Source organism: Ictidomys tridecemlineatus, unplaced genomic scaffold (assembly GCF_052094955.1).
Source record: "Ictidomys tridecemlineatus isolate mIctTri1 unplaced genomic scaffold, mIctTri1.hap1 Scaffold_138, whole genome shotgun sequence".
Taxonomy (NCBI): Eukaryota; Metazoa; Chordata; class Mammalia; order Rodentia; family Sciuridae; genus Ictidomys; species Ictidomys tridecemlineatus.
The window spans coordinates 1-71,873 of record NW_027521230.1 but is presented as its reverse complement, the minus strand read 5'-3'; the positions used below and the strand labels follow the sequence as shown (position 1 = coordinate 71,873).

General features: G+C 45.5%; 1 protein-coding gene and 2 long non-coding RNA genes across 6 annotated transcripts; 2 read left to right on the top strand and 1 right to left on the bottom strand.

The window, feature by feature from the left end:
- The first annotated feature begins 37,235 nt into the window (after positions 1–37,235).
- Positions 37,236–43,338, top strand: LOC101974354 (cilia- and flagella-associated protein 144). The gene is given in 4 exon segments (XM_078035954.1): positions 37,236–37,368; positions 39,350–39,409; positions 40,366–40,469; positions 43,228–43,338. Coding segments are annotated over 4 exon segments (408 nt in total).
- Positions 43,339–51,119: 7,781 nt separating this feature from the next.
- On the bottom strand, positions 51,120–55,083 carry LOC144372629 (uncharacterized). The gene is made up of 3 exons (XR_013432588.1): positions 54,876–55,083; positions 53,582–53,868; positions 51,120–52,193 (listed from the first exon to the last, which is right to left on the bottom strand). It is a non-coding gene; the product is annotated as an uncharacterized LOC144372629 (long non-coding RNA).
- LOC144372628 (uncharacterized) lies at positions 54,494–71,865 on the top strand. 4 transcript variants are annotated; one of them, XR_013432587.1, is made up of 4 exons: positions 54,494–54,999; positions 60,415–60,819; positions 61,156–65,416; positions 71,364–71,865. It is a non-coding gene; the product is annotated as an uncharacterized LOC144372628 (long non-coding RNA). The 4 variants fall into 4 exon arrangements; XR_013432586.1 differs by lacking the exon at positions 71,364–71,865 and adding an exon at positions 65,776–67,594; XR_013432584.1 differs by lacking the exon at positions 71,364–71,865 and having other exon boundaries at positions 54,508–54,999; positions 61,156–67,594.
- Positions 71,866–71,873: the final 8 nt, after the last annotated feature.

The window sequence follows — 71,873 nt, the reverse complement described above, 5'->3', positions numbered from 1 at the left end:
TCCATTATGATCAGATAAAATGCATGGTATTATCTCCACCCCTTTATATTTACTGAGGGTTGCTCTGTGGCATAATATATGGTCTATTTTTGAGAAGGATCCATGTGCTGCTGAGAAAAAAGTATATCCATTTGATGATGGTTGATATATTCTATATATGTCAGTTAAGTCTAGGTTATTGATTGTGGTATTGAGTTCTATAGTTTCCTTATTCAACATTTGTTTGGAGGATCTGTCCAATGGTGAGAGAGGTGTGTTGAACTCACCCATAGTTATTGTGTTGTGGTCTATTTGATTCTTGAACTTGAGGAGAATTTGTTTTATGAATGTCGCAGAGCCATTATTTGGTGCATAAATATTGATAATTGTTATGTCTTGTTGGTGAATGGTTCCTTTTAACAGTATATAATGTCCTTCTTTATCCCTTTTGATTAACTTAGTCTTGAAGTCGATTTTATTCGATATGAGGATGGCCACCCCTGCTTGCTTACGAGGACCATGTGTGTGGTATATTTTTTCCCATTTTTTCACCTTCAGCCTGTGTATGTCTTTTCCAATCAGATGTGTCTCCTGGAGGCAGCATATTGTTGGATTTGTTTTTTTAATCCATGATATCAGTCTATGTCGCTTTATTGGAGAGTTTAAGCCATTAACATTCAGAGTTACTATTGATATATGGTTTGTACTTCCATCCATGTTTGATTATTTATCCTTTTTTTAAAAAAAAATTTAGTTTGTTTCTCCATGATTATTTTTCCCCTCACCCTCTGTCTTTACCGAGGCACTTCCCTCTGATGGTTTTGGTTATTGTTTTTCATTTCTTCCTCGTGTAGTGTTTTGCTCAAAATGCTTTGCAATGCTGGTTTTCTGGCTGCAAATTCTTTTAACTTTTGTTTATCATGAAAGATTTTTATTTCGTTGTCACACCTGAAGCTTAATTTTGCTGGATACATAATTCTTGGTTGGCATCCATTGTCTTTCAGTGTTTGAAATACATTGTTCCATGACCTTCTTGCTTTCAGTGTCTGTGATGAAAAGTCCGTTGTTAACCTTATTGGTTTACTCCTGAATGTAATCTGCCTCTTTTCTCTTGTAGCTTTTAATATTTTCTCTTTGTTCTGTATATTGGATATCTTCATAACAATGTGTCTTGGCATTGGTCTACTGTGATTTTGTGTGCTCGGTGTCCTGTATGCATCTTCAATTTGTATATCTGTTTCCTTTTTTATTTCTGGAAAGTTTTCTGTAATTATTTCATTCAGCACGTTACTCATTCCCTTGGTTTGAATCTCTGTACCTTCTTCTATCCTGATGACTCGTAAGTTTGGTTTTTTTCTGTTATTCCATAACTCTTGGATGTTTTTTCTCGTGTTTTTTTTACCAGCCTTTCTGAGTTGGCTAGACTCTTTTCAAGATGATATATTTTGTCTTCATTATCTGATGTTCTGGTTTCTACTTGCTCCACTCTGTTAGTGATACTCTCAATTGAGTTTTTAATTTGGTTTATCGTTTCCTTCATTTCTAGAATTATTGTTTGAGTATTTTTTATAATCTCTATCTCCTGATAAAGATGCTTAACTTCTTCTTTTATCTGTTTATGTAATTCATTCTCAATGTGTTCTTTTGCTGCTTGAATTTGCTGTCTCATATCCTCTTTAAGGTTCCATTCCATCTGTCTAAGGTGTTCCTTGAGTTCTTTATATGACCATTTTTCTGATGACTCTAGGTCCTCCTGAATATTTAGGCTGTCCTGCACTGTTTGTAATCCTTTTCTTCCTTGCTTTTTTATGCTGCTCATGTTACTTCTTGTTCTGTTTGACTGTTGAGTTACTGTTTACTCCTATAAATTTATTTAATGCTTGGGAGGAAAGGTATTAGAAGGGAAGGGAAGAAGTCACTAAAGAGAATGAGAGTAAGCAGGTAGAATTCAAGGAAGGGGGAATAAGAAAATTGAAAAGAAATGAAAAGACAAAAGAAGAAAAAAATAGGAAATGAAAAACGAAAAAAAATTAAAAAAATAATTAAAAAAATAAAATTAGAAGGAAAAAAAATTGAAAAAATTGAAAAAAAATTTAAAAAACAAAAAAGAAAAATTAAAATGAAAGAACAAACCCAAATCAAAAAAAAAGAGAGAGAAAAAAAAACTAATAAATGCAGTCTTAGAGTTTGATTAACTTTTCTTCCAGTAGGTGGCACTGTACCCACCAGGTCAAGTTTCTCCTGTCAATAGCAGGAACCAATCACTGTGCAGCAGCTCCTCCTCCCAGACTGGGCAAGTCTCCAATTCTGAGTGCCTAGGGCCTCCTCTTGTTTCTAGTCACTTCCCCACTTTTCCTCTAGCCAGGCCCCTCTCAAGGTTGCCGCTCACCACAATACTGGATACATACCAGGTCTGCTGCTCCCAGGAGCGCTGTTTTCATGGACGACTGGGCACACTCTTTCTGTCTGCCATTCCCTCAGACCCTAAGTTTGTAGAACTTGGGGCTGAGATTCCTCAGGGAATTTACTGGCCCTCCGGTAGCCACGCCCCTGTTAGCTGGTGCAAGAGACCTCAGGTGTCAGCACTGGTGGGAGCGGTAGCCGGGAGTTCTGCGCCAGAGGTCCTGCGCCACGTCTGATTCCTTCGGTCTGGCTATCGTGCTCACGGGAGAGCTAGGAGGGGCCCTTAAGGTTTCCCCGATGTGTGGAGAGGGAAGGCTAGGGGGTTACACACCTGTAGCCGCAGGTTTCAATGAAGTTATCTCCTCTGCTGCAGTCTGGTGACGTCAGTTCTCTGCCATGATGGTATCTCTTGCAAATGGCAACAGTTTGTTTCCCTTTGCCCAGTGACCAATGCAACGGGTGGGTACTTACTGTCTCTCCCAAGCCCCGTTTCAAACCTGTGGCCACTACCTATGAAGGCTCGGTAGGCGTTTACCTCCATAGGATCAGAAGGGCTGACCAGTTTTTTCAGCCGGATGGATTAGTGCTGAGTCACAGCTGTATGTCTGCGGGAATCAGGCGAACGGGAGCTTGAATTCAGCTGATCCGGGCTCAGTGTGTGTTCTGACAGGTCCAGAATGATCACCCCAGATCCACGTCAGCTCAGCATTGCCTAGTGATCCTGAGCAAACAGAATTTAGATTGTTTACGACTCCCTATGCCCGCACAGCTGAAGAGGTCAGAGACTTGATCTCTCCGCGCCAGCCACCATGTTGCATCCTCTGATTCTAGGATTTTCTTCACATTATTTATTACAATGGTTTGTAGAGGATTTTAACTTAGTTTCAATTCTTCCATCAGCACTTATCTGACTATGAGGGATCTTGGAGGAAATTTAAGTGAAATTATTTTTTAAAAATCACATATTGTTTTAAAACATAGCCACAAATGCTGTATTGTAGGAACAATGAATAATGTTTTAAGTATTCACTTCAAGGATCATGAAATCAAGAGCTTTCCTAGGTCTGGTTAATTGGCATGCATCTGTTTCAAAGCCAGAATGTTAACTTCTGCATGCTAGTTGGCAATAGGATGAAGGAATGTTGATAAAAGATCAATGTCCTTTTCCACCACTGTAACTAGGGATGGAATGAGGCAAGTTGTACCTTTTATAGGCTACAGGCTTTTTTAACCATCCTTTCCCTCAATTATCACATTAAGGAGTCTTTTAGGTCAGTAATGCAAAACTTCTGGAGGCAGAAGCACCAGACATTCTGTTCAATGCCAACTCACTGAGGGTTAAGTCTTCTGTGATTTTCCTTGTCAATTCTAGGAGACCAGTCTGTAAATGCCTGGCCTATATAGGAAGATTCTATTTCAATAGTCATTCTATTTTGACAATTTTCTAGATATATAGTCTTAATTTCTAGGGACCAGCATGATTGGCTGGTTTACTTTTCTCATATGCTGTCTTTTTCTCAAAAGATACTCCCAGGCAGCCTGTTTACATAGGATCAACATATAGGTATAACTGACCATTACAGTCAGGAAAATTAATCTGATTATATAGGTGGACTTTCCAGTCCACAGCACAAAGCACATTAAAGGTGGACCTGAGAAATGGGCCTATAGAAGTTTGATCTTAATTTTTACTTACCTGACAAGCTCATGAAGCTGCATGGATGTAAACTCCACAGTAGGGAGATTTACCTTTCTGTGGCAGGGTTTTAACCTTTCCATGATAACCAGGTTAAACTCTCTTTTTTGAAATTTCATTTAATTTACTGAATCATGTTCAGCATCAGTAAGACTCAATACTACAATTAAGAAAAAAATTTTAAAATACTTTGTAAGATTTATCATGACCCTGTGGGGTCCTGTTTCCCCCTGTTTTAATTTATTAACATTGAATGAAATGCTGACATATATCATAATATCATTAGTATAAATTATTGACAATAGTACAAGTATTTAAATGATAAGATTTATTATCTCCAGCTGGTCGTGAGGCTTGACAAAGTCAATTTATGGGGCATGGTAATAGAAATTTAGCCTTTACTAAATGTATGACTTGATTTTGACTTTAACAGAATTACCAAAAATGAAGAATACAATAAGTTGTATACAAAAAATTATATTTTGAAATTAGCTCTAGATTAACTTAATCCATTATCATAATTTGGAATAAAGATAGAGACAGAGTTTTAAAATTAGGAGTGGTGGTGGTCTTTATTAAGGGCATGAGAAATTATGTAAACATCTATCCAAAATAGAAAGTCAAATTCTAAATAAGCCTAGAGTAGATATTTTGTTTTTACCATTACTAAAAAATGAAATAGAGAAATAAAATGAATAGTCTTTTATCTATGAATCTAAAAAAAGCTGTCATTATCCTTATCAAACTTAGTGTAGACTTAAGTATGGAGAGTTAGTATCTCAAATATTAATAGGTAAAAATAAGTCAATAGTGTGATTTAAGACAATGACCTAATTTAGAATTTGTATGAAACTGAACTAGTAATGACATCTTGAGGGATTATTGTCAAAACAATTGTGTATAAAGAAACATATGCATGAACATCTTTAATAACTCCACTTAATGTAGCAAAATTAGCTCCAGTAACCATGCATAATCCATGACTTTACTAATTTAAAAAATATTAATGTATGTAGGTTATCATCTCAGAGCACTAAAATTGAAAAAAGCTCTATTATGTTAAATTTATTATTAAAATTGGTTATTGGATATGGAGATGATTTATTTATGGCCATCTAATATTTTAGGAGTAACTATTTTTAGGGCTATTTTCCACAGTGACAAACTGTTTACAGGGCTTGAATTAAGACTCCATTTTAATGTTTAGAGGCTCTCAAAACCTGTTTTTAAATAGAAGAGGAGTAAAATTTTTAACTAAGAATCTTATTTTTCTTGTGGTAAGATAACAACTTTAATATCTTTTTGTCCGTATGTTTGCCTTTCTTTTTCTTCTTCACTTGGGCTCCATTTAACTATGGTGCAACACCTAAACTTGGCTAGAATTATGTAAATCCTTTGTAATATTGATGGCTAACTGGATAATAGACTCATCTTTTGAAAATAGGTGGCCCCTTATAAGTTTAGGTGCTGTATTGTCCCTTTTAGTATCTCTATGAAAATAGTAGAATTTTTCTAAAGGCTTACTGTGGTGAGCCATTCCTGCAGACTGTGGTCGCCATTACATGATGGCGCTGGCTCCACTGTGGTCTGTGAAGGACAACTCCATAAAAGAGAGAGTTGGCGTATTGTCAACTCCTTATCAGAGAAAGTTGGCGTGTCGTTCTCTAGCACCCTGTGAGAAGGGTCACATGGCAGCTTCGCATTGGGGTTCGCGGTGCCTTATTAAGGCTGGGAGGGGCATCCGATTATTATTCCGGGGATTAGAAGAATTATTAGAAGAATGTCAAGGGCCTGAATAAACTGCTGAAAGAAGATTCCTGAGTCGCGTCTTCCTTGCGGGCAAGGGGGTCGTGACAGCTTACTAAAATTCTTTTTTAGGCATTTTGTTTATATGTTGGATAGCTGTTTTGGAGGGTTGTCTGTACTTCAGTTAGACTATCAGATTTGTCCCTATTCTGTGTTACTGGGACATGGTTAAGATAAATCTCCCTTAAATCTAGTTTTTAAATTGCCTTCTATTTCAAAGTTTAGCTAAGTAATAGCGTAATATTTCTCTAGGGAAGATTAGACATTTAGCATAAATTTTGAAATAATACATGAATTTGGATTTCTTGAAAATCTCCCTGAATTTGTTTTGGTCTGTATTAAGTTTGAGAAGTTCCCATCAATCTTTCCTTCTAGTAGGCAATTTTTAAGGCCTTCTTTGATGATAGAGTTGAGGCTAGATAAGAAAATGAGATACCATTTGATTATTGTAATCTCCCAGTATATAGACTAGTTGATTCATTCTAACAATTCAAAAAGATCCCTCAATCTCTTTTTGAGAGAAGGTCTCAAAATATCTCCATATATCTCAGAATATTATCCTTTAAATAGATGTATCTTAATTGTCTTTTTAAAAATTTGATTAAGGGGGGCTGGGGATGTGGCTCAAGGGGTAGCGCGCTAGTCTAGCACTCAAGCAGCCTGGGTTCCGTCCTCAGCTCCACATACGAACAAAGATGTTGTGTCCTCCGAGAACTAAAAAATAAATAAAAATTCTCTCTCTCTCTCTCTCTCTCTCTCTCTCTCTCTCTCTCTCTCTCTCTCTTCTCTCTCTCTCTCTCTTTCTCTCTCTCTCTCTCAAAAAATATAATTAAGATTACTTCCCAGTGTAGGGAGTAGTATATGAGTCTTACCATATTATTTATGGATAATATATAAGTCAGAGAACTTATATAATACCAATGAATTTCCAATAAAGTTTGCAACTTTTATTCTTCAAAATTAATGTACAACATTAATTTGGAGAACACCCATTCTAATTCAATGTTCTTCAAAATCCCATAAACATCCAACAAATACAAGTAATATGCAAGAATCAAATTTAGTCTCCAAGGAGAAATGTCAAAGTTAGAATTTAGTCAGCATTTTAAAACATTGATTGTTTTAATTAAGGATGTGAATTTATTCACTAAAATTAATTTTTAAACATTAAGAATCACTAGGTAAATAAAAACTTTAGTTAAAGGAAATAAACTTAACATTTTAATAAGTCTTTATTATGTCAAAATATGGATAAAATCTTAGCTCACATCAACATAATAAGGTCAGTGAAATAGCCTAAAATATACTAGAATTGATTAGTTTATATTTACAGTCAGTCCAGTTATACATAAATCAGTTTCTCAATTATTTTAAATTTTTCTATTATCTGTCTAGATAATAGATAATGATGTAAGGATTTCCTTATGTAGAAAAATCTAAAATATAACAATCTTATATTTCCCAAAGAGGATTTCTTTCCTCTTTGTAGGACCTCCAATTTATGTTTCCTCTCTGTGGAAGTATCTTTTTCTCTGTTTGGAATTCTTTCTTTTGGTTATAATTTGGAAGAATTTCTATAAGTCTTAGAATCTGAACAAATTATTGTACCTTGATATGAAAAAAATATCTCAATGAAAATATATTGAAATATGGATATTTCTGTAGACAAAATTATATTTGTTTATTATATTATAAAATTTTGTACAATAATTTGAGAATTAGAGATTACTTGATGATTGTATTATCTCTTGAAAGAAAAAAATTTTATAGTGAAATACATTTCTCAAATATCTGTAACTATAAAAAGCAGAGCATCCGATAAATGCATGTATAAGGAATATAAATTATGTGTTTTCTGTTGAAAAAAAATTATAAGAAGCAAATACATACATATTAATTAAATAAATAGACATATATGTTAAATATTATAAGAATTAAGGACTACAGATTATTCAAATAACTGAGAAAATATTCATTAAGAATAAAGGCATAGCTTATAATTATGTAAACCTTATGAAGCCATGTGTTTTGCTTTTTTAATATTTGGATCCATTTTAGCTTGCTTTTAACTAGAGGTACACCATTAACTCTATGTGACATCACAAAATTTCTGTGCACATATTTGTTCATATTCTGTATTTACATAGTTAGAGAACAAGAAGAATAAGGTCAAATCATCATGAGAGGTTTTGAGAAAACTATCTCAGATTGCCCATCTTTTATTATCTCCTGAAGAACAAAGGTATTCTTATAATTCTTAAATAAAACACAAGCAAACATATGCATCACTCATAAATGTAACATTATCTTTGCAATTTCTCTTAATAATACAGCTATAAAGAATTTCTAAAGGAATCCGTCAAAGGACAAAATCAGATTATTTAACTTTGAGTACACATTAGGATTAGGGCAGCAATGTAGAAGTCTGTGAACCATATTTTGTCTGAAAAGGAAATCTTTTTTTAGTGCAAAGGTATTAAATAGGATTGCAGAATAGCATATTCAGTGAAATAATTCAGCCTCAGAGAGTCAAAGTGTGTGTTCTCTCTCCTATGGAAGCTAGAGAGGAAAATGTAAAACAAAACAAAACAATAAGAATCTCATAGAAATAGAAGGGATACCAGTAGACTAGAGGAAGGCAATTAGGGAGAGGGAATAAGGGAGGGTAAAGGGTAGTACTGGGGAAAGAAATGAAGCAAATCATAATATGTGTATGTACAAACATGTCACAGTGAATCTCAACATTGTATATTATTATAATGCACCAATAAAAATGTCTCCACAGCAAATCAATCAAAAATTAAAAAATAAAAGTCTGAAAACAAAAATCAAAGTCTGGATAAAGATATTAGAGTCCATTTCCTTAGTGCTGGGAGGGGTTTTACCATATCATAATGACTTCTGTGTATCTCTTCTCTTTCCTTATTTGGTCCTTTAACATGTAAAAGAATGACTAAACTTGATCAACGTCCACTTGCATGACACTTTACTTTCATTTCCAGGTATTCAGTGATGTTGTAAGTTTGTTTTCTGTTTAGCAATTGTTTATGGAGAGGGATGTAGGTATTGCATCTCAGGACTGTGCTCTGTGACAGTCCCACAGGCACTGGGACCTTCTAGCTAGGATGCAGTTCTTATGTGTGGGCAGCTGGACATGCTTGCTCTCCCTCCTTTTTCCCTGGCCAGGTGCAGGTGAGTGAGAAGGAGGAAGATTGCTTTCCTTTACACTGGAGACTTGTTGAGAGAACATCTTATTCCATACTACAATTCCAGGCCTCAGTTATTTCTTGTTTTCTACAACTAAAGATCTTAGGGCTATTCTCAAGTTTCTGTCTTTAATTCTATTTGGGGGAGGTACTTTTTCTTTTCTATTTTATCTTTCACTTATGTTCACACAACATGCAAAATATCTGGTTGACAGTCATCAATTTCTGCAAAATACTTGACCTCCAATTTCCAGAAGGATAAAATAATATAATTTATAAAAAGATGATTATAACTTATAAATAATAAAAAATTTATATTTTAGATTTTTTTCCATCCTTTCACTTTCTGTGCATATTCATTTTTAAAGTGAGTTTCTTATAGGCAGCAAATGTCGGTCTTCTTTTTATAGCCATTCAGCCAGTCATTATCTTTTAGTTGGAGCATTTAGTCTACTTAAATTCAAGGTTAATTTTTAAAAATAATGTCTTATGCCTGCACTTTTAAAATTTTCTTCTTCTTCCTCCTCCTCCTCCTCCTCCTCCTCCTCCTCCTCCTCCTCCTCCTCCTCCTCCTCCTCCTCCTCTTCTTCTTCTTCTTCTTCTTTTTGCAAATATTCTTTGTTTTCTCGTTCTCATTCTCTGGGATTTGAGGTTTTACTGTATTGGTAACTTTACTGTTTCAATGGGGTTTTATTTTGTTGAGATTGGATCTTTGTTCTAGTTCTCTTCTGTGTACTTAACTGTCTAGGGATTTTTATATTTCACATGCTTTCACTATGTTTATCATCTGTCTTTCATTTTCATTTGTAGGAGATTTTTAGGCATGGTTTGTTAGCTATGTGGTTTTCACATGGGCAAGAGAAAGAAGGGATCAGACCAAAGCAAGATCAAAATCCAGAATCCTTTAGTTCCATGTTTGGCATCCAGGGCACATGGGGGCAGTGTGTGGAGTCCAAAGGGCTTGGCAAGCTGTGTGACCTTGCCAGTTGTATCCCACATGATCACTGTATTGGGCTGGCTCTTTTTATTGCCTGCTGCTTTTCTTGACTAACATCCCAAATTCCCAGCATCTCCAACTTCCTGTGGTCAACATAACAGCTTTGGCGTCCCTCCTTATTCTCACCAGTTAACACATTAACCCTTCAGGGATGCTGAGACTGTCCCACCCAGCCTGGCTTATTGGTCTCCCTTTTAGATCTCAGTGAAAACCCCCATGATCCCATAGCTCTTGCATTCTCCATTCCTCCAGAACCAGCACCCCATAAATGATGCCAAGAACTGCTGCCAGCTCAAGCATTAGCTGGACCCACTGGGACTATGGCTGCAGTGACTTCTGAATCCCTAGTTAGTTGAGCATGCTGACATGAATCCTGGGGAAAGCAGTTTCCTAGATGGTCCTTTTGGAACAGGGTATTCCTGCCTCTTTTCTCAAAGCAGTCTTTCAAGTGAGTTTGTTCTTTGACATCATTGAGTTTGTGTTGTGTGTTGTCTGTACAATTCTTGATACCCTGGAGACATCTTTCCAAGTGTCTCAATGAGAAGCACTTGTATTTTTTTATAGACACTGATCTCTTCAGCAATCACTTCCTCCTTGACCACAAACTTAAACATGTTCCCTTTCTGCCCAAATTGAAAGTTTTTCAAATCTTTCTGCTCTGCTTTTAGCTCCCAGAATTGAACCTGGCTAAAAGCTGCCAACAATACACTGTCATTGCCTTAGTGCTGTGAGTTGTAAATTCTCTCTCCTGGATCAATGAATCCATAATATTTAAACTAAACCTCACACGTAGTCTCTGAGCATGGGTAAAATTTAGACAGGTTATTTTCTAGAATGTAACAGATGTGACTGCTAATCCAGTTCCCCACAGTGTGCTCATTCCCAGACATGAATTGGTATGAACATACTTTATATACAAACAGAGATATTAAATAATTGTTCTCTATGTGTGTAATACAAATTTAAATGCATTCTGAAGTCATGTATTTAAAAAATAAAGTCAATTAAAGAATAAATATAGATATGTACATAAAAAAAAGCCTAATGAATGAAGTCTTTATTGTCCATATGCCTTTTGGCATTTCAATCTTCAGAGCCCTTATCAGAAGAGTCCTTCATTAAGTTCCACTTTCAACATTATAGGACTTCTATAGAAACTTTCAACCTTTTCCAAACTTCTTCCAACAACCAATTTCAAAGGATTTTGAACTATGTGTTCACATATAGTCACAGCAATAACCCGCTTCTTAGTACCTATATTATGAGTTAGTTCATTTTTTCTTTTTTTTTTTTTAATTTGCTGTTATAAGATGCCTGAGAAAGTCAGCTTGTGAGAAGGAAGATTTCTTTTTTTGACTCATGGTTTCAGAGGTTTCAGTTCATGGTCAGCCAGTTCCATTGAATGGGCTGATGGTGAGGCAGAGTCCCACAGCAGAGAGGGCATTAATCGCTACTCTATTAATGGCAGCAAGAAAGAAGAGTGAGAGCAAGAGGCTGAAGACAAGATAGAACCACTCCCTTCAACTATGTGCCAACTCCTATAGTCTGTTACCTCTCTATAGCACCACCATCTTGGGACCAAGTCTTTAATATGTGAGCTTTTGGGTACCAAAATTGGAGATTCAAATTTTAAGAAGCACCACAACAGATGCTTGTTTACACAACAGGTGTAAATTTACACAACAGGTGTAAATTTCTTCAGCTCATGTGATTATCCAAGTGTGAAATTCCCTGCCTGAACTCATTGGATGAATTATCATCAAAATACAGGTGCACTAAAAATGTTCTATTAAATTAGCTTCAGGCTATGTGCCACACTGTATGCAAAGGCTCTATCATTTTTCTTGATCACTTTCAGGGCAGTTCCTCGTGATTGGACCAAGCTCACCCATCACTGTCATGGTGGGAGAAGAGGCCATGTTTTCCTGTCACCTCAGCCCTTCTATGGATGCTCAGAACATGGAGGTGACATGGCGCCATACAAAAAAATCAGGCCTGGTACATAACTATAGGAATTCCCAGGACAAGGACCAGCAGCACCCAGAGAACCAAGGGAGGGCAGAGATCCTGAGGGAGAACATCACCAGGGGGCAGGTGGCCCTGAGGATCCACAACATCCACCCTGCAGATGAAGGTGACTATAGATGTTTCTTTTTAAGCTCCACTTACTACAATGAAGCACATTTCAAAGTGTGGGTCACAGGTGAACTTCTCTGGAATGAAAACTCTTTATATTCTGTAGAACGTTAACTCTGTTTTTTGTTCTGCCTATACTTTGTTAGGATAAATACTGGGTATAGTGGACAGTGGAGGTATAGTCTAGGCAAATCATATGACGGAATTTCAAGAGTGTTAAAGAGGAAGAAAACATCTGACCCGTCTATTCCAATGGTCTCAGGCTGTAAAAAAAAATATAGTCGCAACCCTTTTATTTGTCAACATAATTAAGAAGAGGAGAAAGGAGAGAATCTAGTATATCTCATTCTTTCATTCCCCTTCCTTCCTTCCTTCCTCCTCCTCCTCCTCCTCCTTCATCTGGGTCTCCAGGGGTGTCCCTCTAGGTAGCCCTTCCTCCCATCTCCTTTCTTGCAGACAATTCCAGGCTTCAGTGGGTGGCTAGAGAAACAGGGTAGAACCAAATACCACTTTCCTAGAGCTCCCAGCCCCAGGCTGTGTCCCTGAAAGTCATGGGGAACCAGAGATGGGAACAGGGAAGGCTGTTTCGGGCCCTTCAGGGAGAGCAGCACATTTCCAGAGTGGGATCTCTGCTGGGGTCTGAGACCCCGAGCCCAGGTAGGAGCACTGCATCCCCCAGGCAGTGTTCTGGGGCCACTTGCCTTCTCATCATCTTCCAAGCTACTCTGCACAGAAAGTTCAGACAAGTTGCACAGGAGGAAGGAAGCCTGCAAGGCCTGGAGCAGCAGGGGAGAGCAGACCTTTCATGGAGGAGCTGCACTGTGCTGAGAGGTAACTGAGCCCCTGAGAGCTCCCAGGCCTGGAGACTAAGGCGATGGGACCAGGAGGCCTGCTCAGCACACACTGGCAGAGGCATTGCCCGGGAGCCTTGGGGGCTCCTCACTAAGTATGCAGAGGCCCTTCTAGGGCCTGAGATGCCTGAGATGCCAGTATTTGTAATTTCTCCTATGAAGTGCCCACCACACTGCACCAAAATAGGGGGCTCGTGTTTCAGAATTCAGAGGCCATCTTAAATCTTCGCCAAACTGTATTCTGAATTTGATGACATAATAGAAGAATTCCTGGAGTTGGAGCTTCAAAACGCACTACTTCTGCATGCCTGTTAAGGGACCATAGCAAGATGTGACTCAGCCAAAAAAAGAGGAAAAACCAAGAGGAAGACAGCAGATGGGATTCCACACAGGAAACCCCGAAGAAATCTCAGAGTGATGGATGGTGAGAGGGCGGGGGAGAGTTCCATGAATTCCCAGAACCAGTCATGGGAGAAACTGGAAAGCATATCTTGGAAGAATAAGTCGTTGATAGACATTGAAAGAACTGCTGGGAATATGCAAATGAGAACACCAGGGCAGGTGCCAGCTCAGGGAACCGGAGAGTCCCCCAGACTGCCTGTGGGGTCAGCACCTTCCAGCAGCAGTGAAGGGCACAAGGTGGCCAGGATGACCCCCGAACTTAGGGCTGGTCTGACCCGACACTGGGATGAACTTCCACTGAAGGTGGATGACGGAGGGAAGCAGAAGGAGAGGACGTGTGGTCCACAATGTGACAGGGAAGGGTCAGAAGCCAAAGCCCACAGTCAACAGAGAGGATTGAGGAGGATCAGGGGGAGGAATTCTGACCTTGGTCTAAAGCTTCCAGTACTGCATGCTTTTAAAATATTGATCACCGAAAAGCAAACTTTAGAATGAAAGCCTGCTGTGCAGTTAGGGTGAGCTGACACCTGCAGGCCTTTGGAGCCAGGAAATGAACTGGATTCCTTATCCCCATGGGAAGATCATGAGCAAATTCATGGGAACAGCAGGTTTCTCCAGGTGTCCTCCAGTGGATGCAGGTGGATCTTAATTATAGACAAGGTGCATTTGGTGAATTATCAATTTCTAAAGATCTCATTTATAAAGTGAGACAAATGTCACAGGGCACTGATAATTCATAAACAGTTATTCAAAAATTTTAGGGCACCAAAAAGTAATTCTCCTGTTATTAGATCTTATTATTAGGTGGTACAAAAAGAAATATAAAATATATATGTATAATGTTTATCTCCTCCATAGATTTTTCTAACATTCTGAACATATATTCTGGTAATTTGTTTCTATTTATTTTGTCTGTGTCTCTGTGAGTATACACTCAAGTTTTAGGACAAGTCCTAAAGAGATTTCACTAAGAAAAGTATTTATACATATTACAAGGTCTTTGTGTGTAATTTTTTATTTCTTTTTTGTACTGGGGGCTGAACCCAGGGGCACTGAGCTACATCCCAGTCCTTTTTATTTAGTTGAAGTTGCTGAGGCTGGCTCCAACCTCCAACCTCCAACCTCCTGCCTCTGTCTCCCAGTCCCTGGGATTGCAGGCAGGGCCACCACACCTGGCATGCATCTTTCTCTTTACTGCTAGAATATTTCACAATTTCAAATAATAATAAAAAAAATGATCTCCAGCCAAGGCTGGAATATTTTCTTTTACTTAGTGAAAGTCTACTAATGTTGGAAATACTATCATGTGATAATACTTAAACTGAGCAGTTTTAAGATGAAAGAGAAATTCATAGATTTAGTAGTTTTTTAAAAAATATATATAAATAAACATATTCCTATTGCAATTTCCCATTTGCTATCTAGTGTTTTAGTAGAAAATATTTTCTGAGGTAGAGGGCTGAGCTACTATTTTAGAGTCTAAAATTATCTGTTTTATTTTTTGAGAAGGTATGTCTGTGTATTGTTCAACAAGACATATCTCAATAAAATCATTGAGATATACAGACATTTCACACCCACACTGATATCTTTCATTTATGGGAATGCATGCTGGTGTCAAACAATATGCTGTTTGGCTAGTGTGTGTGTGTGTCTTCTCTTGGATCAGTTTCCATATTGGAAACATTTAATCATAACAGCTCAAACCCAAGCACTTATCAAACAGGAGACCAGCTCTGTGGGCAACAGGGGAACAATGCAGGGCCCCAGCTGTGCTCCCTCCTTTCCAGCCAGGACCAAACACAACAGGGATAGTATGAGAAATTAATTCCTGAGAAAGGAGGAAACTAAAGACTCTGACAAGGGCCTGCATTAGGTGGGGGCAGCGGGGCCCTGGGGTCCCAGAGCTTGTCCCCAGGTTTGTTGGCCTTGTGCCTTTGCATATACCTTGATTCTCATCACCTTTCCCCACAACACTTGTAAAACACTAGAACGTCAAGAGAGTCGCCAGCTCAGTGTGTTAGAGGATGCACTATGTGTTGCACACACTGGGGCTCCCTCCTTCCCAAACACACAGGGCCAAACACAACAGGGAATAACAGGAGAGATCAAAGCACAACAGAGGGTGAGCACAGAGACTCTGACAAGGGCCTACAGTACGGGAACTGAGCCCTCAACCCAGGTTTGTCAGCAGGTGGTCACAGTCCCCGGGAACACCTGCACTCAGGGCTCAGCTTTAGAGAAGGTGCAAACAAACTTGAGCACATCACAGAAACCATCTAAGACACAGCTTCTACAGCACCTCCATTAAAAACCAGCTTTAGGTGACTGGGTCATTTGATCCTCACAAAGGAAATAGAAAAGCCCAGTTGTCAACAGACTGAATTCAGAAGTACCTGAGCTTCAGCTCCAGCAAAGGGGCATGTGTTGGGCTCAGGGGTGCCTGCGGAGGAGGGACCCTGACCCAGGCACCAGGGAAAGGAAAGGGCAGCTGTGTCCTTTGTCACTCACCTGCGCCTGGCCAGGGAAGCAGGAGGCAGAGCAGGAGGGTCCTGAGGCTTCTGCTCCAGGGCTGCATCCTGGGGGGTCTCAGTCTTCTGTCCTCCCAGGGGCTGTCCTGGGTCATGTCCTTCCTCTGAATCACTGCCATTCATGCTCTTTCTGAAACACTGTGAACAGGTTCCCTGGTCAGAAAGCTGGTTGTGAGAAACCCACAGCAGGGCATGTGGAAGCAGGGGAGGGGCCACTTGCTGCACCTTTACAGCCTCAAGTTCAAATAGCCAAAGAAGGAGTTCAAGGCAGGGTCAGCCACCACAGGGTGACCCAGCCTCTAGCACACAAGGAGAGCTCCAACCCACACTCTCCTTATTTTAGATTCCAGACTTGGTTTTCTGAGCAGAGTCAACCCTGTTCATTCACTCTTAAGTGACCATCACATTATCACACTAGTTGTCACTAGAAAAAGACAACATGAAACCACACCAGGCTTATTAGAGTGGAAAAAGGAAAACCAACAGGTTCCATGAGTGATCTGAGAAGATGGCCTTCCTGTGCACTGCAGGAGTTGGGGGGACACAGAAATCTAGCCCTACTGGAGAAAATGGTGGCTTCCTGTCATCAGTCACCTGCTCTGTGACCCAGGCAGAGAAATGACTCCTGTCCACATGAAAATGTGTGTGCACACAATCCACTTTTATTCATAGGAGACAAAATTTAGAAACAAGTCCAATATTCTCCAAGTAGTGGGGAAAAGGCATGAGGTATCACTCTGGGGCAAACATTCATAGAGGAAGGTGCATCAGCAGGGTCTGTACTGGGAGGAGCCAGTCTGCAGAGGCTGCATGCTGGAGGCACTCCTATGGTGCTCTAAGAAGGCAACAGCAGAGCCAGCCCTGGGGCCCAGGTTCCCAGAGTTCACTTCCTGGAGGAGGGGGCAGGGAAGGGCTGAGTCACCAGGGACAGCACTGGAGCTCCCTGGGGGAGAGGAGCAGTTTTACATCCTGATGCGGGTGGGTCTGCAAATCCATGTGCATGTCAAGGTTCAGACTTGGGCCTTGCTGATGCCTCTATGTTTATAAAAAGATTGTTAATACAAAGGACAGAATAAAAAGCTTGAAGCAAAACAAGCAAACAACAACAACAAAAGGATATTTAGCAATCAGGAGAATCTGCCTTTCTTCTCTGATCACTTCAGTACCCATGAAGGTTCTGGCCCCAGCATATTTAGGGTTCTTGCAAGAACAAGATTCTTTATGATGAGACACAACATTGAGCCTGGGTAGATGAAAAGCAGAAGTCTTACTTACAGTTTGAAGAAGAGCAGGCTGCCAGGCAGGGCCACTGACATAGGCTAGGCTCTGGGAAGCATCTGAAGCAGGGTTGCTGAGCTGGTACTGGCCAGGGTTCTCTGCACCCTGTGGATTGGCTGATTTAAATAATTCTCCAGGCCCTGGCCACAGGGCTGCCCCTCCTTGTGTTTTTTGATTCAGGGTGATAGGCAGGTACATGGAGGCCCTGAATGGGAGTCTGATAAGGAAAGGAGTTGGGGTGTGGACTTAATCGACTGCTCAAGGAGGGGAGCCATGGGCCTCTAGCCAGAGCCTCCAACTGGTACTGCAAAACACAAAAGTACTTTGCTACAGACAGCAGATTCTTTTATTTTTATTTTGTTTTTTTAGTTGAATATGTTTATTATAAAGCAGGTGAAAGCCCCTTTTTCAACAGGAGAAGATAATAGGAGGGTTTTTCATTTGTATCAGGGGTTAAACCCAGGGCACTTTACCACTGATCCACATCCCAACCACATTTTAAATTTTATGTAGAGACAGGGTCTCTATGAGTTGCTTCTGGCAATTCACAATCCTCTTCTTCCGCCTACTGAGCACTGAGATTTCAAGGTGTGCATCACCAAGTCTTTCAGTTTTAGTTTTTAAAATAATTTTTTAGAGAACAATTTAGTAGTATTGTAGAATTTAAGTGGCATGCACATTTTGACCCAAATCGTGACCCTTCAGAAATCTATCTTGTGATGATCCACAATATGAACACTTTTTTACTAAAGCAATTTCTCTCTAGGCTTTTAGCCCAAAGAAGAAGCTAGTCAAGTACCCAGTAATGTACAGAAGATTCCCATTATAATATTATTTGTCAATGAAAATAACTGGAAATTGGAAATTAGTCAAATATCCTTTAAATATTTATTTTAATAAATTCTTATTTAGTCATCAATGGGACACTTTTAGACATTAAAATTATGTTATATAACTGTATTTTGATATAGTTAAGTATAACAGTGTAAAACAATCCACAATATGTCATTAAAGAAAGATATATATATATGATACTCTTTTCTTTATTTAAGTAAATAAGAAGCTGTTGAGAGCCACAGCCAAAGGGGCCCCAGCAAACTTCCAGCTGCCAGCAAGCTTTAGACTGCCAGCTGATGATTGGCTCACAGTGGCCCCAGCAACATCTAGCTGATTGGCTCCTCTGCGGTGATGTTCATTGGGCTGTTTCCCTGCCCTTCAGACTGCCAGCTGATGATTGGCTCACAGCGGCCCCAGCAACATCTAGCTGATTGGCTCCTCTACGGAGCTGCTCATTGGGGGACTTCTTTGGCTCCGCCCATGCGACCAGCCAATTGGCCTCAAGAGCAGGAGGATTGTGGGAGGTTGGGAGGTTGGTGTGAGGAGAGGCTTGTGGAAGCCGGTGGTGGCAGTTGGGCTCTGAGGGTTTTTTCCCTGAGGAGCTGTTTTGTTTGGCGTTTGTAGTTCTAAAAATAAAGTTAGTTTCTTTTTGACAAGTGGCTCCTGATTTGTGCCAAGCCAGACTTCGGCAAGAAGCAAGTGGTATGGGTATGATTTCATGGGTATGCACAATAGAAAAATAACTATAAATTTAAAAGACAATTGTTCATAGTAATTTTCTCAGGATAGTGGAATTTCAAAATTATTTTCGTATTAATTTATTGCTGCATGAAAGAAACATTAATTTTACAATCATTGTTAAACTATTGAAAAATTTCCTTTTGGTAAAAATGCTTCTTACGTAGATTATCCCAATTCTCTTACATATATATTTCAACTTCAACTATACCTTTCAATGAGAACTTTCTGCTAATTACAGGGTGTTTCACTTTGGTGAAAGAGGAAAAAAGTGTTGTTGTTATTGTTTTACTTGTTGATTTTTATCATTCTTTTAACATGTTCTTGAACTCATTTATACTTTTAAACATTTTTGTTTATTTCTCTACTCAGAATTTTTGTGAATTTTTGACTTATCAGGCTTAATTTGCAAGCTAGATTTTGTTTAAATTTACTACTTAGGCAATTTATAGGTGGATTTCTATCACTAATTTTAATGGCCCTTCATTTAATACCATGGATATCATCTATGAGTAAGAGGTAAGCCACCAACTCAACATCAGATGACCAGACTAGCACTCTGACAGATCATCTGTGCTAGGTGGGATCTTGATTTCTTAAAACCATTTCCAGTAGTAGCATTGTCATTGACTTAGGTCATCGTCTGGCTGGTTTATGGGTTCTGTCTTGGCACATCAGTCCAGTCTGATGGGATCATCATGAATGTTTCCCTCAAATGCCTGGCTTTCTGGTGAAAAACTCTCCACCAAGTTGATCTTAGAAATGTTGACGTCCCCTGCATATAATTTCTCTTTCTCTGCCTCCAACAAGTGGGCATTCTATTTCCTGGGCTTCCTGGCTTCCCCTTTAGGCTGTGACTAAGGGAGGTGCAGCAGGCACACATGCAGATGGAGCAGCTTCCTGCATGCCATTTATAGACCTCAGACTGTGCACCATAAGTGTGCATTTTTATGCTTTGTCAATTAAGATGAATTCTGGTGCTTTTTCAATTGTGAGAGACCTTGGAATAGGAATCTAGCAAACCCAGGATATCATTAGGAACACACACAGGAATGCCCAAACCTATACTAAGGTGTAGCCCTCGTGTCCCTTCCTAACATAGGACCCCACCTGTCTAGAGTCTATCCTGGAGTTCAGACCTGAGCAGGGCAGGTTTGAAGACGCAGGCCTGGGTAAGGAGAATGCTGAGAGCCATTGGCAAACTCAAGAAGCAGCTCAGCAACAGGCCCCAGGCTGTCCCAAGGGCACCAGCAGGGACTGGAACTGACCAGGGTACCAGAGAAGACCCCCGAGAGAGGCTACCCAGGAACAGAGGTCATGGCCATGCCACCCTGTCCACACCACCAACTGCTTCATTGGATTCAATACAGTTTAATGGTGGCTCACAACCAGGTGACATATGGACAAAAGGGAAACTCTTGTCATTTATAGCTGCAAAGCAGAGAAGGCTGCCAGCAAGGTTTGCTGGGAAGGGGGTTGCTGCCAGGAAGGGAGCAGGGACAGGAGGAAAGGGCTACTTACTGCAGATGAGCTTAGTCAGATTTCCTGGGCTCCCAGGCAGAGGGCTATCGCTGGTTGTCTGCTGCCTGGCCCTGGAAAAACCAGGGCCCATACAGTGACCAGGAATCCATCTTAGAAAAGGAGATCCTATCCAGACTGTCTTTTCTTCATTTTGTTTATAATCCTTAGAGTTTTAATTAAAACACATTAATTGAATTAATTGTAAAAACATATTAATTGTATCCTTTAAAAACTTACAGTGAACATTTTGTTTTAATGAGTAAAGCAGCATGGAATGGAAAAATTCCTTTATGCTTTTCAGGTTTTTCATTTTAAATTCTAATTCATGATATCATTTTGAGACCTTTGAAACAGGACATTCATGTGGATATCCTGAGAACAATTATTTTTTATGTAATTTTTTGCATTTTTTTATACTCAAAATGTAATGAGTATATAAAATAAATGTGTTTGTGTTGATTGTGTAACTTCAGAAATATCTACCTATGTGTGTGTTTAGTCATGGACTGCCTTGAACATCTGTCATTTTAGACCACTACATTTTCTGCCATCTGGATCTGGGATTATTCTGGACACCACAATTGCTGAGCTCACTCTGCAGACTGGATCTCATTCTGGGATGGGAAGCTGCTCATTGTAGGGAATGTCGGCTGCGATTCCATATTACCAGGTCGGCACAGGCAGAGGCCTCTCTCCCCATAATCGTGAGGAGCAGAGCAATAAGCCAATTCCCACACCAGTTTCCCACACATTTCCCTGTGGCCTATTCCAGAACTCAAGCCTTCAAGACAGGGCAGCTGCAGAGATCATCTCAGGGCCATGCTGGCTCCCTCTTCTCTTAGCAGCATGCCTGCTTGCAGGGTGGACAGCAGGCAGCAGGCTGGGAGCAGCCAGTCTACACAGGGGACCAGACAGCTTCCCCAGCCAGCACATCAGAAGCCTTCCATTCTCCGCAAGGAAGATGGTTTAGTACGATTCAATTTTCTTTTATTCTGGCTGTTGACCAGACTCTCAGTCAGGAAAGAGCTGACCTGAGAGAATATTCTGATTGAATTGGCCTAATTAGAAAAGGTGGTTAATGTTAATCTAAACATCTTGGCAATGTTTCTCCTCAGTGCAGGCTAGAGGGAAATAAAATGGTCATTTTGAGCACATTTTCTGGAACATAGGCACAGAGAGGATTTATATCAAAGGCTTGATTTTTATTTCAGAATTTGGGCTCAAGGATATACCATATTTTGAAACAATTAATTATACAACTTCAATGTAATAGATAAAATGGGGTCAACTACACTGAAATCAAGGAACAACTACTTTGAAAATATTAAAGTTTTTTTTTCAGTTTTTTTATGAGCCAAAAGTTTAAAAGAAAGGAAGAAAAGTAACAGAGAGATAATATTTCTAATTTGCCACTTCATTGCAATATTTAATATGGAGATTATGAGCTATAGTATCATTGATCAATACAAATTAGAGTTGAGTCTATGACTATGAGCTTATAATTACACACACACACACACACACACACACACACACACACACATATGTATTTTGGGTACCTTAGAAAAATGTTTTTGGCATTCTTAATATTGAGAGCAGAAGCAATTATAAAATGAGAAATACATCACTTTAAAAAATGAGAAATACATCTCTTCACCCTCTGTTAGGTCCTGAAGATACTCTCTTCGGGTGGTTGGTTTTAAGAGTGCCCAGGGCCTGTGGAGTTCTTGGGGAGACAGGACACTTGTGCTTGGAAGAAAAGTGTGTTTATGCAATTATCAGGTAATCCAACTGCATTGCACTGGGCTTAACTGGCTTTGTTTCCTAACCAGGAAGAAGAGGAAGGATGCTTTGGTGTGAATGGCTAGAGTAAATGATAAAAGTCAACATTTCATTAATCCTTCATAATTCAAACATGCTTCTGCAAGAGAAAGTAGGCTGTATACACTTAGCTGCCTGACAGATTGTTGTGTTTTCATAAAATAGGCTGACTCAGAAGCAAAATACCATGTACACTTGTATACTTGTATATTTAAGTATAATTATCAGAGGTCTACATTATCAAGCCATGCAATCAGATCATATTTTACTTTGAACTCAGTCACAATTAACTCAATTAGTATTTATCACAAGATCTATTTCAGATGAACCTAAATATTAAGTAGGTGGGTGAGAATATGAACAGGTGTGTGTGAGGGGTCAGCATGGAACAATACACCTCCCTCTGTGCAGAACTAGCACATAGAGGTATGTCTGGACATATCTATGTTATACATGTGTGCAAACACTCACATGCATATAGTATATATATAAAGGTATTGAACTCTTAATTTTTATAACATATAACAAGTAAGCAAAAACTTCATTCGAACATGTATTTTCTAAAAATAGATGTTAGAATTTAGTCTCTTAAGCAAGCATGAACTTTTTAAACAAGTGTGAGATATTTTATTGGATCCTAAGTTATTGAACTCTTCCACCACTGATAGTCACAAGAGTTACTTTCAGCTGTTCCTTATTGTAGACTAATTTGCCTTAAATTCACCATGTGCACCTGTTGGTATTCATGTGAAAATTTTTATACCAGGATTGTGAATTTATTCTTTTTATGCCTACATACTAGAGGTTTAATCAGCCTCTAAAATTTGTAGCCAATATGACATGAGTTTTGTATTGTGATATAATCATTAACCCTCAACAGTCTTGATATTGGTTCAACTAAAAAGGATCTAATATTGTGCAGTAAGAAGTTAAAATTTATAGAGAAGTGATGATAATAATGAGGACTTACACATTATCAGTCCTAGTTGTTACACATTTCTTACATTAATAAACACAAACTTTTCTTCACTAACAGCAAATACATAAGAACATTTTGAAGCCATTCTGTAATAATGTAATAAAATCTGTAAGATTTCCATGTGGACTAGTGTCCCTGCATTCTCACAGACTGATGGCCTCACATGAATGGTGTCCATCCAAGGAAATGAGAGCCCAGAAGCCTCTTTCTAGGCCTGAGGGTCACCTTTTATACATGCTATATTAACTTGTTTAATCAGTCCAGAATCTTGTATTTTAACATACATCTTAAAAATATGGTAATCAAGGTACTGGGAATCCAGGTAACACCCTGGAGGTCAGAAGCCAGCCATTACAGTGCCTCTTTGCAAGGGCAGAGGAAAGCGATAAGGATACAGTGCAGACTCTGTGGCTAGTGGCCAGGTTGGACATTCACAGCTGAATTCAAACAAAATTAAAGAGACATAAGAGCTCCCACCTTGACAGAGCCAGCTTTGCTCTCGTGCTCACTGCCCCGCGTGGATGCTGGCTGCCATGGTGAATGTGACAGGAGAAGCTAAAGAGACAGAGCACCTCACCTGGGCACAGCCTCCTGCAGCAAGAGGAAAGCACTAGACCCAGGAGCTTCACACACCAGACAGTCTCAAATGTCCCCCAGCACTCAGCAATGTTGTGAGCCACATTTACAAGCACCAGGACAGGAAATCACAGGTGGAAGTGACCTGGCTGGTGCAGCCTGGAGTCTGTGACTGGGCAGTATTTGGCAGCCTTCTGCACGGGGATTGGCTGAGGCTCAGTTAATTAGCTATAAGGATAGACTCTCATTAGTAAGATACACTTGGCTAGCTCCTGAAGCCTGGTTTAGTTCACCACACAGAAGGTCCTTTGGACCATCTCATCATTCACATACGGGGCTGTCACAGGTCCATTCACTCCAATTCGACATGTCCCTGCTTGTGGTCAAACCCTCCAGTCTTGATGGATTGATCAAAACCCTGGACCTAGGCAGTGATACCATCTTCTGCCACCATCACAATATGTGCTCTGTGCCATTGTATACTGAACAGATGTAACTTGCTTTTGACTTTAACAGAGGCTCTCAGGTAGGGGTGTGCCTGGAGTCTCAGAGGAGATCTTGGAGTTGGTCTTTGTGCAATGCTGGAGCTGTTAAAACTACAGGACTCATGGATATGGACTAAATGCATTTTTCCATTGTGAGATATAAGTGAGCTTTTGCAGCCAGGCGCAGTGGCGCATGCCTGTAATCTCAGTAGCTCAGGAGGTGGAGGCAGGAAGATTCTGAGTTCAGCAATTCAGTGCTAAGCAATTCAGTGAGACCCTGTCTATAATAAAATACAAAATAGGGCTAAGGATATGGCTCAGTCATCAAGTGCCCCTGAGTTCAATCCCTGGTACTCCCCTCCTCAAAAAAAAAAAGAGCTTTTGGGGGCCAGGGCAGAATGTTCTAGTTTAAATATGAAGTGTCCTCTAAGAGCTGCTGTGTGAATAAAGGAATATTTTACAAATGGAATGATTAGATTGAGAGTGTAACCTAATCAGTTCATGTTGGTTGGAATAAACTCACTGGGTGGTCATTGTAGATTTTGCATGATGAGAGGAGGCAGGGCACTGGGTCATGCCTGATAGGGTTCATTTCCCTACCTTTTGCACCTCTCTGCTTCCTGGCAGCCACTAGTGAAAATAGCAGTAATATCAGAGCAGGTCACAAAGAGAGCTTCTGCCCTAACTGCATGCAGCAAGAAAAACCTCGGCAGGCAGAAGGTACTGACAGATCCAGTCAGTGCCTGGTTCACCGTACAACTCACACTCAACAGACCACATGAGAAATGTGACTAAGATATTGATACATAAAAGAATCAAGTCTCCTGGTGCACTCCCAGAGTGGGTGTGGGTGGAGCGGACTTACCTGTCAGCATACTGTGCTCCTGACTTGCTGTCAGGGTGCAGTAAGTATCCTGCTACACTTCTGTGAATGTCCCCATCGCCACTCTCCTGGTGTCTGGGCTGTTCAGCTGCATCACTTGTGCTGGTCTCTGCAGAACATGTGGAAGAAGAAACCAATTTAGATGTGAGACAGAACAAAAAGTAAAATAAAACAGGAAGAAGCTGGATGTTGAAGAAGTGTACTTGTGGTTCACACTGGGGCACCATGTAGGAATTTTGTGTGCCTGGCTTAACTCACCATGTCTAAAGCCCCAAATCAGCTTTGGAGAAAGGGTTGGACATATGGTAACTATAAACATTAAAATCTTCCCTTCCCAACCATCCAGGCAGGTGGTTGCACATCAAATCCATATCAAAACCACCCATTTAGTGGATTTGTTTCATGTATTCCACTGACCATCTGTCTGTCCATCCGTCATCAGCTACTCATCATCTGAGTGACCCCTACTGAGCCGTCCATCAATTCCAAGGCACTTTTTCCATCAGTGCTAAGTGAACCACAATTCTCATCTAATATTGATTGGTTGTGATTCCTCCTGTTCAAGACAAAAAAATGGCAGGAAGTGGAAAGATGGGAAAGAGGGAGGGACAGAGGAAGGTTGGTCAGCATTTTGCTTTGCTTTGGTGCTGAGGATTGAATTTTGCCCAGGTTGGAAAAGTGCTCTGCCATGGGGCTGGATTCCCAGCAAGGCAGTGTTTTCAACTCCAGATCTCTCTCACCTCTTCCATAGAGGTGTCCCACAGCTACTTCCATAGATTTATAGTCTCTATTTTTCAAAACCACCCACATGGTTCAGAGGTCTGGGATGTATTTTTGTTGTAATTTTAATTTAAACATACAATTATTTGTTTTGGCTTTTATTCTTTAATTATGAGAAGTGTCAACAAGTTCTATTCTTCTAGGTCATTTATATCAGCTCTTCTGAGTAAAAGTGGAAATCATTTTCCTTCCAAGGACTGAACCTTTGTTTGATTGGATATTAACATCATAGCGTTTTCACAGAATTAACATGAATGTGGCCTCTATAATCAACACATAAAAATTTTTGAACAAGACTGGAGTGGCATCTAAATTAAATTATGATATTTCCCAATAATACCTTAAATTGGTGGGGCACAGAGACAGAGTTATTTCTTAGCTGCTGATTACAATAAACTATTTAAGTAGTGTATTGCTAATATAAGGCTTAAGGCTTCCATTCCCTCACAAAGTTACTTTTTTCTGGGATTTTTGTGCATTTCATATGCATTAAGAGAAATATGTTCATAATATGTGCTTCTTGTCCTTTATTCTGTTATTGTTAGTTATGACTTCCTGTTAACTCTTCTTGATAAATTCCACTGAAGACTTGCCCTCTTTTTCTCAAAGAACCACCTTTTGACTTTATTATGGTTTTCTATTAATGTAATAATTTTCAGGTTTCACTAATTTGTCTTGCCATTCGTGTGTTCTTCCATTTATTGTTTTGTTTATGCAATACTATTTAAAACCTAATTTAACTTTGTTTTTATTTTTTGACTTTTTATTTTTTTAAGCAATGCAAATAAATAATTCTATATATTTCTGTGAAAGGATTGAGTTTTGTTGTGCTCAATCCTATAGTTTGATCAATTTTGTCTTCATTGATTCCTAGCATTACTGATATTTTTTGAGGACACTAACTGTAGACGAGTGTTCTGAATTTGCTAATGTGCCCACAAATGGCCCCATCTTAGTCTCTTTGTATTCTCCTTCAGGCTCTTTGGGTCCGCTTTGGTGATGCCGCCCAGTGAGGTCAGGTGGTTAAAGCCATGCGACATGGCAAAGCCCTCTACCTGGGACCCACTTTCCTGGCCACTTTCCTGGCACAGCCACACCAACAGACACATGTGGGACTGGAAACGCTGCCGCTGGTGGGGACAACACTGGTGATTTTAAATTTCCCTGCTGGGTGAGGTTAAGAGCCTGGTCCTTGAGTCCTTCTGGGGGCCTGTCTGCCCACGACGGGGCTCACATTGTGGTGGGTTGTCTTCCTCCTGCTTTCATGGACTTGTGGAGAGCTGCGTGGGTTAAGACCTGTGGGATAAGACAGCCACACGTTTTCCAGTTTGTCCTCCTCTTACTTGGTTTTCTGAACATCTCACAGATGTTCTGTCTTCATAGGCTCCTATTCCTCTCCGTGTTCGGAGACTCTCCTGTCGCAGGAGCAGTGAGCGCCCTCTGCAGGAATCTGGGCTTCACGGACTGGAAACGCGCCCTTCAGGGCGTCAGAGTTCAGTCTGCTCTGCTGGGCTCCCCTGGCTCACCTTGCTGTGTTCTAGAGTCCCGGGGACTCACCTTGCTGTGTTCCATAGAGTCCCCGGGACTCCCATGGGTGTCTCAGGGAGGCTGTTCTACTCATTACAAAGTCGAGCTCCCAAGCTAATCGGAGGAGAGGACACAGCCCTAAGCAAGAAGCTGTGGGTTGCGGACTCCTGGAGGACCCCAGGGAGAACCACTGAACCCCCTAGGGCTGGAGGTGGTGCTCATCCAGGTTGTTTGCAAGAACTCTTATGTGAGTGGCCAAATGCATTTATTAAGCAACATATATTAGAAATTCAGATTTGCTTTTAAAGTTTTTGATAATGTGTTCCATTGAGAGAAATATAAACAAGTTTTGCTTTGTTTTTTTCATTGATAACCTGAGACACTGGCCACCTGATACGGTATGCGCATGTACCTAGCTAGGTCTACAGTCTTTCTGGGATGCTCTTCAGGAAGAAGCCCCCTGACACTCGCTCCCTGCAGAGGCAGAGCTTGCATCTAGAAGCACTGCGTTTTCAGCTCTACCCACCTGGGACCTCTCATCCATGAAACAGAACTTCCTTCCTCCCCACTTCTGCTCACTGATTTCAATGCTTTGAAAACCAGAGAAAACATATTAATGAGAAAGGATGGGTGAGATCTGAAAACCCCTATTATAATATTTTTAAGTAGTATGATGAACATTGGTAGTGCATGTTTTAAATGAATACAACACTTTATTTAACCCTTAAAGGCATACATTCTGAATGGTACTGTTAAGATACAATTCATATGCCATAAAAACTCCCATCCACTGGACAGAATCCCAGGTCTTTTAATATGTTAGAGCTGTACAAGAATGGCACCAATTTTAAAATGCCATCATCTCTTGGCATTTTACTTGAATATTCTAAAAATCAAATATCATATTAGTTAACATAGCAATCTGTTGTATATTTACATGCATATATTTTTTAAAATTTACAAATGAATGATGATCTCTATGTGTATTTATATAGGTATCACATATAAATTTACTTAATAAATAAAAAAATAAATTTCAAATAAAATTATTTAAAAAACCAGAGAGATGGGGGAGGATCTCAGAGGATAAAGGGAAGATGAGTGTAGTAGGAATTGAGGTGACTGAAAGAGGGAGGGGAAAAGGGAGGAAATGAGAAGCTAATTGACAAAATTATACCATATGCATGTACAAATATACCCCAGCAAATTCCACCTTTATGCATATATATCAAGCACCAATTCAAAATTAATAAATAAATAGAGGGAAGATCAGTAGAGAAGAGGAAGGGGAGTGGGGGAGGGGGAGGGGAGGGAGAGAGGAAACAAAAGCCCAGGAGGCACTGCTGACCCTTCTCAACTGTACACAAGGTGTTCTCCCTCCTCTCCACAGTGACTTTTTTCTCCAATATTCTTTATAGTTGTGTTCATGATTCAAACACTTACAAAAGCTTCTTTTATTTATTTTACATTTTCCCATAGAGGAAGCCCAAGATAAACCACGTGGGCAGCAGGCTTGGTTTGCAGAGGAAGAGCCTTGTCTCCAGAGCACCTCTCCCTGCAGACTTGTCCCAGCTGCCCAGTGCCCGCCTGGCCCAGGCCTACAAGTCAGAGCCCTCACTCCCTGCACAGGCTGCGGAGTCTGTGGGGCCTCCTGCAGTGGGCAGATGGGCAGATGGGCCAGCTATCCTGCTCCAGTGACTTGGATTTCCTCCAGCTCACCAGGAGGGTCAGTTCTGGTACATCAGAGTGAGAAGAGGGGAAGGAACCCGTTCCCGGGTAGTATAAATAGGCCTGGAGCGACGCAGAGATTTACACTCAGCACTTACATTTCAGGAGTCAAGTGTGTTTTTTTAAGATTATTTTGTTTTACTTTGCTTTAAATTTCTCTAAAATGTAAATAAAAAAAGTAATTTCTCCCATTTCTGTTAAGCTTTTATGTTTCACGTTAAACATTTTGCTGCTGCTTTTATCTTTACATACAAAATAACAGATGTACTGGGTCATGATCATATGATGATCCCATGCTTTGACCTCCTTGCATAAGCAATTTATATGTATGTAATTTAATATTTTACTTTATATAATGATTTAAATACAGTTCAGTGTATCTTTATTTGTCTGTTTCATTTTGTCTTTCTCAAAATGAAGATCTCTTGTTAAGTATATATGCATTTAAAACACACCTTTCAGCAAGTCTAGAAATTAAACTGTTTTAAATAAGTTACACATCAACCAAGTATCTCTTATTGCACCATCAGCTGAAGCAGAGCCCTCTGGTCTACCACCAAGTACACACACACACACACACACACACACACACACACACACACAACTGCACATATTTTATACTTATAAGGCCACAAACTGTATTTTAGAATACATCCTCTATGCAGTGTGTAAAGCGATCACCAAATAAGAGCAATGCAGACGATGTTCCATTACGTGATAATGCACAGTGTCTGTGGATGCCTGGGTCCTCGTGGGTTCTGTCACTTATTTTGAAAGGAAAAGCTACAGATGGTCTGCAGACACTCCCAGGGATAAGCCAGAGGGACTCTCACTGATTCATTTGACCAGGAGGATCACGATTCTCACAGAAAGCCCTACAGAAAACGGGCCTTAAAAGACAAATTTTTCTAAAAGCTCTTGACGGATGCAGGGCACATATTATTCACCTTGACTCAGAGATTTTTCAAAAGAAGATGGAGCCTCGTGGTGGAAAATCCATGGAATTGATGAGGACAGGAGGCCTGTGAAAATGATAATAATAATAAGTAGACAGAGACACAGACAGGGTGCACAGGCAGGGAAGGTGGCAGAGTGGCCTTTGTCCAAGCGGCCACACTTATTTATATCAAGAGGTTACATTAAGTCGTTAGTACCATAACCACATTATTGTTTAGAGTATCAGTAAGGTTGCTTATTCTGCAGTTATACTTCACAGTTACAATATGCAACGTTAGGAGCTTTGTGCAGTTCTCAAGAAAGTCCATTGTCTGAAGTCACTGTTAGGCAGGCAGCTCCAGGAGCACCAGAGCTTGGTGAGACATTGTAGTTATCTAGCAAGTAAGTTCCTTTATTCCCAGGAGCTATGTGCCTAAGATTAAGGTGGAAGCTGATAAGACTCTAGCATAGAGGGCATTACCATAGCAACCAGGCATCCTATGCCTTTGCACAGAGACTTTCCCAGGCACCAAGCAAGTCATCAGGAACCCCAATCCCAAACACAGAACCCCTACAGCCCTGCCCTGTGGGTGCTGCCTAGATAGTGAGGAGGGACAGCAGTGCCATTGGGTAGGTGGAGTAGACATTTGGTGACAGAGGGAAGGCCTGTGACATCTGGGAGGGTCCCAAGGTGGGTCCCAGGTGGCAGCTGTTGAGGGTCCATGAGAGGACAATGGGACTTTACCCCCTGTAGTAGTTGCACCCCTCCTCCACAGAAAATATTAACTAAGCTTCTCCACAAATCTTCACCATAATTGATTTTAGGACCATCAGCAAAAGAGTCTCTACAAAGAGTTCAATGTAGGTAAATTTTCTATTTTCCTGTTGCTCCATTTTAATTGGCCATTGGCCTGGAAGAAATCAGCACTCCAGGTACTGAATGCCCCTTTACTAGTTTTTTCACACATATTTTTCCAGCATAGTAGTTTGGAGAAGTATGTTTACTAAATGCAAAATGTGATAAATAAAAGACAGGTCCTTTAACAAGGCCTCTGGCCTTGAGCTGGGGCTTCACAGAGATAGATGTCTACATTTCTAAGACAAGAGAAGTTACCAACTGGGCTCCATGGTAACAGCTGGCAGGGGGAGGAAAGAAAGGGGAGAAGCAGCTCTCTCTTTCTCAGGTGTTGTTCTTGAAGGGTTAACTTGCCCAGAACAGAGAAAGAAAAGCTGCTTTTATATGAACTTCTGCAGACTGTGAACTTCTGAGCCCCTCCCCTTACAGGCTGGGTATACGTTCTGAAACTCCCTGAACTTGGAGTTCAGGGGGACTGATTGATTACAGCAAAAGCTGTTCTCTCTGAACCTGGCTATAGCCAAATAAAACTGTTTTGTGCTATCTTTTGTGCCTTGCCTCATCTGACCCCTACAACACTGCCACAGCAGGTCTCAGGAGAGATGGGCAGTGTGGAGACAGGCCTCTGATGAAGGAGCAGAGGGCAGAGTAGGTGGTCAGTGCTGGGTACCAGGGTCGTCTCAGCAGTGCTCAGGCAGATGGCACAGGTACTCCAAGGACACTGCCAGAGGATTGGCAGACTGAATTCATCAGCCACCAAAACAGCAACTGGGTCCCCTCCAGCAACTGCTGGCAAAGGCTGGACCAGAGAAGCCAGACTGTTCTTGGCAGAACTGTCCTGGGGCAGCCAGCTTGGGATGCCCTGCATTCTGATAGCTGGACAGCCAGGCAGACGGTGATCACTGTGGTGCTGGTCAGGGGACACCTGACAGTGTGAACTTGCTGTGGAAGGATGATCCCAAGTTTGAAGCTACCCTCATCCTTCAGAAGGGCTGGAGGCCAACTGCTTTGCATTTGGGGTCAGGGAAGCAGACAGCTGGTCATGGGCCTGAACCCTCTCTTGGCTCAGCCCCAGGGCAGCTGCTCTGCCCTGCAGCGGCTTTGCTCAGGATGTTTGAGGGAGTAAGGGGGTTCCTGCTGCAGTGCCCCAGGTATGACCAGGATTCAGATCTTCAGGGATATCTGGTGCCAGGGGAGCAACTACATTCCTGATCCCAAGAAAAAAACTCAGGCACGTCACTCATTTCCTCTGGGAATGTCTGTGTCCTCCACTGAGGTGGTTGAGCATGTCCTCCACAGGTTCATGGGATGGAGGCTTGGTCCCCAGCATGGCAGTTCCGAGGTGCAGAGCCTTGTGAGACTGGGGTCAGTTCCTCATGGCACAGAGCACCTCCCTGAAAGTGGGCAGATGATGGGCTTCCAGAGCCAGTGGGCTGCCACAGGAGAGGCTTGGCATACAACGAGGCACCCCACAGCATGCACCCCGGTGCAGGAGGCAGCTCCCTTTCTGATTCCCTGCCATGTGGTGAAGCTGTCAGGTGATGCTACAAAGCAAACAGAGGAGGCCACCTGATCTTGGACTTTGAGAGTTAAAAAAAAGCACAAAAAGAGACCTAAATTAACATTTTTTTTTACACAGTGGCCAGACTCTGGTATTTTATTATAGCCGTTCTTCCTTGAACCCACTGCTCTTTCCCATCATGGCTGCCTGGAGATTTTAGGAGTACCAAAGGCCTGCACAAATAGCTCCCAGGGTGCTCTGGACCTCAGAGATATTCCTCTCCCTGACTGCAGTGTCCTCAGGACAATCAGGAAATTGTATCCCGGAAGCAAAGGCTCTGAAGACTCACTCCATGTACCTGGGGAGCTGCTGCCTGCTGTTTGGAGCACCACCATGGGGCCAACCAGCTGTGGGAACAGGGGTTGGGGACTACTAAAGAAACACACCTTCCAAGTAACAAGCCTGGCCAGGCACCCCTGCCCCAGATCTGCTGCTGGAGGAGTGCCTAAGGATGTGTGTGGGGGTCCCCTGGATAATCCTCAGTGGCAACTTCCACAATAAAAATCAGAACACATTCTCTTCCTGCATCGACAGGGGCCAGCACCTTCCCAGCAGTATGCGGTGGGCATTTTTGTCTGCTGTACCACTCCACAAATGAACAGGCCATGGCAGAGATGAATGGTGAAGGCAAGTGGCAGAGTAGAAGAGCCAGACGGGTGCCAGCGCCCAAGGTCCAGTGTGGATGCTATGAACCACAACATGGAGAGGCCACTCAGGCCTAAGTCGATGTGCCAGAAGACTCCAGCACTGCCAGCTCTGACTGGACTATCCAGCCTAAAGATGGCCCAAACACCACCCATCATCTGACAGTCAGAGGTCACGGCACCCGACGAAGCTTGTGCACGTGGTCTGCAGACATTTCCAAGGCACAAGTGTAAAAGGTGTTTGGGGCCATGTGCTTCTGACCAGATCACAAACTGAGGCTGGAGACACCACCTAGGAGGAATGTCCAGCTGCTGGAGGCCCTGCATACTTAGGTATCTCCAGCACACCACCAATCTTCAAATCCCAGCAGGAACTGGGGAGATGCTTCCTGTATTCTGCACATTAGATGTGAGCCCTATTCCTGCACACTACAGATGTGACCACTGAGATGACTGAGCACTGCAGTGTCCCCTGGGCTGTCAGCTGGGGACACACACCCTGGTGGCCCACACCCTCAAAGGTGATGCAGAGAGCCTCCATGTTCAAAGAGTGTCTCTCCTCGCGACTCACTCCCTCCGTGTTGGCTGGCCAGGACACAGGGAGGGAACCGACGTAGTCGACAACTCCACACAGAGCTGCAAACCGAACCAGAATCCATGATTCCTCATTGTCAGCAAATTCAAGATGGCCGTGGAGGGGCCTATCCAAGAGGAGGTGGGGAAGGAATAGGCAGGCAGGTGCCCACCCAGCACTCCTGGGGCCTCGCCCCTTCTCACCAGGCAGACACCAAGACCACAGAGCCACAGACTCAGCTCCTCAGACAACCAAGCGCCAGCCCAACGGCCACCTCTCCAGTCAACTCCCAAGGATGCAATGCAGGGTGTGTCAGTGAAGGGGAGTTCCTTCTCTGTAGGACACTCCTGTGACAGTTGGTTTATAATATTCTGGGCTCTGAGCCACTTTGGGCACAAGGGCACCCCAGTATTTAAGAGTGGTCACCTGGGCTCCCAAACACACTGAGTGATGATGGGCAGTGTGAAGATGGTGGGAATGCACGGCCACAGGCTCCCCTTCCAAAGACCCTCTGAGCACGCCCTTGGTAGGAAACTGTGTCATGTTTGGTGCTTGAAGTCAGAGGAAAAGGAAGGATTTATGATTCGAAACCCACCTGTCCTTACTCCTGCACAGCATCAACTCCATCCTGCCATGAAGCTTGGGCAGGAGGATTTGAGAAAAGGACTGAGGGAAGTCCTAGTGCCAGGGGTCAGGACATGATCTGGAGGCCTCGGCTACTCAGGAGCCCTGACCTCAGGATCTAAGGACTTCCATCCTCCCTAGTCCCTCACTCAGCAGTGCTGTGATTCTGCAAGTCAGCTGCCATCTGTAGGCGTCCACACCCCCAGGAGAGGAACAGGAGGCCACCCGTCCCCAGGCCACCTCACTGGGCTGCTGTCAGACTCAGGAGACGAGGCCCCACGATCTACACCAGTTGTGAAGGACCAGACTCGGGTGAGATGGAAAAGCAAACCCGTTCTCCACTGCCCTGGAGCCTCCCACATCTCGCTCTGGGTCCCCAACCCCCAAGGGTCTCCCTCAGTCTTTTCTCCCTGAGTGGACAGGCGGAGCGCCTCTGAAGGACCTGCTTCCTCTCCAGGCATCTCTGTATGTGGTTATTTTGGGCCCTAAACCTACTCTGTGTCAGCAGTCGACAGTCAACATGGAACACAGCAGTAGGGAGAGGAGGGGAGGGGCCACAGGACCTGCCAGGGCCTCATGGCTCTAGCAGGGATCTGAGCCCAGGCGTCACCTGTTACTCACTCGGCCCTGATGACCGTCGAACGTCTCCTTTGCATAAAGGCACTGCCCACACAGTCCCTCTGAGTGTGTTAAGTCCATCCTGAACCCCAGGACCGCCCTGAAGCCCAGCTCTGGAGCAGCTGGAGCAGCTGGGCAGCTTGTGAATGGTGGGATCAATCTTTTGACTTTGTACCAAGCAGTGATTTCTCCTTGAATTAGAAATTTTTTAAGCCCAGGTAAAATGAACCTGATGGGCACGTCCTCCAGGAAAAGCTTCTAACTTCTGTTAGAAGTGTCTAGTGTCTCCTAGGCTTGATTTGCAGCCTTTGAACGGAGCAGTTTTCCATTCCACTTTCTATCTTCTCCAAGAGAAACGAAGACCCAAGAAACACTGCAGCACACGACCTGCCCCATGATGTTTTCTTCCTCGAGTGCTGGATGGACACACGGCCAGTGAAAACAGTCTGCACCCTGATCACTCACTGCTTAGGAAAACTGCACAAAAAGGAGGAGGGACTTCCCTGATGGCATTCACCTGGACAGCCTCCCAGGTGCAGATTCCTGCTGGGAGTGGGGACAGGGGTGGGTTTGAGGAGCTGCTTCTCCAGGTAAATGTCTAAGGCCTGCTCCACACATGGGCACTGAGCTGATTCATAGCTACGATAGAAACTCTCCTCTTAGAGATTATTTCTCTACTGCTGGACTTAAGATCCTCAAAACCCAACACCCCACCCATGTCAGGCACTGAAGACACAGAAGTTTCTAAAAGTTTTACTGGTCCCACCTGCTCTGACCCCACTGCCTGCTCAAGGCAGCCCCCTCCCTAGTCTCTAGCATCCTCCTCATTGCAGAATGGACACCTCTTCTCCCCTCTCACGACCTCTATTCAGGCAGGGAGTTAGATGATAGGAAAGGGCTCTGGAAACACAGTGAGTTAATCCACTGGGACACGGATTCCACTTTCCCATCCCACTTCCCTGCACAGGGTGTGAACACACTCGGCACCACCAAAGTGTGTCCTCAGGAAGGGCACCTAGGACCCATGCACAGAGGTGTCCCCTAGCCCTCTGATCAGTTACTGCCTGAGGAGGGCAGTCTTCACATCCCCCCAAGGACATGGACTCCTAGTGCCACATCTCTCTCTCTCTGCTGTATCCAGTGACCACTCTTGAACCTAGACATGGGACCAGTCCCTGGATGGTGGGGCCTACTCAGTGCACCTACAGAGTGGGGGCGGTGCCTGTCACAGTGGACCTTACATCATGGAATCTGAGGAGAGAACTGTGGGAGGCCCTCTGGCAAGGGTCAGTCACTGGTTGGCCAGTGAGTAGCTAGGACTGTCCAAAGACATGACTAAGAAGCTTGCTCCTGTGGATAAAGCTCAATGCCCATGCCCCCCTCCTGCGCCCCCACCCTCCAGCCCCATCACCCGCCTCCCTTCCCTGACCCGCCAGGCTGCCAGCCCTCAGCCTGCTCTCCAGCTCAAGCCCTCCCCTTCTGGCCTCTGCCCCACCACTTTCCCTCCTCTGCCTTACATGGTCCCTTCCCAACACCCTGCCTTGAGGGGCTCCATGCCCAGCTCTTCCTCTTTTGCTCCCAGACCACCCACTCACCTCCCCACTGTTCATCTGGCTCCCCTTTCCCGTCACTCCCCCATCTATACCCCCTCTCCTCCTCCCAGCTCTCCCTTCTAGGTCCCCATAATCCAGTCCCACCCACAATCCAGCCTCCCCAACCAGGCAGCAGGGTTGACACACTCACCCAGGGGACATGGTTTCCTCCCTGTGGGTGCAGGTCACAGTCCCTGGGACTGTCTTCCCAGCAGCCTGAGCAGGTGGACCCAGGGGTCACAGGAGGATGACAGCCCCATATTCAGCCTGGAATCCACCCTTCCTGGAGATCACCTAAATCTTTTCTAGGAAATGACTGGCCAAGATGAGATCCAGCTGTCAGTCTCTTACCTGGGCCTCCCCACTGGACCTGGAGCCCTTCCCTGATGATGTCCAAGGGCAGCTCTAGTACCCAGGTTCTGACCTGAGAAGCTGGGGCAGGTGAGTCCAGTGCCTGCCTGGGGCCCTGGGAGGAGGGATCTGGGGGCAGTGGGTGGAGTCAGGGGACTGGGTTGCCCAGGGGAGGTCCAGGGCTGGAGACTGGAGCATTCCAACCAGGACTCTGTTGCCAGTAGACAGCCGGGACATTGTTGCCAGAGATGGCAGAAGAACAGGCACCGCCCCAGCCAGAGGGCACTTAGAGAGCCCCAAGCACCAGCATGGCCAGGCCATGGCTGGACACCAGAGGGAGAGGGCGATCCAGGACCAGGTTCATCAGAACCAGTTCCTGCGGGAACAGTACCTGCAAGAGCTGTGCACGAAGAAACTGTACATGGAGTACCACGTGAATCCCCTGTGCAAGGGTGAGGACTAGGGGAACAGAGGTGGGACACTGTGGGATGGGTTGTGGGCGAGCAGGCAGCAGGGAGAGGCCTGCCCTGATCTCTAGTGTCCAGGAAGGGTGGATTCCAGGGTCACCCGGCCTCCTGAGACACATCAGATGCATTGAAATGCATCCACCTCACAATGAGATCAAACATACTGCATGTAAAAAGGAATGCTTTTGGGGGGAGGTGAATTCAAGGGCACTCAGTAAAGCCCCAGCTCTTTTTATGTTCTGTTTGAGACTTGAGCCTCCATAAGTTGCTGAGACTGGCTTTGAACTTCAATCCTCCTGCCTTAGCCTCCCAAGCTCTGAGGATTAAAGGCATGTGCCATGGCACCCAACTGGAAATGGCTTTTAATATTTTTGTTTTTGATGGAATTATATTTTTCAGGGCTTTTATATTTTGTTTTTGTTATATTTTGGTTTCATTTTCATACACTAAAGGATTTTTTAGGACTTTACTATCATCATAGCCCTTTCTTTGGAAAGGTCAGGAGAGTGGGCTCTGGGCAGCGCTCCCTGTCCTTCAGGTAAAAGCACCCTCCCCTCCACTCCTCTCACCCTGCACACTCCTGTGAGATCCATCTCATCCTACAACATCAGCAGCCCCTAAAGGACACTGGGCCTCAGATGAGCTCCAGCTCTGCCATCTGACCACCTCCCAGCTAGCTACCTTGGACTCACCATTAGGGACCTCAAATTGGCCCTCTGGAAAGCTAGGGGCTCTGAATCCCTTGCCCACCCTCTGCTTCTCCAGAAGACCCTGTGGCAGCACAAGGCAGCTGGGCCCTTCCTTCCTCAGGTGAGAAGCCTGAGTCAGCCCCAGCCTCCATCCACCAGTCCACACACCTGGCAGTCACAGAAGTAGAATGTCTGCTGCTTCACATTTCCCCGGACCCTTGTCTGTTCCTACCTCAGGGAAAGACTCCATGATACACTGGGGGTGTACCCACTTCTCACTTAATTCCACCCTCTGGACAGCGACTGGACCTGCCCCTCTCCAGCCTCACCTCCTCCCAATTCCTTCCACAAATACAGTAGGGCCTGCCCCCCTCCACCCCGCCACCATTGCTAGGCTCCCTCTCAAACTCCTCTTTACCTCTGAACGGCTCATTCCACAGCCCCCTATGGTACCTGCCCACCTGCTCCTCCTCCCTGAGCTCCCCCCAACTCTCTACCTCCATAGCCAGCACCCCTGCAGCCTGGCCATCTGCAGGAGACTTAGTGACTTGATTTTGCTTAAACTCTTCTGGCTGTCTTCTGTCCCCATCACTGATTTGAGCAGAAAAATTCACTTCTGTTTAGGTTGGTTCATTCCAACAGTCTAAATAATCCCTCAGGCCACATTCATTCTGGGAAAAGTGATTTCCTCCAGTTCTTTCCCTTGGGCACAGGATTAATGTGGCCACTGTGGTGAAGTGAGAAAATACTGTAGATTGCATTTCTGTTTACTTGTACTGTAAAGAAAAATATTATATTTTTCTAATATGCAGATAATATTACATACGGATGACATACACATTTCATATCTTAGGGGTGCATGCTCAGAAGTCTTTTTACTCCTGGGCAAGGTGGCATATACCTGTATCCTGGCAGCAGGGAGGCTGGAGCAGGGAGATTGCAAGTTTAAGGATGACCTCAACAGAGACAGCTCTCAAAATAAAAGAGGGCTGGATTAGGGTTAGAGTTAGAGTTAGGGTTAGCTCACTGCAATAAATAAATGTGTGAATGAATAAACAAACATAAATCCTAGTAGGCTGTGGCTTGTGGCCACTGCCCTGGACAGTGCCAGGCCAGATCCTAAGTCCTGGAGAGCTGTGGGACCTTGTTCCCAGCACCCAGCCAGAACCCCCTAGGCCCAGGCACTACATGGGTGCAGAATGGGAGCCTAGTCTAGGGTGAGTGGCGGGAGGCAGGGGTTGTGCTCTGACCTGCACTGTGTCCCTGCTCTTCTCCAGTTCACACAATCACCAGGAAGCCCATGTCATGGCATGATAACTTGGAGGAACCTGAAGATGGTAAGTCCTTGGGTTGGAGACTTCGTGAGGTGGGGCAGAGAGAGGCAGGGGGCTCAGAGAACTCGCAGGCAGAGTCACTGCAGGGAATCTCAGGGTCCTCTGCTGTGGTCTCAAGACTACTCTACTGACCAGGCTCAGAGAGACTGATGTGCAAACACATGCCAACTCATTACTGTCATCCACAAGAGTCCCCATGGCCTGAAGATAGGAGTCATTCATTCACAGATGTTCAGACGTTACTCACATGGGTGGGTTCTGAAGGCCTAGGAACTGGATTCATGTCCTGGTGCTGCCACTCCTTAACTGCAGGCTTCGGCCAGGTTGTTGACCTCTCAGCCCACTTCTTGGAGTTGTTGGAAGGACCAAGCAAAACACCACAGGAGCTTAGAGCTGAACCCGGCTCATCATGCTCAGTAAACACAGTCCTGTTCATGTTTCCACTTTCACCTGGTGACAGGCAGTGGGGTGGGCTTGGGGGTCTCAACACAATCAGGTAAAAGGCAAGAGGGCAGCCTGTAAGTGCCTCCACCAGTGTGTGGGGTGGGATCATGGGCGACAGCATGGAGAACAGGTGCCTCCGTCAGGCAGGGGGTGTGGGACTGTTGGAGCAGGTGGGCACAGGTGGTCCAGGGTGTCAGGTGGGAGGCTGTGGAAGGACCCTGCATAATGGAGAGGCACAGGAGAGCAGCATCCTCATGTTCTGAGAACAGAGGTGTTGACCTCTGTCCCTGCCTGCCCTGGACTCCCCGGGGACCTATGTCTGTCACAGCCCTGCCCCAGGGTCCAGAACAGTGCCTGGCACAGTTTGAACTCATTTGCTGACATTTGCTGACACATGGCTGAGAACCAGACGCCCCTGTCTCAGGCCCTGGCTCTGCACACAGAATTCTGTGGCCCTGGAGTGGTGTGGCCAGGAAAAGGACACGGGCAGCTTCTAACTGGAGACTTCTCTCCAGTCAGGTTTCTGAATCTCATTCACCATGCTGCTCAGAGACCCAGGAAGAAGTACCCAGAGACGTAGATGGAAAGTCAGGAAATGGGCTGGGAGGCAGAGTCCTTGGTAAGTGAGGCCCCTGCTCCGGGCAGCAGTAGGAACACAGGGTAGAGTGGGCAGTAGCTGAGAGCAGAGTGGGCAGCCAGCTGGTAGGGGCTTGAATTCTGTCCTTCTTGATATCCTGAGACCTGGGGTGAGTTTCTAAGCCACTGTGTGCTGATCCTGTTCATAAATGGGGATACCACAGAACCTGCCTCACAGGGTTGCTGAGAGAAGCAGTACCTGGGACAGTGCCCAGCACACAGCAACTGCTCAGTAAACGTGGCCCAGCTCCTGTGATGCAGATGGGGAAGAGCAGAAAGGAATCCCTGAGCCCTGCCCAGGACAGTCAGGTGCTGCTCCAGACAGGAGGATGTCTCCAGGGGGCCCACCACTCACAGAGCTCACCCCAAAAGGAGGAGGTGTGGCTCAGAGCTGGAGAAGCAAGGCCACACGGAGGTAAGGGACAGCCATGGAGATCTAACTATCAGTGAAAGAGGGGACTTCAGAGGAAACTGCTCAAGACCTTGATTGAACATGAATAAAGAATCAGGGATCAGTGATTTCTAAAGACCACACGGAAGGCTTGATCCAAGGGGGGCTGTGGCTAGGGCAGAGGCTCCTGCAGGGTGGGCAGCTGGACAAGCTAAGAATGGAGGTCTGTGGGGGGGGTCACTGGGGGGAACGTCTGGGTGAGGGGTCCTGGCTAAGCTGACCTGGCTGGATTCTTGCTGAAGGCAGGGCAGGGACCAGACCTGCACTGGGGGACAGACGGCAAGGAGCCCACAAACACCCAGGACAGTCAACACTCAGGGTGGTGGCTCTCACTACACTGCTCAGCTGGAGTTTTGCTGAAACTGCATGATGCAGAGGTGACCACAGAAGGCCCTAAGTCAGGCCTGGTTTAAGAGGAGGACGACCTGAGTGGAATTTGGTCCAGGAGAGTCCTTGACCAGTGAGAAGGAGGTGGGAGGGAAGGGAGCCTTATGAAGACAGGTCAGCCCAGGGGACAGTGGGCATCTTAGCAAAGCTCCAGAGAGCTGGGGGCTTCACGCACCATGGGAAGGTTGCTCCCTGCACCGCAGGGCGTCTCCTGCAGTCAGCACACACCACAGGAAGGACGAGTGTGGGGCCCAGCCAGGCCTGCCCTGCTTAGACCCTTCTAGGCCTCCAGGATAGAATGCTGTGTCTGAGACCCAAGGGGCCTGCTGGCACTCATTCTGTCCATCACACACGTGGGGACAGTGCCCTCAGGTGGCACAGGGAGCAAGGTAGGAAGTAAGCCCCCCAGATTAGATCCAGGTGTTGTGGGAACATCAAAGATAAAGAAGCTGGACTTTCAGAGCACTGTGCTTGGGGCAGAGGATGTGATTGATGTGCTCCATGGGCCCCAATGTGGGGACCCTGTCCCTGGCAGGACCTCGCCCTGTTCAGAGCACCCCAACCTCAGCCCAGGGACCCCTGGTAAGTAAGGCTCAGTGTGCACCTCTTTGCCTTGTGTCTCTGGGTAACACTTGCTGAAAATATATCCTCATGTGGGATGCATGTCCAAACACACACACACACCAACACACACTCATACACATACACACACTCATACACACTCTCACACACACAAACATACACACAAACATATACACACACACTCTCACACATGCACACACACTCACACACTTACACATGCACACACACATTCACACACATACACACTCATGCACACACATACACACACTTCACAAACATATACAACACATTCACACACACATACACACTTACACATACACACTCACATACACTCACACACGCACTCTCACACTCACACACACATCCTCACACATTCACGCATACAATTCACATTCACACACACATTCACACATTCACACACATACACACACACACTCCCCCCACACACACTCACACACATACACACACACACACATACACTCACACATACACACACTCACACTCACACACTTGCAGACTGGGATGGGATGAGCAAGTCCCTGAATGATTCTCAGGGCAGCTTCTCTAAGGTGCATGTGCTGAGGTCCTCCTTCTCCCTGGCTCCCTGTGACCCCCCCCCACACACACTCCCTTTCCATTCAAGCACCTGCTGAACACTTATTGTGTGCGGATGCTGTCCGGGGACAGGCACAGCACCGCCCCCAGCTGTCCCTGGCACCCCAGCACAGAGGCCTGCTGGCTCTGGGCATCCTGGCTGTGGTGCCCACCTGCCTCAGAAGGAAGAGGAAACAGTGTAGAAAGAGAAGTGAAACGCAGCGCAGTTGGGCCACGATGGGGCAAGCAGCTGCCCTGCTCCGTTAGTCCTGCAGAACTGGACAGTTCACAGGAAGGAATCGGCCTTCCCTGTGTCCATGCAGCCAGGGGCACCAGCCCCAGATGTGCTGCAGTCCCGCTTCCTGGGGCCCAGGGGTGGGGTGGGGTCACGTCTCAGCTTCCATTTTCCCTGAAGGCAGCTGGGATGAGACCAGGTACCAGGAAAAGAGAGAAAACAGAATGAACCGGGCGTTTGATGCAAGGTCCCCGGAACCTAGGACTTCCCGGGTGACCCACAGGCTTCCCTCCATGTAGGCAGCGGGCAGGGAGGAGCCCCAGCTCTGAGGAGGTAATGCCCCTTGCTCTCGGGACGCTCTAAGTGCTGGTGTCACAGTTTCACTAGCAGCATTGAGCAGGAGAGCCCTGGGGTCACCCGTGGTCAAGGAGGCCCGATGGGTCCAGGTCTTCCCCCTCCTGACCAGCTTATGCTGCCCCTACCTCCATCTAGGTCAGCCCGGAGTGCCATGACCACAGGCTGAACCACTTCAGGGTCTACAAGGACATCACTCTGTACAAGGTCAAACTGTGGCTCCTGGGGGAGAAGGACCACCGCAAGTAGCTCTCCGCGGAAGAGCCGGCTTTTGCGCTGAGCGCCCAGTGTGCTGTCTAGGGAAATAAAGGTGGTCTTGCTAGAAAGCAAACCTGCTGCAAATCTTATGACAACTGAATTGAGATGGAATTGCTTATTAATCAATATATGGGGAATAACTTCTAAATTCTCCACAAGTACTGCATAAGCTTGATTTAGGGGCCTTTGAACTGAACAGGTTTTCCCTTCCATATTCCAATTTTTCCAAGAAAATGGAAAACCTGAGAAACACTACACAGTGATATTAGTATTTGGATTTGGAATGCCACCTAAAGGCTCCTGTGTTGAAGACCTTGTCCACGTGTAGCTCCGTTCAGAGGTGGGTGCTGGGAAGTGATTGGGTTATGTGGGTGATTGTCTAATCAATGGATTGATCCACTGATGGGGCCATATTTGAATGGACTGTTAGGGGTATAAACTGTAGGAGGTGGGGCCTGCTGGAGGAGGTAGATCACTTTGTGTGGAGGGAATGAGCTAGAAGTATCAGTCTTGTCCCTGGCCCTCCTCTCTCTCTCTCTCTCTGTCTCCCTGCTCCCCATGCCATGATGAGATCAGCATCACTCTGCCCTCTGCCCACCATGTCCAGAAACAATGGAGTCCACCAACATGGACTGAAATCTCTGGAACCATGAGCAGAATAAACCTTTCCTCCCTTTAAGTTGGTCATGTGAGGATTTTTGCCACTGGAATGAAAAGCTGAGCAACACAAACATGACCTGACCCTCCCAGTGTTCACTGCAATCCCAGGTGGACACCAACAAGAGAAAATGGCCTGCATTCTGGGATCACCCACTTGCCTAGGAAAAATCTAGATGAAGAGAAAGTTGGACTTCCCTGCTGGCATCAGCATAGAGAGCCACCCAGAGACCGAGCCTGGAGTGAGGACTGGGTGTGGGGTAAGGAGCAGTTTTCCAATTAAAGACTTTTGGCCCTCACTGCACACAAATATTGGTATCATTAAGTCATAACTCTGTGTGGAACCCTCTTTCACTGGAAATCATCTATCCCTTAGATTCAAGGGGCCTCCAGACTTGTTATCCCACCCATATTGAGCAATGGTTCAGTGTGGGAAGTCATTCTTGCACGTGATTGGGCACCTCCCTGATTGGGTGTGAGGCGTTCTGGCCAAACTGTGTCGGAGCTATCTCCACCCTCTCCAGGTGCGAGAGCCTGTCTGTGTGGGGGTGTGACTGACCACTGATCCTGAGGCCAATCACTGACCCTGACCTTGGAATGCTGCCCTCCTCCACCTTCATTGAATGGAATTTTCCCCTGAATTTCTTGTTCCCCAATAAAAGGCCACCCCCTGGCGTGCTCTCTCTCTCTCTCCTGCTGGCGCTGAGTAAGCCTTGCTGCCCCACCGGGTGGTTTGAGGTGAGAGCCAGAGAGGTGAGAGCCATCTCGGACCTGGGTCATAGAAAAAAGTAATTGAGTCTGTTTTATTTTGATCTCACTAGTTAACTTCTATGCCATGGACCTCTTTAATAAAACCAGCGTGCTGGTTGCCTAGTGTGGAGTTCAGTGTTCTTGGCATTGAAGACAACACAGAACTTTCTAGAAATGTTCCTGTGATAATGAAAGCTATGTTCAGACTCCAGACCTCAAACAAGGAAGGTGCATTTCAACATCATTCCAACCAAAGAACCAGAGGGTGCTGAGGGAAGCCAGCTTCAGGAAAGTCCTGTCCCTGTGACAAGGTCACCTCACTTTGCGGGAGCAGCCTCAGCACATTCACACTGTGCCCCAAAGAGCAGAGGAGAGGTGCCCAGAAGGCAGTGTGGGTCCTCAGAGGCTAAAATGGTCGTGAGAAATCGAAAAGACTGTGGCCACTTAGCACATTCAGGAGGACACAGGCTCCTGTCATTGAATAGTCACACGGATGTGATGTGAGTTAGGGAACAAACTGTGAGACCACAGACAAACCACAGAAGTAAAGCCCCATCCCAGCAGTCCTATCAGACCTTGACCAAAAATATGGGAGGGTCAGGCTGCCCTTGGGAGCTCGATGCCCTTGTGTGCTGCTCCTGCATACCCTCCTTGTGCCTGGCTCTGGTCCCACCTGCTCTGACCCCACTGCCTGCCCAAGGCATTCCCCTCCCTAGTCGCCAGTATCTTCCTCTTTGCAGAATGAACACTGCAGTGGAAAAACCCTGACATAAGCAACTTAAAAAGGAGGAAAGGTTCCTTCTGCTCATGGTTATAGAGATCTCAGTCCATGTTGGTGAACTCCATTGTTTCTGTGCAGGGTGGGCAGGAGGGGCAGAGCGATGCTGCTTCTTTCCAGGTGAGGTCAGAGCCTTTCATTGTGCTCTCCTTGAACTGTGTACTCAGTGCTCTGTCACCTGTGGGAGTCCAAGGCGGGCTTAGAGAGGGGACCTCAACTGGGAGCCACCCCAGTTCTTGATATTTGCCACAGAACTGCAGGTGAGTCAGTCAGCAGGGCCAAGGTAGAAGTTATTTCAGGACAGCAAAGGATGCACACCCACAGGGAGTGTGTCTGACCCGACGCTCAGGGGAGACCAGTGGGTTCCCAGGCACGAGCACTCCCTCCCACATGTGAGGGTTCCCAGGTGAGGGAACTCCCCTCCCATGTGTGAGGGTTCCTGGGTGCGAGTACTCCCCTCCCATGTGGGAGAGCTCCTAGGTGTGGGCACTTTCTTCCTATGTGTGAAGGTTCCTGAGTATGGGCACTCCCCTCTGTGTGTGAGGGTTCCCAGGTGAGGGCACTCCCCTCCCATGTATGAGGGTTCCCGGGTGTGGGCACTCCCCTCCCACGTGTGAGGGTTTCTGGGTGCGGGCACTCCCCTCCCATGTGAGAGAGCTCCTAGGTGTGGGCACTTCCTTCCTGTGTGTGAAGGTTCCTGAGTGTGGGCACTCCCCTCTGTGTGTGAGGGTTCCCGGGTGTGGGCACTCCTCACCTCCTGTGTGAAGGCTGGTGTTCTGAGGAGGCTGGGGTGTGATCCTAAGCAGGAAGCCACAGTAGATTTGGGTGATGTGGAAGATGTTTACAAATGTCCCTGGAGATCAAGTTATGGTGAACCGCTGGTGCCTGGGGTCAGATGTCCCTCTTTGTCAGGGTGTGGCCATTAATCACTTGAGGGCATGGTGTGCAAGCTCTGCAGGTGCTGGCAGCTTAATGACCATGACCTGTCTCTCCTTAGCACCATGGTGTGCTCTGTGGTCTCTGCCTGGCACAGTGGGCATGATGTGACTGCCGTGTTCTCAGGGGCTCCCTTCACCAAGGCTCGTCTCAGCTACAGCAGGCTGCCCTGGGGTGGTGGTCGCCCCTCAGTTCCTATTTTCAGAGACTATTATATGTGGAGTCATCACAATCCTTGTGACAAGACATTCCAGAGTTTTTTCACTAGGTCATTGTTCTTTCTTCCTTGGGTGAACTTTATGGGTACAGAAGTTCTCTCTACCTATGATGGTCTGTGTCTGTCCTCAGAAGCTCTTCCAAGTCCTGGAAGTGGCTGGGGCCTGTCTCTCTAGTAGTTCACTCTGCCAAGGAGCCGCCAGGTTCAGCTGAAATAAGGGCTCTGTCTCCAGGTCTTGCTCAATTTGTTGCATTTGTGTTTCAGGTGATGCTGAGGAATCCCGGGCTGTCAAGAAGGCTCACTTGGTGCTTTGCAGCATCGGGTCCCACACTGGTCCCAGAAGGGACATGACTCTGAGAAAGAGCTGAGGGGCACAAGGGAGAAGCCCTCAGGGAGGACCACAGGGAGCGCGAGGCCCTGGCAGGGGATGCCCTCCAGGGCTGGTTTGCTGGAACTCTGGTCCCAGTCCCTGAGACACTTATTAAGCAGAGTACTCTTATTGAGTGACAGTTGGTTTGGAATGTCCTGTGTTCTGATTCAGTTGGAGAGCCAGGTGGATGCTGGTCTGCAGAATGCTGTCCTCAACACCAGGAAGGTTCATCACAAGGTAGCTGGCACTGGGAACTTGCTGAAGTTCGGCCTCACAGCTGAATCTCATCTTGTCCTCCAGAGGAGCTTCTTTGATGTAAAGTGCATCTCATTTGGGGTCAGGGACTGAACCATAATAGAGACAGAGCTGGTCAAGGACCTGAGCCCTTGTGTTCAGCCACCTCTTCTAAGGCATCAGCTGTTCTCCATGCAGAAATGCCTGGTCTTTATGTTTGAGGAAGAGCTTGGGGGTAGCTCGAGGTTTAGTGGTCCAGGGTGTGACTAGGGCCTCAAGATTTGGTGGTCTCTGTCCTCAGGGAAGCAGCTGTATTCCTATCCCAGGTCCGCTATCTCTGGCATGTCCCTTCTTGTAAATGCAAACCTCAGCTGTGGAATCTCTCTACTCAGCTCATGTCACAGGGTCTACTTGAAGATCACAAGCCATGATGCAAAAACTCCCCAGAAGCTGCAGATCACCACACCCAACAGTGGAGGAGAGGAGCCCTTTTCCTTCCCTGCCTTTAACCACCAACTCCCTCCCTGGAGGCAGCCACTAGCCAGTGTGTGGCTTTTCCTCCCAGATATTTAAAATTGAAAGGCCATGCACATTTATGCTGAGCAGCCATTTTATGCTAAAGCTTTACCTGCATCAGGTTACATTCAGCCTCATGATACCAATAGGAAGGCACATTTCAGTGCTCAAATGACAGTGCAGAGGACCCAGGAAACAGGATTGCATGGCTTACCCAGGTCCACAGCTCCAGGCTGGTCTGAGCCCAGGCCCTCTGCTCTTCTTCTAGCTCTGCACTGCCTCATCTACAGGAACACGGTTCCCACTCACCCCATCTGCAGGTGTGCTGAAGGCCCCTCTCCAGGACCTCCCTGAAGTCCCTCTCTAACTCAGGAAGTTCTATGGGGCACCAGTGAACACTGGCATCCACATTTAAACTCTCAATCTCAGCAGCAATTCCACCCAGGACCAGGAAGAATGGGAGCCATGAGCGTCCAGGAAAGCACTGCTCACAGGCAGCGCCATCTGTGGACTCAACATTTCAGGCTGACCCAAGTGTCCTTCAGTGCACAGCTGAGGACCTGAGCCCCATTCCTGTCCTGTCCTCCCTCTCCAGGCTTCTTCTGCCCAGGACGGTGGCCCAGCAGCAACTCGGTCCAGGCTGGTGAAGCAAACTCCTCCGTCCACTCTGGTCCTGTGTCCACATGGAGTCAACTCCCTGAGGAATTCATGAGCAGCCCCACCAATGTGCTTGCTGACAGGTACTCTGTGTCCTCCTGGCCTCCTGGGGCTCTGCTGCAGGAAGAGGCCCCAATAATGTCAAGGTAAGTAAACCTTCTTAAAAAATAGATGTGGTAATTTGTTGGTTTATTTTAAAATAAATTCACACATTGACATTCCACCATGTGGGTCACAGATAACAGGCTCATGTCCTGTATGAGCTACATCATGGGTCAATACCTCTCCACTGCCTCAAAGTGCACAGCCCACTTTAAATGTGTTCACTCCAGGCCACACTCATCAGTGGACTGATGAGCCCTTTAGATCACCTAAAAAGCAGCACCAGCCCCTGGACATCAGAGTAGAGCATTGGGGGCCCCATGTGTCAAGAGGAGCCTCACTTAACACTGCTGGTCCTCTGCCTGGGTGGCTAATGATCCCTAGTGGAGTATGAGTGGTGATGGGAAGACAAGCAAAGCCCAGGAGAGCTGGAGGATCCTGCTGCCCATAGAACCTGGGTGGGAAACTATGCTGCAGACAGGTCCTCACCTCCAAGTCCCATACACTCTGCTACAACCATCTTCCTGGGGAGACTTTAACCTCTGCTGTGGGCTCAGCATCCATTAGGATGTTCACCCCTGTGGCCTGGCCCCCCGTGTGGGGTGCTGACCAGGACTGACTGAGTCTGCAGGATCCCATGTTCCTGCTCTTCCATATAATGTGGCATCCAGTGGTGGGGTCCCCTGGGGCTTCACACCTGTCCCTTCCCTCTTTCCCTGAATGTGGTTTTGCAGGAGGGATCAGAATGCCCTACCCTGGTCTTGAACACCTGGAGAGCTGAACAGGGCTCCTTCCTTCTGCAGCTAGACCCAGGGCAGCACCTGCCACCCATCCCTGGTGGGGCTCTGAGAGAGGAGGAGCGTGAGGAGGCCTTGAGAGGCTCACTCTAGGCTTCCCCACATGAGCTGTGACTCTTCACTTTATGTCACCCCAAATAAAAAATGTCACCACATGTGGACAGTCTTCTTCCCATGTCTGGCACCCACCGTGGTGTCTGTGTGGTGCTAGAAACACTGTGGCCAGCAGAGGAGAGAGGCCTCCTTCAGGGGCGGAGGGTCAGGGTGGGACATGGCCTCCTGCATGGGAGGAGGAAAGGCAGGCTCTGTGTAGGAAGGAGGGTGACCTCAGCCTGTGATAGGACAGTCCCCAGTATCCCTGTCCAGCCTCCCTGGGGAAGTGCATCCTGGGCTCTTCTGAAGGACTGAAAAAAAGAACTGTGGGTGTTTCAGGTAAATGTAAATATAAGTGGACTCAGGTTTGGTTTTCCCTTTGCATTGCCAATTCCTGGGGAATACATTATAGTAATTAGCACCCGATGGCCTGCAGGGGTCAGCACAAGCTGAGACCACTGGACTGGGAAATGCCTCCTATTGGCCCAGATCTGCAGCTCCCTTGTCATGGCCACACTGCCCTGGAAGTCCTTTTCCTCTGGATCCTAGGTACCCAGGGGCACTGAGAGGGGCCCTGCTGTGTGGGATTGACATGTAAATGAGGGCACCTGCAGGCAGCCCCTGGCTTTGGGCTGCAGAGGGAGGATTTCTAGGGGCAGCAGGAAGACAGCAGGACACCTGGCTTGGGAGGGGAGGGGCATTCCCTGAGCTAAGAGGAGGAGATGAGCACAGCATGGCCTGCCCCAGCCCAGGCTGTTGGTGCCTGGACACTCTGTCCCTCCCTAGGCACAGGGAGCAGGGGCAGCCCTGTGTCTGCTGTGAGCACTTGTGAAAGTCTCCCTTGAAGCCTGGAGGCTGGAGATTGCTTCCTGCTCCTCCCCTCAGGGCCAGGCAGAGGCAGGGGATGCAGGTCAGGTCAGCAGTTTAGGAGGAAGTGGCCTCATCTCCCAGAGTGTGGGGATCTGGTCACAGAAGTCACCTCCTTCAGGGTAACTTGGGCTCCACTTATCAACATTATTTTGTGCCTGCATTTCCCCTCCAGTGAACAGGTAGTTTGCTAAGGAATGTGACATATCCTGTCTACTTAGGCCAGGCAGGGCTGCAGCTAAATTGCTTCTTGGAAAAGAAAGCATGTGGGGGTCAGCACTGTGGGCCCATTTGATAGAATCATTCTCTTAACCTCGTGGTCCCACCATTCACATCTGTCTGTCCCCTAACAGAGGGACCCTGGCCATGCTGGTCAGTGCAGGGGTAGGCACTGTGTCCTCATTATTCCTCCTCATCCAGAGCTCAGCCCTGAGCCACCCATCTTGGGCTCAAGGCATCTCTGATGATATACCCTGTAAACATCTGGTCCAGCTCAGGTGAGGAAAGGACCCTCCTCAGCTAATCCAGGGTCCTGCTCAGGGTGTGTTCCAGGGTAAGGCATGATGAGGAAGCTCCTGGACAGAGCAATGAGACCCCTTCCCTGATCCTGCTGCCCTGCTCCTATCCAGCACAGGGGTGGCTGTGCCCAGCCCCTCACCACTGTTTGAAATCCCTCTAGAACCCTAATATTGGTCTTTGTGTCCCTGGGCCTCAGAGAGAGGCACTTGCAGGCTATTGATAAATACCTGTGAAAGACCCCCATTTCCCTGTCCAAGGAGAATCACACGAAACACTGGCTGCAAAAGCGCAAGAGGTTTGTTTATTGGGACACAGGCGCCTGTGGGTGCCCAGCAGAACCTCAGCCGGAGCTTTGGTGAGCTGGCACCCCGGGCTTGGGGATACAGATATTTTTATAGGGTAAAGGGGCAGTTTAAACAATAGGTTAATTTTAAACCCAGCATATAGGCTACCTAAAGGGCAAAGTTCTTTTTCACTGTATGTTACTGAAAAAGAACCACATAAAAGCTACATATTTGCACTCTGGTCCTCCTGTCCCTGCTCATTCAGGCATGCCTTGGGACCTGGTCCTTTGTCCTTTCCCAACCGGTTACACCTAACTAATTATCTGAAAAACACCTCTGGTGCCTGCGTAGGTTTGTGACATGCCTCGGTGGTTTTGCAACTAGGCCTGACGTTGTTGGGCTGGGGTCTTTCACCTGTAAGGAACCAGGGGAGGAGAGGCCCCTTCTTCCTTAAGTGTCATCTCCAGAGGAGCCCTCCCCTGAGTGGTGGACATGAGCCAGATGCCCTGCTGAATTTCCATTAATTACCAAGAAACAAAGTAACCATCCTAGTCCTTCCCCACACTAAACTCAGTCCAGGGTCCCAACAGTGCTGTTCCCATGCAGAGGAAACTCCCACCCTCTCAGAACTATCTGGTGGGCAGAGGTCTGGCCCTGGCCTGGGTCCCTTCCTTGGAGTCCTTAACACAGTGTGTCCATTGCAGCTGCAGCTGCAGCTCACAGGATTGGCTCTGAGGGCTGCAGTGATCCTAGGCATGTGGGAGTGTCACCTTGAGGTGTGAGGTTTTGCAGGTGTGAGCCTTGACTGCTGAATCTATGACTACACAGAGCCCAGGTGAGTTCTGAGAAGCCAGGGGAGGGGCAGGGTGAGGTGTGGACAGTGTGTCCTCCCTGCAGCTAACGACTTCCCACTGTGTCTCTAAAGGCTCCTCTGTCAATAGAAGATATGATTCCAGTAGTGACCATGAAGAAACTCCAGGTAGATTCCAACAGTGAGACAGGACCCAAGGGAAGGGCGTTCCTGGGAGTCACTGAAGTATAACTGCTCATCTGGAGACAGAGCAAGGGGCTGTGAAATCAGAAAGAAAAAAAGAAATGTGACTTTTCACCTTCAGCAGCTAATGGAGCAATAAAAGAGCTGTGATGTCTATGGGTTCTGAGTGCTTGATTCCCAGCCATCTTGCTCTGCTGTCAAAGTTTCTTTCCCACCAGATCAGCTGTCTCCTGAATCTGCCTCTGACACACCTCAGCCCTGGGATTGCCTGGTTAACACCTGTTGAGAATGGAGCACAAAATCTTTGGGTGGGGTCTGGTGCTGACCCCCAGTGCAGGTGTCTCATAGACCTGGATCTCTCATGGCTTCCCAGACCCTGGATGTAGAGGGGATGCTGTTCCAGAGACCTCAGGTGCAGGGTGGAAAGGAGCCCTCTTCTCTGCTGGACTTCAGGTCTTGCTCAGCAACCTCAGGATTGTCTTCTGGCTGTTTATTCCTGGTGCACTGATGCCCTCGTGGTCAGGTTACCTGAAGAATCCCCTAAGTGTGGTGAGGTTGTAGCACACTCAGCCATGTGCACCGTAAGCCCTGGAGCTGGTGTAGCCCCCAGGTCCTGGAGAGTGTGCCAGAGCTGGAGCTTCTTAGCTGTGTTCACCTCAGACACATATTTCATAAGTTAGCCACTTTTTTAAATGCTTATCTGTTTTGTTTTCTTTGTTTTAGAATTTTCTCAAAGTTCAATGGAAGAGATACATAATTTCCCATTTATAATCTTTTTAAAAGTTTCTCATATTTTGCTGCTATGTTAATATTTTCATATAAAATCATAGTGGTTTTATATCATTATTTTATCAAATATTTTGTGTGGTAATTGAGCACTGGCTGACAGGAATTCAGACACTCCTGTGTGTGTGTGTGTGTGTGTGTGTGTGTGTGTGTGTGTGTGTGTGTGTGTGTGTGTGGTTACCCTGTGCTTTTATTTGCACGCTGGTGACATATTGCACTAACTTCAACATCACATTTTTAGCATTTTTAGCATAAGCCTAAGTTTAAAAAAGAAACGCAACTCTGAGCTCAGTATAGGGTTTTGACCTCTTACCAGGGTGGTGGTGATCAGGCTCCTGAACCCCCAACTGCCACCCCTGGCTACCCGCAGCCTCTGGTAAGAATGTGGAGGCCCTAGAAGTCAAGGGCTGGCGCCCTGCGCTTGTGCGGGCAGCCTCTCTCCAGCTAGGGAGGCTGAGAATCTGGCAGGGTTCTGGATCCCAGAGCCAGTGACCTGTAAGGCCTGGAGGTATGGGTAAGTGGTGACGCTGGACCCAGCTGGCCGCGGCCCTGGGCTACAGGGGAGGGTGATGGTCTCCCAGAAGTTACCGGGCAGATATGTGGCCCCTGGAAACAGGTGAGGGGCGGAGCTTCATCGTTGCCCTCCCACCCAGCCCAGCCGCTCCCCACACACTCACCTGGGCAGGGAGCAGGAGAGGAGCCCCTGCCTGCTGCATTCAGCAAGGCTGCTCTACAGGACGGCGCTGGGCAGCCTCAGCTCTCCGGTCACTCCAACACCGGGGGCGCGGCTCTCCTGCAGGTGAGCTGCCATCTGATGCGGCGACCACCGGTTAAGGGGACCCAGGGCCCCAGCTGCGCTTCCCGGCAGATCTTCTCTCCCGGAGCCCGAGCCACGGCGCCCTCTACTGTCCTAGAGTGATATCGTCGTTCCAAGTTTCACTCCAGCTACTTTCTCTATTCGCATCTGGGAGACAAGGTCAAAACCAGGCCAGTATAAGACTCAAGAAACCAGGCAGGTTATGTTCGCTGGCCATCCCGGCGACTGGGAAGCTGAGGCAGGAGGATTGCAAGTTGTGGCAAGACTCAACAACTTAAGTTAGACCCTGTCTCAAAATAAAAAGTAAAAATAGTTTGGGGATGTAGCTCAGTGGTAGTGTGTGCCCCCTCATTCTGTAGTGTCACAAAGGAAAATAAAAAGGATTAAAAAAAAAAAAGAGAAGCGATTCAATTAAATTGGCCCAGGGTTAATAAATTAAAGAAGAAAAAACGCTTTATACTTTATCATGTCAATAATTCATTACATCACCCAAGACAATTTGTAAATAACCATTAAACACATTGATATATTTAATATCATGGCTCTAAAATTGCAAAATTAAATCATTATATTATCCTATTCCACAAAAATAAACACAACTGAGTGCATGGGGTGACCTGCCAACTACTGGCAGCATATAAAATAGGTGGACTCTGACTTACTGCTGGCAGAAAGCAGCCACTTTGTAAGCAGATTTGCCATCCTGTTAGCATACAAAGTTAACATAAAATTTCTGAGTGTTGTATCGTTAGTGAATTGTCCAAAAGAATTACCATAGGTTTCACATCCTGGATCTGGTCCTGCCATAGGAAAGCCCTAACTGAGGTGGCAGAGGCCACGCAAGACTCGCCTGGTGCAGGGAGAGTCTCAGTCCCTTTCGAGGGAGGAAAGAAGAAAGAAGAAAAAAATCGGTGGCCTCCGTGTGCAAACACCAGTAGTACAAATGTGTCAACTTCACAAAATATGATTAGTAGTGTTGTCACATTAAAAGACTGAATGAGGGTGAGGTGTCCAGAAATCTAGGAATGGGGACAAGCGTAGGAGCGGTGTGCCAAGTAGGTCTGAGCCCTGGTGGGCGCCCTCCCTTGGGCGGTGTCCTCGTGGGGGTCCTCCCCTGGGCGGAGTCCTGGTGGACGCCCTCCCCTAAGTGCTACCTGGAGAAGGGAAGGGGCAGCCAGAGCGCGTGCCCTTGTCGCTGTGCAGCTCAGCGCGGAGGTGGGTGGAGACACGACCCTCCAGAGGGAGGCAGACGTCAGGGGACGCCTGAGGATGTCATCAGTGAGTCTGCAGTGTCCACTGGACACGTGGGATAGCTCAGGGGAGGCAGTGAGCCCCCAGTCGGGTCACTAGGAATACAGGGTTCCCAGTTTACCGACCAGGAGGATCAAATCTCTTCGCGAGTGGCGGTGACATTCTGGTACCTCTTGCTGGCAGCCACGCCACTCTGGCTGATTCGCCCCAGGCGCTGTGGGATGCGCCCGGCTGACTCCTGCCCGCGGTGGCTCAACTTTGGGGCCGCCGGGTGTTTCCTTCCCCTCAAGCATGGATTTTCCCTGCTGCAGGGCAATTCGCCTACAGGTGCCTCCCAGAAATGTATCAGTGGAAAGGAGCTCAGAGCAAGGTCTGCCGGCCAGGGTTTCCCTGTCTCCCTACCGGTCACAGCTGCCTGTGAGGAAGATGGCTGCTGCCACCGCGGGGAGGGGTAGCACACTTGTCTTTGGCCTCAACTCTGGCGGCAGCCCAGACAGGAGCAAGACCTGTGCATCAGCGGGGCCTCCAGGGATCCAGAGAAGCAGCAGGGGGCTCTGGAGACTTGTTGCTTGAGGCTGAGGGTGGTACCAGGGTTACCTGGGAGGGCTCCCAGCTGCTGCTGGAACAGGGATATGCCAGTCACCAACACTGAGGCCACTGCTCAGGGTTCAGGGGAGTCTGGAGATGCCCCAGGGGATGCAGAGAGGGCGGCTGCTGAACCTCATGGGTGTAGAGAGGGAACCTTCAGGCCTTGACCAGCGCGGCAAAACTAGCTGGTTCCGGCAAGGGGCCAGGGGAGATTGGAAGAAAAAGATTCAAAGATGCAAATCTTGAGGATTAACCTGGAGTTGGGTGGAGCGCTGCTCTCTGATGAAGAAGCAGGTCTGCAGAATTACACCGACAATCTTTATTATATATGTCTCATTAATAAGATTAAAGACTATGCCAACATTATTTTATTAATTCTTTTTTATATTTTTTGAATTAGTTATACATGACAGTAGAATGCATTTATTCACTTTGATATATCATACATTGATGGGATATAATTTCTCATTTTTCTGAGTACATAATCGTATGTCTCATGTTGCATAATCGTATGTGTCAAATATATACATAAGTAATAATGTCTGTTTCATTCTACTATCTTTCCTATCCCCACATCCCCTCCTTCCCTCCCATCACTTCCCTCTACCTAATCTAAGGCAACGCTATTCCTCCCTTAGTGCCCCCTCTCGCCTTATTGTGAATTAGCATCCGCATATTAGAGAAAAAAATTGGCCTTCAGTTTTGTGAGATTGGCTTATTTCGCTTAGCATGATATTCTCCAACTCCTACAATTTGCCAGTAAATTCCATAATTTTACTCTTCTTTAATTTATGGACCAGGACAATGGGTAATATTCCATTGAGTATATATACCCATTTTCTTTATCCATTCATCCACTGAGGAACACTGAAGTTGGTTCCATAGTCTAGCAATTGTGAATTGAGCTACTATAACATTGATGTGGCTGCATCACTATAGTTTGCTAATTTTAAGTCCTTTGGGTATAAACCAAGAAGTGAGATAGCTGGGTCAAATGGTGGTTCCATTCCCAGTTTTCTGAGGAATCTCCATACTGCTTTCCATAGTGGTTGCACCAATTTGCAGTCCCACCAGCAATGTATGAGTGTAACTTTTTCACCACATCCTCACCAATTTATTGTTGTCTATATTCTTGATAAATACTATTCTGACTGGAATGAGATGAAATCTTAGAGTAGTTTTGATTTGCATTTCTCTAATTGCTAGAGATGTTGAACACATTTTCATATATTTGTTGATCAATTATATTTCTTCTGTGAACTTTCTGTTCATTTTGTTAACTCATTAATTAATTGGGTTATTTGTTTTTTGGTGTTAAGTTTTTTGAGTTCTTTAAATATCCTAGAGATTAATGCTTTATCGGAGGTGCATGTGGTAAAGATTTTCTCCCAATCAGTAGCTCTCTCCTCACTTTATTAATTATTTTCTTTGCTGAGAAGAAGCTTTTTAATTTGAATCCATTCCATTTCTTAATTTTTGATTTTACTTTTTCCTTTTTGGGAGTCTTGTTAAAGAAGTCAGATCCTAGGCTGATGTGGTGAAGATTTGGGCCTATTTTTTCTTCTATTAGTCACAGGGTCTCTGTTCTAGTGCCTAAGTCTTTAATCCACTTTGAGTTGATTTTTGTGCAGGGTGAGAGACAGAGGTTTAATTTCATTTTGCTACATATGGATTTCCAATTTTGCCAGCACCGTTTATTGAATAGACTGTCTTTTCTCTAGTAAATGTTTTTGGTACCTTTGTCAAGTAAGACATATTTTATGTGAGTTTGTCTCTGAGTCTTCTATTCTGTACCATTAGTCTACAAATCTATTTTGGTGCCAAAACAATGCCATTTTTATTACTATAGCTCTGTAGTATAGTTTAAGGTTTGGTGTTGTGATGCCTTCTTCTTCACTTTTCTTGCTAAGGATTGCTTTAGCTATTCTGGGTCTCTTATTTTTCCAAATAAATTTTATAATTGCTTTTTCTATTTCTATGATGAATGTCATTGGGGTTTTAATAGGAATTGCATTAAACCTGTATAACATTTTTTATATTTTTGATAATATTAATTCTGCCTATCCAGGAGCATGGGAGATCTTTTCATCTTTTAAGGTATTCTTCAATTTCTTTCATTAGTGTTCTGTAGTTTTCACTGTAGAGGTCTTTCACCTCTTTCATTAGAATGATTCCCAGGATTTTTATATTTCTTGATGCTATTGCAAATGGAGTAGTGTTCTTAATTTCTCTTTTGGTGGATTCATTGCTGATTTATAGAAATGCATTTGATTTATGGGTGTTGGTTTTATATCCTGCTACTTTGCTGGATTTGTTTATTAATTCTAGAAGTTTTCTGGTAGAATTCTTTTGATATTCTAGATATAGAATCATGTCATCAGCAAATAGTGATAGTTTGAGTTCTTCTTTACATACTTGTATCCCTTTAATTTCTTTCTTTTGTCTAATTGCTCTGGCTAGAGTTTGAAAGATGATATTGAATAGAAGTGGTAAAAGAGGACATCCTTGTCTTGTCCCAGTTTTTAGCAGGAATGCTTTCAAATTTTCTTCATTTAGAATGATGCTGGGCTTATTATGTCCTTGGGCTTAGCATATATAGCCTTTACAATGTTGACAAATGTTCCTACTATCCCTAGTTTTTCTAGTGTTTTGAACATGAAGGTGTGCTGTATTTCATCAAATGATTTTTCTGCATCTATTGAGATGATTATGATTCTTGTTTTTAAGTCTATTAACATGATCTGTTATGCTTATTGATTTTCATATGTTGAACCAACCCTGCATCCCTAGGATGAATCTCACTCAATCTTGGTGCACTATCTTTTAAATATGTTTTTGTATACAATTTTCCAGAATTTTATTGGGAATTTTTGCATCCATGTTCATCAGGGATATTGGTCTGAAGTTTTCTTTCCTTGATGTGTCTTTGTCTGGTTTTGGTATCAGAGTGATATTAGCCCCATAGAATGAATTTGGAAGGGTTTCCTCCTTTTCTATTTCATGGAATACTTTGAGGAGTATTGGTGTTAATTCTTTTTTTAAAGTTCTTATAGAATTAGGATGAGGATCCATCTGGTCCTGGGCTTTTCTTGGTTGGTAGGCTTTTGATGACATTTTTATTTCATTACTTGAAATTGACCTATTTAAATTATGTATGACATCCTCATTCAGTTTGGTAGGTCATATGTCTCTGGAAATTCGCTGATGTCCTTGACATTTTTTTGTCTTATTAGAGTATAAATTTTCAAAATAGTTTTTAATTATCTTCTATATTTCAGAAGTGTTCATTGTGATATTCCTTCTTCATCTTGTATTTTAGTAATTTGAGTTTTCTCTCTTTTTCTCATCATTAGTATGGCCAGGGAAGCATTATTCTTTGTATCCATAAAACTTACAGAGTTAGCAACAGTATGTAGGTGTTTCCTCAGTTAAATTCTACAGTTGCAATGTACAATGTTAGGAGCATTGTGCAGCTCTCAAGAAAGTCCGTTGTTTAAAGTTACTAATTCATAGCAGATTCAGAAGCAGCGAACTGGAGAAATATTGTGGTTATTTTAGCAAGGAATTTCCTTCATTCCCAAAAGCTGTGTGCCTGAGAATAAGGTCAAAGCTAATAAGACTCTCAAAACAGAGTCTCCCCATGGAAAGCATTGTCATAGCAACCAGGCATCCTACATCTTTGGTTAGAAACTTTCAAGTCACCAAGCATGCCACAGCCATGAAGTCATCAGAGACCCCAATCTCAGACACTGGTCTCTCAGTCACTGTCACCACTCTCCACATCTACAGACACAGGAGACATGCTTTCAGGCACTGACCAGCGGAAAGCTGCTGGTGAGATCTGAAACAATTTCTGGAGCATGCTGGGGAGTTAGCTATGGTGGAAGAGACCAGTCCCACCCATGCAGTGAGAGAGCAGCAGGACAGGGCAGTCCAGGCCCCCTGGACACCATCTTCCAGGGTCCACAGTGTGCCTGGGCTTCCCTGGGACTGTCTTATTACCACCCCACTGGCCTTACAGAGGAGCCCACCTCTCTCTCCACCATGCAGTTGGTCGGGGTCAGTGCACCTTTCAGCCCAGCCATCACTGATGCTACCTGTGCAGAGAGACCAGGAGCAGGAAGGTTCTGGGACCACAGGGAGCAACACAGCTCTGGGGCTGAATTAGAGGAGCTGGCAGAGCTGGGGAGGGGTCTCTGCTGGAAATGTGGAGCCTTTGACTTTGTAGATTCCCAGCATGACCACACTCAGTGTCCCTCTGCATTCGCTCAACACTTCTTGCATTGTCCTCAGTGAGGTTTCATTAGTTTCCACAGGATGCAACTTTCCACTTTTGTCAGTTTTTCTTCAAATATTTAATATTTTATGTGATTACCAATTTCAATGATATTCTTCACAGAGCTAGTAAAAAACAATACTAAAATTCAAATGCAAGCTCTCTCTCTCTCTCACACACACACACATACAACTCCAAATAGCCAAAGCAATCTTGAACAAAAATAAGAAAGTGGGAGGCATCACAATATCTGATTTCTAGGTGTCCCAGAGCCATGATAACCAGAACAGCATGGTACCATCATAAAAACAGACACAGACTAGTGGAACAGAACTGAGTTCCAGAAATAAGCCTACATGGACATCCAAGTGGCTCCTAACAAAGGTGCCAAGGATACTGGATAGAACACAGCCTTATTTTTTACTTGCTTGTGGCTTATTTCTAGGAAACAGTTTTTTTCTTCATGTTGACCTTTTTTTTCCCCAAAACGAGTTGAAGCATTTAGAGAACTTTTGGGGTCATTTCTTGAGGCTAACTGTGGAGGAGGTGGAATCACCTCTTTTTGATTTATTCCAAAGTGTCCATTGGTTTGAGCTAAAGGGCTGTGACATCATCAGATCTACTCTGCCAAGGAAACCAGGATTTAATGAAGATGTGACACAGAAATCACCTCCTTAGAGCCCGCTGAGGGCTGCCTGCAGCAGACCAGGAGAGTGCAGGGCGGCTGGTCCCACTCACCCATGGCTCTGGAGCACCATGACGTCCTAGGACCACAGCTTGGAGGGCTACAGGAACAGTGGCCTCATCCTCCATCTAGAGCCCAGAGGTCCACACAACACCTGAGCTCACCTGCACATCTTTGGATCCACAGAAGTGCCTTGTCTGCATGTATAGTTGAAGAGGTACCTGGGAGGGCTCCATGGCTTCTGTTGGAACCTGCATGTCCTTCAGTCACCAGGACTGAGGCCACTGCTCGGGTGCAGGTGAGTCTGGCTCATGCTCCAGGGGATGCAGAGGGGGAGGAGGGCTGAGCCAGCACAGGCTGGGGAGGGACCTGCAGACCTCAGGGGTGATGGGCCAGCACAGGCTGGGAAGGGACATGCAGACAGGCATGCAAGGGTGATGGGCCAGAGGCCAGGGGTAAACTGCTTGGTGGTCTGAGACAGAGGGGCTGACACAGGTTAAGGCTGTCCCTGTCTCTGAGGCCTATCCCGACCTGCCAGTGCAAGAGGAGCACAGGAGGAGGGAGTCCAGGCCAGTCAGCCCCCTGGAGCCCCAGAGCAGGGCTGCTTGGCTGAAGTCTCTCTCATCTTCCCCAGTAACCTGAAAGAAGAGGGGCTGTGCATGCCAACTCATTTTCACTCTTGGTGATCTCTGCTCCATGCTGAGACTGAGTGTCTACACACAGGGTGCTGATGGGTTATTTCAGAGGTTGGCCATGGGAAGGCCAAGGAGGAGCAGCTGCTGGGACCTTACACAACTGTGAGCAGCAGGTGATCCAGTCCAGAGGAGCACAGCAGGTGAAAGCCCATCAGCAGGCACCCACACCCCAGCCCTGAGGAGTTTGGGGATTTGCACAGAAGAAGCAGCCACATGGCAGACCCTGAGGTCATAGTGATTCTGGCTTTCTCCCCCGCACCCCCCCCTCCCCTGCCGTATGTCATGTGAACCAGCATGCCACAGCCACTGGCTCTCAGCAGCTGTGTCCCTCTGAACTGGATAGTTGCCTATAGTGGACACCTGGGTCCTTACAGGGCATAGGTCCCTCTTCCCACTGTTCCTCTTCTCGTGTGGGCCATGTCCTAGATCAGCAGCCAGGCAGCTAGGATAGGGATGACCATGACCCTTGGAGTTCCCCAGCCAGAGAGTAAACAAGCAGGGAATGTCCTCATAATTTCTTAGATCACCACTGGCAGCCTCTTTCTGTTTAGGAGTTCTTCCTTTAGTGTGTCTTTCCTCACAGTTTTCCTATGAAGAATCATTCCACTATTTAAAGAATGAGGTTACACTTAATATTCTGCTTGGAAATCTCAGCTGAATCTCCAAGTTTGCTTCTTGGCAGGCTTTATTTCAGAGCTTGTTCATCTAATTCAAACTTCAGCATTCAAAATGAGTGACTCCTACACGCATCCAGTCATTGACCACAGACTCTGCATGGTGCACTGGGGACTCTAGAGACCCAAATCCTCCACCCAGAAACCTTGAATAAGACCATCTTTGTGGGCCTCTGACCTTGCTCAGAAGGGACTTGTGCTAGGTTTATTGCTATTGCTGTCATCTTAATTTTTTTTCTTTTTTCTTTCCAATACTGATGGTTAAAGTGGCATGTGCTAGGCCAGCCTCTGTTATTGAACTATGTCCTCAGCCTAACTATCTTAAAACTCTTAATATTTTAGTCTCTGAACATGTTTTGTTTTTTTTTTAAGTGAATTCTAATGAGGGACTTGAGGGAGCTCATTGGCCTGATCACTCAGAGGCAGATGCAATCCAGCAGCTTCCCCTGGAGTGCTGCTGTGCACCTGCCCACGGGCACTCAGTTTTGTCCTGCAAGCTGTGGTTGGGCTGTGCAACTTCTCTCAGCCCCAGCCAGTTGACTTCCTGTGCAGCAGCTGCAGCAAAGTTCAAAGTATCAGAAATGTGTGACAGAGGGCAGATGGCATTGCGCCACCTCCTACATGAAATAGTGAAGTCGTGTTCCACTTTAGATTTTTTGACTGGGAAGAGAAGTATTGGGAATGTAGTAACCTAAAATTAATGAGTAGGTAGAAGAGTGGGGGCAGCACTTAGGTGACATTTAATTTTACTTATGGTATTGAGTAATAATGAGTTAACATTCTTCCATGGGGAACTTGAATTTTAAAAATGTCAGGATCTTCTTTTCACATTTGAGATTACTTTTATCTTTCCTGAAAAGGTACAGGTCCTGTGATCTCATAGTGAGTGACTAACTCAGGCCTGAATACAAAATGCCCCAAGGACCCCTTGAACATTAGTGTTGGGGAGGGGGAGACTCCCCTCCTCTGTCCCTGCCAGCTGGCTTTCAGTGAACCTAATTAGCAACTCTCATTCTTATCTGTGGATTGTAAAGGACTTTAAGTGGGATCTGACTTCTTTCCTTTGGAGCTTAAACACCCAAGGAAGGCTCTGGGCCCAGAGCTAGAGGCTCCTTGGAGGCCCCAGGCTCCCTTCCTGCATTCTGCTTTTGTAAACACAGTCCCCCTGGCAGATATTCTCTGTCCATAAAGCTTTGCTTGAACTCAGAGCTGTGTCTCTCCTGGATATTTGTGCCAGCTACCCTAACACCAACCAAAAGGGTCCTGAAGGAAGGAGGCAAATACTGAAATGCTGGGGCCTGGACTTTTACCCTTTCCCACTGCAGATGACTCCTGGAAGGAGAAAAGCAAATAGTGAGGCTCCAGGGGGTTCCAGAGATTAGCAGAGAACACCTAGTTGTGGGCTTTCCCCAGTGACAACAAATTTTAAACTTTTTACAACTGCCTTCCTGAGTTAAAAGTTTAACCTGCGTAACTAGGTCCCTGACTGTCCAAAGTGCACAACCTCAGTCTCCAATGAATTAATATTCACCCTCATTGTAAACTGCAAAACCCAAACTCCTTCTGTAACCTGGGGACAATTTGCTCTACCCAGAAAATGAACCCGCCCAGGTCTGATGGATTGACTTTGCTGCAGAATAAAGAGGTTTGCTTCCTGCCGCAGGCTGGCTGGGCAAAATAACCAGGGGGCTTCACTTAGCCAATCCCTAAAAAACAAATGCCAAATGTATTCTTTGATATAAGGAGGGCAACTAAGAACAGAGCCGGGAGGAAGAGCATGAGAAGATCACCATTAAACTGGGCAAGAGGCATGAGGGAAAGGGAGAGCGAAGGGAAATTGCATGGTAAGGGAAGGAGATCCTCATTGTTATACAAAATTACATATAAGAGGAAGTGAGGGAAAAGAGGGGGAAAAACAAGAGAGAGAAATGAATTACAGTAGATGGGGTAGAGAGAGAAGATGGGAGGGGAGGGGGGATAGTAGAGGATAGGAAGGGCAGCAGAATACAACATACACTAGTATGGCAGTATGTAAAAAAGTGGATATGTAACCGATGTGATTCAGCAATCTGTATATGGGGTAAAAATGGGAGTTCATAATCCACTTGAATCAAATTTATGAAATATGATATATCAAGAGCTTTGTAATGTTTGAACAACTAATAATAATAATAATAAATAATAAAATAACCAGGGGACGAGTGACAAGGAACTTGTGAAAGTTGATACGGAGTCGCTTTATTGCAGGACAACAGAGGTATATAGGTATATATATGTAACTAATTACACACAGCTTATCTTAATTAACATAAACTAGATACAGCAGTCAACCAATAAGGAATCCTCATCATCTTAATGATTACACACAGGTTAACTTAATTGACATAATCTAGACACAGCAGTCAGTCATTAAGGAATCTCTATCATCTTAATGGTTCACTGGCATTATTTCTCAAACCACTCTTCTTGGCAAAGTGCCAGGCGCCATCTTGACTTGTCTGTGGCTCTCAACAGTTTCCCTTCTCCAGCCTCCATCATTTGTGGGCTACGTGCTTACAGTAATACCTCATTGCACCAATTGCATAGAAAAGCAATGTTATTTTACATATATTGCCTTAAATAAATAACAACCAATTTCATCTGTGACTTTCTCTCACTTTTTGAATCATCTTATTTTTTGCAGAGAATGGAACACGGGGAGTTGCATTTGCTATAAAAACACTCTACCACTGAGCTATGCCTGAGTTATTTTACCTGTTTTCTTAACGTTTTTGTGTGGCTTTCAGAAAATTTAAGAATACATGACACAAATTTCTTTTCAATTAAACAGAGCCTTGCTTTCCATAGCTCAGGCCATCTACTGAAAGGAACACAGGTGAGGAAGGTCATGCAATTTGAAACCTTAATAAAATTCTCAAGTTGCTCCCAATCGTGGACAGCACGGTTTCTAGATATCGCTGATCTTCCTAAGTCCTCCTCTTTAGATGTTGCCTTCTACACCAGGCTAAATACAAACGTTTCCCGCCAACCCAGGTCAGGTCCCAACACAGAAAGAAAGCCCAGCCTAAAAGCCTGGACCTGTCACTCTGGCCTGTTTCAGTCACTGATTGGCTAGGGTAGCTGTCACTCAAGACTGGGTTGGTGCCTGGAGGCGGAAATCAGGGACGCTGGGGAGGAACTGTCCAATCAGGTGCGTAGGCGGAGGGGAAGGGCGGGCTCTCACAATCTCGCATTTTTTCTTTCTCCCTTGCTGAGCTCGTCCTCCACTGCTCCGGAGTCTTCTTACGGGATCCCCAGGTGACCCTGCATAACCAGAGTCCCCACCAGCTCGGATACCGGGAGATCCTCAGGAGGTCGGCGAGTCACGCCGAGCGTGCGGCCAGGACTGGCGGGACCCGGTCATCACCTGCCTTGGGGACCTCAGTGCATTTGAGCTGCGGCGCTTGGGGCGAGTCCCCACCGGCGGGTGGCCCTGGGCCCTGCTCCCTGGTCCTGCCGCGGGGGTGGTAGATGCCGGGTCTCCGAGGTCAGCTGCACTGTGTATTACCGAGTCCCCTCTGGCGGGTGGCCCTTGACTTTGGCCCTTGGTCCCTCCCGCTGGGTGCGTTGGGAGGCAGGTTCCCCAGGTCAGCTGCAGAGCATGGCCCAGTCCTCTCTGGCGGGTCGCCCTGGGCCCCTGTCCCATGGGTGAGCTGGGCAGCAGGTCCCTGCCATCTTTTCTCCTTTCCTGTTGGCGACCTCCCTGGTTCAGATCTGGGCAGCTTATGTGGCCTGATGCTCCCAGAGTTTGTGGTGAGCACGGGAAAGTCAGGGTTCTGGACCCAGGTGTGTTCTGATTGTAACATTTGGCCTTAGGGGTCCCTGACAGTCCCTCTTTATCCCCAGGATTAACCTGTGAGTCCTACAGACACATACTCCTAAATGTGCAGGAACCGGTATCAAATCCATTTTCCATTCTGGGACCTGGCTCCTCCTAAGGCTGGCAGCAGACACCTGAAATTCCTATTCCCTAATGCCAAATGCCAAATGCACCCTCCAGATCACACTTTGCCAACCATTTGTTCCACTCTACATTCAAATAGACAGTGTTTTAATTGTGGTAGTTTCACTTATTAATGAATGTCATTTAAAAAAAAATATTTTTTAACATGCACAAACATTTCCCAAGAGTGGAATGCAGAGAGGAATGACCTGGAAGTTGAGTTTAAAAAGTACTTATTCTTCTCTTCATCTTGCCCTGCACCTGCGCAGTGCCTTTGTGCAGAGGAGTTCTTTGGACATTGAACAGGATCCTGTGTCCTCAGTCATTGTTCTATCTTTTCCTGGGGCTGCTGCAAGTTGCCCTAAGCTTCCCTGTGCCCTTCAGGGTGCAGGCAATTTCAAGCTCTGCATCAGCTCCTCCTAGAGGACAGCCTGAGGTGTTTGGTGAGAGGAGCAGCTGGAGACACCCAGGTCAGGCAATGAGATGCTGGTGTTGAGAGAACGTGACACTCCTGGTTCCTGCCCTCTGGATGCCCTCAGAGCTTTGAAGGAAGAACAATTTTCTCAAAGAGCAGGGGAAACTGACCCCAGCAAGGTGGAGCAAAGCCCTACAAAGCTCTTCAGCAGCAGGAGGGGGTGGGAGGTTGTGCCTGGTGACAGAAGCCTGACCTGAAGCTAGAGTCTGACAGGTCAGTGTCCAGTGGTGCTACAGCTCCCCGGGTTTGTTGCCTTGGAAAGACTGGCTCAGGTATTTTAGTGTCAGTTTTTCATGAACTATAAAACATAGTTTATTAGTAGAGCTGATTAGGAAATATCCCTAAAGGGTAAGATAGAGATACAATTCAGGGGGAAAAAAAATGAAGGCTAGAAACAGAAAAGAAAGAAATACTTGGCCTTATATTCCCTTAGTTAAAAATACTTATGAATGTTTTTGTTCACAAGAGTGAATTTACGGACTTTCTCAGATGCCTTCTTTTTTCAGGGGGGAGCAGGTGTTGCTAATTTAAAATAGAATTCCAGGACTTTGCTTTGGGAATGCTACCTAGGAATAGAAAAAGGGAAAACCTATGTTTCAGTGTGGCTGCAGATATGAATGCCCCAGAAGAAAGTGTGGTAGAGATGTTGGTTTCTTTATTACAAAGATTCAACCTCACTAAGTTGAAGAGGGCCTTGTTAAGTTGCTGAGGATGGTTTTGAACTTATGTTCCTTCTGTATCATCCTCTGGAGTCACTGGGATTACAGGCCTGCACAGTACCCTTTTTCTCCTTTCAGATGTATTCTTTATGGGAAAGTGGGGGTGGGAGAGTGGTTTAAAATAGAATTCCAGGGCTTGGCTTTGGGAATACTACCTAGGAAAAGAAACAGGGAAGATTTCTTCCAATATGGTTGCAAAAAGTGAGTACATTAACCCAATTCATTGTGGTCGATGAATTGTTTCATTACAAAAATTCACCAAAACATCTGCTTCTGTAGTTTGCAGGGCTTTGGCAGTGGATGGGTCTGTTCTGTACCCTATGAACTCCAGGTGAATGTTTAACACTGATTCTGTTGACAAAACTAGGCAATTCCTAATAGTAGTCACATATGACGAATGATTACCAAATATTATCTGGGATATAGCAATTAAATAACATGTTTATTATCTGAAAAGGAGTACCTAGGTTTTCCTGTTGAAATATTAAATATAAATGTCTTAAAATTTTTTTCTCCTATAAACACAAACATCTAGTTTGAGTGATTTACTGGGTTCTGTAAACACTGAGTCTCTTTAGATTGAAAATGGCTGAGGAACAGAGATCTGTGATCTCAATGAGTGTAACCCAAGGCCAAGGTTGCATCTACTGTGAGAATGGTCTCCAAGCTTGGGGAAGAGTTTAGTTACCAAGTGGTGGTTCCTCCTGGTGTACTGTGGGTGACAGGATGCTTCCCTGAGCTGGTTTGTGTTTGTAACCCAAGAGGAGGTCACTGAAGGTCCAGTCAGAGCTCTCTGGGCAGCCTCCTCTACGGAGGCCCAGGCTACTCAGACCAAACCTGGAAGGAGCCCTTCAGACTGAGAAGCTACAGAGCTCTGGAAAGCTGGGGTCCTCAGGCAGATGTGGTGGGGGACTGGATGGGAAGGCTAAGGGGATTCCCTTTCTGAAGGTGCATATTGTCCCAGAGTGTGCATTGAAACAAGGGCAGATTTGGGTGAGAAGCAACTTATTCTAAGGAGCACTGCAGGACGGGGGAGAACCACAGGTGAGTTCTGCAAGCACCCACAGCTCCTGCAGAAAGGGCTGCTTTCCTAGGGAGGGGCAAACAGGTTAGGAAGAAGCTGGAGGGGAGGGCTGCGAGGAGGGGGGCAGGTCAGATCCCAGGTCAGTGAGTGTTTCCCAGAAGTCAGCCTGTTCTCAGGAGGGGTCAGGAAGGAGGCTGTATGTTGTTTCCAGCTGCCAGTGGTTTAGAGTTCAGGGTCCTGGAGGAAGGAGGGAAACTCGAGTCAAGTTTGATTAACAAGTAATTTGTTCTGATCACTGAAGAGAAAACTTCCTCTAATTGGTTATGAGGGAAGAAAGAGGGGAGGGATTTTCAGGATCAGTGTGTTTCTTCTGCCATGGGCTAAAAAGGGAGCATCTTCTGAGTTATAATGGGAAGGGGTGTCTGTGCAGGAACTGCTCTAGCAGAATGCAGAGGAGGGGGATTTCTTCAATTATAGATCTTTCACAGGAGTCCCTTTGGCACTTTCTTTTTCTTACATATCTTCATTTTGGCCAATCCTGAGTTGAGTCTTTTAAACTGAACATAAGGGATGTGCTTTGTTAAAATCAAATCATTGAAGTTGAGGAGGGGGTGACGGGAGTCCCCAGTTTATAGTTCTTTGCTCTCAGCAGTGTGACTGGCACTCCTGCCCTGTAGCTGGCATCTACAATGGGGCAGTGTTTTGGAGCTGACCCTGAACTAGGGTTTGTGCTGACTGGTGGTGTCAGAATTGAACTTTTGAGTGACCAGTGGTTTTGGAGAATGGATTGGTGTTCAGCAGCCTCACACTTTAGGTGTCAGAAGTGGTTTCAGGAAAAAGGCCTTATAGGCCAGGACCTTCATGTGCCTGCTGGTGGGTGCTTGGGTGACAGTGAGAACTGAGGTCCTGCAGGAGGGAACATTCCACTCTAGGGAAAGGAGAGCACAGTGACCTTCCAGGACCAAATGTCCCAGCTGGTCAGGTTTCCTTTATTCCCTAGAAGAAGCCACCTGGGTTGCATCTACTGTGAGAATGGTCTCCAAGCTTGAGGAAGAGTTTAGTCACCAAGTGGTGGTTCCTGGTGTACTGTGGGTGACAGGGTGCTTCCCTGAGCTAGTTTGTGTTGTTTTCTTTATCAAGTCTTGGTGCCATAAAATTCCAGTTTGTCTCAAGAATGTTTGAGTGCTCCCAAAAGTCCTGGGGCACTCAACCTCTGAGCCACATCTGTGGCACTTTTTTTGATTTTTTTTTTTTTAAATTTATAGACATGGTCTCACTGAGTTGCTTATGTCTCCCTGTTTCTGAGCCTAGCTTTAAACTCATGATCCTTCAACCTCAGCATCAGGAGCCTGTGGGAAAACAGGCATGTACCGTGTCACCCCACCAAGAATTTCATTTCTTCATTAGTGGAAGATTTTTATATTATCCATTAACATTTATTTGGATGCAGTAATTGGATGTAACAAGCACAGAGAGTTCTTGAAATAATTTTTCAATGCTCAGTTTAGTAAGAATCTATATACCCATATATTCCTGTCCAAATAGGGATGGGTTGACCCTGGGCAGGCTGCCCTCTCTCCTTGCTCTCTCCACCCTCTGCCTGGAGGTGAGTGGAGTGCCAATTCTGTCATTCCTTCTAGTTTAACCAGCTGTGAGGAAGCAGAATTTTTCTTAGTTCTGTCTTATTGAGTTTTCAGTACCTTAATGTTACCATTAGTGCTCTATCACTGGAGTTCTGTAATGTGCAATGTGTGGTTTCTCTGCCTCAGTTGGTTAGACTCCTGTGCTGTCTGAGTCTTTGGGTCTCCCAATTTCCTTCCCTGTTCCTGCTTCAGGAACTTCACTCATTTCCAGTTTCATTTTTACGTTTTTGACAATTTCATTCTATTTTTAAATTTGGTCCCTATGTGTGCACCCTTTATAATTTTGTACACTTAGGGAAATTCTCAGGTTATTGATTATGGGTAATCTGCACTGCAGTGTGAGGAGCAGCTCTCTCACTGTTCATCCTTGTGTGTTTACCCTCTTACCTGTCTATCCTTTTTTACTTCCATGTGGCTGTATATTGCTTTTCACTGAATACCATTAGCATGAACATTTTTCTGTGTATTTCCATGTTCTTTGAAATGGTTTTCAGTCATTTTCTCATGGAATTTATTTTTAGGTTATATTTTTTTGACTTTTAATTTTCCCTTCAAATGAATTCATGTCTCTTTGTAAACACTGCAGACATCTGCCCTGAGGTAGGGTAGCCTTCTTGCCCCCTGTTGCAGTTTGGTGGAAGAGCCCCCTTTTTATAGATGTGTCATTCTTTTTTTCCTTTGAATTTATCTTATTAAGTATATCTATAGAACAAGAAGCATGGTGGATTTTGAGAGATAAATTCTTAGGTTTCCCCTCCTGGACACAGGGAATGAGCCTTTTTGGGGCCGCATTTCAGCACTCAGAGTCTGGCTCCCAATATGGGAATGTGATTACCCCTTTGCAAGTGGGTATTTATTCTGAACTCTGAGTGAGGCAGGCTCTAACCTGAGCTGGTTCAAATGTTTGCTTGTTCTTTTACTGAGTTCTTTTTATTATTGTCATGTAATTCATTTTTTATGCACTTAATACTTGTACTTCCTGATTGTATTATTATTATTATTATTATTATTATTATTATTATTATTATTATTATTGTCTGAAAATGAGTTGACAGAGGAAAAGTGTGAGGAGGCCTTGCCCATGAAGTCCTGATCTTTTCCCAAGTTATTTATGCCTGGCTCCCTCCTTCCCAGTCAGGCCTGACCAGGCACACACCTTCTCTGAGGTCATGGTAGGCTGCCTTGGAACCAAGGCTATAATTCCTCACATATGCCTGAGACTCTGTGCCCAGAAGAGCTTCCTAGCCAACAGGACCTGCTTTGGAAAGCCAGGCTCAGCTCTGCATAAGTGGAAATGTCCCCCTGGTGGGGCAGGTCCCCTTGCAGGGAGGAAGTCCTGCCTGAAAAGGGCTTTTGCCAATACCTTTTCTTCCTGGCCTATGTATCCAGGAGCATGATGCATCTCCTGTCAGGGCCCCAGAGTGTGCATATTTGGGTTGGGATGAGAGAGGGGTCTTGTGGAGCCTTGGCTAGTTAGCAGACAGCTGGTGGGAGGTGGTGGCCTTCCACAGTCTCAGAGGCCTGTATCTCTCACCCTGTGGAGCTCAGAATCCGTCTCCAGGACTGTGTCTTCTCTGCTGTGTGAGGCCCAAGTGGCTCTGGCTCACATTTGTCTCCCTGTGACCTGCAGGTTCTATGAGGTCCACAAGAAGGATGTCAGGTCTCCCCAGAAGGCAGAAAATGGTGAGTGTGTGGGACAGGTCTAGTCAGGTGGGAAGTAGGCTTGTTACAAGTGGTAAACCAGCTGTGGCTGGCCTCTGGCCTCCCACTGTCATCTCTATAGTATCAGTGTCAGCCAAGAGTATCTGAGTCAGATGCTGCTTCAGCTCAGCCCTTGATGGCCATAGTGTGGGCTGGTACAGGTGGGTTCCCAGTGTGCTGTCTGGTCTGTAGCCACTTTGGCAGATCCCTCTCTGCCCAGCTGGACCCCAGCCCTAGGTTCTCAGTGTGAAGTGAAGGCAGCGTGTCTCAGGGGATCCTGCCTTAGGTGTGGGGCTCCTGGGTAGAAGATGCTAGTGTGAGGGATCTGTTTCTTCTCAAGGAGTCACCCTCCTTTCCCCCTCCTATGCCCTACCAGGGCTTTTGGTACATTCTTAATATTCCTGTACTTTTCTCATATTTACAAATCTGACTCTCCCTC